At 43.5% G+C, this 72089-nt stretch overlaps 2 pseudogenes; one reads left to right on the forward strand and one right to left on the reverse strand.

The window, feature by feature from the left end:
* Positions 1-15202: 15202 nt before the first annotated feature.
* On the reverse strand, positions 15203-54463 carry LOC139409685 (NAD(P) transhydrogenase, mitochondrial-like; annotated as a pseudogene).
* Positions 54464-69393: 14930 nt separating this feature from the next.
* LOC139409686 (coiled-coil domain-containing protein 80-like) overlaps positions 69394-72089 on the forward strand; it is a 3126-nt pseudogene continuing 430 nt past the window's right edge.

Here is a 72089-nt window from a genome sequence, read left to right on the forward strand (position 1 = left end):
AGTAAGATATTTGTCCCCACGTGCAGTTGCAAACCATTGTCTGCCTTTTTTATGGCGGTTTTGGAGCAGTGGCTTCTTCCTTGCTGAGCGGCCTTTCAGGTTATGTCGATATAGGACTCGTTTTACTGTGGATATAGATACTTTTGTACCTGTTTCCTCCAGCATCTTCACAAGGTTCTTTGCTGTTGTTCTGGGATTGATTTGCACTTTTCGCACCAAAGTGCGTTCATCTCTAGGAGACAGAACGCATCTCCTTCCTGAGCGGTATGACAGCTGCCTGGTCCCATGGTGTTTATACTTGCGTACTATTGTTTGTACAGATGAACGTGGTATCTTCAGGCGTTTGGAAATTGATCCCAAGGATGAACCAGACTTGTTTTATTCTGAGGTCTTGACTGATTTCTTTTGATTTTCCCATGATGTCAAGCAAAGAGGCACTGAGTTTGAAGGTAGGCCTTGAAATACATCCACAGGTACACCTCCAATTGACTCAAACAATGTCAATTAGCCTATCAGAAGCTTATAAAGCCATGACATCATTTTCTGGAATTTTCCAGGCTATTTAAAGGCACAGTCAATTTAGTGTATGTAAACTTCTGACCCACTGGAATTGTGAGGGAATTATAAGCGAAATAATCTGTCTGTAAACAATTGTTGGAAAAATTACTTGTGTCATGCACAAAGTAGATGTCCTAACCAACATGCCAAAACTAACAAAAAATGTGTGGAGTGGTTGAAAAACAAGTTTTAATGACTACAACCTAAGTGTATGTCAACTTTTGACTTCAACTGTATTTACTGAAGATATATTAATGTTTTATTTTTCATATTTTTGTTTTTACAAAATGTTAGACTTTTTAGTATTTATTTTGTGTAGATCGTTGTCAAGAGATGACAATTAAATACATTTCAATCTTACCTAGTAACACAACAAAATGTGTAAAAGTCAAGGGGTGTGAATACTCTCTGAAGGCACAGTAGATATGTCCTAACACATGATTTTGTTTGCCTTTCCCTTCTGAGAGAGCTCTTTAAAGTATGGGAGAACAAACACGAGTGTTATCTATCGCTTCATGTGACAGCAGTTGGAACCACAACCATGGAGGCCTAGAAAGATGTAACAAAGTGGATTACTTTTAGCCCTGCAGCATAATTACAACAACCTCAAACAAGAGTTACTCTTAGATCAACGTACCTTTCATTGACTGCCCATGATCTGTTCACAGAGCTCTAGGAGGGGTGTAAAGGGATTACATTTCAAAACAGACAGAGTTGAGGTCAGAGTCAGGGGATACGGTAGCCGTATATGGACAACACTCTACAAGCCAGTCACAGGAGGGTTACAAACAATCTCAATCAAAGTGAGAGGAAAATGGTCATTTTGCATTAGAATGTAATAATTAGTCTTGTCCATAAAGGGGAGGGATCACATTCTCTGCTCAGATTGATGCAATATTGTGTAAATAAAAGTAGCAATAGAGGGAGAGTATGATTTCTAATGTATTATTTAAATGTACAGTTACATTACTCTTTTCATTTGCTAAAATAAGCATTTAATAATGAGATTCACTTCATCGGGTCCTCGTTACATTCTGGCTCAGTGACCTGTCCAATACCTCTAGATTAGACCTATCATAATCCTAGAGCTGGGGTCTAATTCAAAGTCATTGAATCATTTTACATCAATATTGCTAAAAGATTCTGAGCAATACTTTATATCAAGGTAGGTATTTGAAGAATTTATAAAGAGATTAAAAGAAGCTAGTCAATTTTTATTTGGTTCATAATTACCTAAAAATGGCTACTACTCACTGGGCAAAAACAGGTTGAATCAACGTTGTTTCCATGTCATTTCAACACAAAAATTAAAAATCATAGTGGGAAACTGATTGGATTTGCAAGAAGTCATCAACGTAAGGGAATTTCGTATTTTTTTCACCCAACTTTTAACCTACATGCAATAACATGGTGACATTTGTTTGATTTTGCGTTGAATTCACCCTAGCTGACAACTCAACCAAAACTGACGCCATACCCACTGATGCCTGTGACCAGTGGGTACAGCCTCCTACAAATGCTTTGTAATTTGCATCATTCTCAAAAGAAACAAACAAATATTCCAATGATAATTGGACAGATGACAGATTGCTCTGCACTTCGATTTCTATGTCAGGACAGTTTTCATTCATAAAATCTCCAGATATTATAAATATTGTGGTAATACTATGGTCATTGCGGTATGCTCTCTTTGTAACTTCTCAAGAGGGGTACTATAAACTGGCTGGTTAGAGCCCTGAATGCTGATTGGCTAACGGCCGTGGAATATCAGACCGTATACCACGGGTATGACAAAACATTTATTTTTACAGCTCTAATTGCGTTGTTAGCCAGTTCATAATAGCAATAAAGCACTTTGGGGGATTGTGGTATATGGCCAATATACCACAGGCTGTTCTTATCCACGACGCAATGCAGAGTGCCTGGATACCACACCTCCTCGTGCCCTATTGCTTAAACATACCACACTTAAACTGTTGCTAACTAATATATTGTAAATATAAATATATATATAAATTTCCGCATTACATTGGCTCCAGAAAGACCCCAGAGTTGGTTTGTTTTTGAAGATTGCTTTGTTGATCCAATTTTCTGTGACTGTTCCATCATATGACTGTTCCATCACAGCTAGTTTCTAAGCAAGCCGGCTCTTTTGCTTTTGTTTCTTGTTGGTGTTATGGCTAACTTTGTGAGTCTGTGTGCCATTTTTATAATAGAATATACTAGCATATTCATACTTGAATATATCTACCATTTAGTCTTTCACATCAAAATCATGATACGCCATGACATTTTCTCCCCCACATAGTGAATTATGAATTGGTTGATTGACTGTGCCGATTTAAGGCTGATTGGTATTCTCTCTGCAAGTTTCTATTTCTCTGCAAGTTTTCATCCTCCTACTCAACTATATTTTGGAAATTGTGACCTCTACAACAACAACCAAGACAAAACATTGCTCTGTCTGAAATCCCCTGTAAAGCTCTCCATTGCAAATAAACACATTTCCCATACTCCAGTAACTCCACCTCAAAAAAAAAGCATCTAGGCCTGGCTGGGAATGACAGGAACAGGACCGACTCAGGTCGCGACCTGTAATTGGGCTCTTGGCATTGCCTGCTCTGGTGTGTGGGCTGAGCATATACTACGTTTTCTCAAACCACTAAATTAAGTTTGCACTGCAGTTCCAGCAGAGGGTGAGTCATTGGACAATCACACTAATGAGGATTTCCTTTTCTCTTTGCTGTCTTTCCCCCCCCCTCCCGCTCTCTCGTTCTCCCGCTCGCTCTCTTCCTAGAGAGGTATACATCACTGGACGGACCAGCCTTTTAGACTATCTTCCATGTGGATAATCAGATAAGTAGCTACATAGTTCAACATTACGCCAAATCAAATTAGTCAAAGAACATTTCAACAGCGATGGGCTTGTTTGTCCATAAGCATGAAGATAGGACAGCGACCATTTCTATGTAATTGCATTTTGCTGTCGTTGCAGCGTACATGGATACAAATGCAGAGACATGTACCGTACGTACTTGAAAGAAGACCTTTATCAAACTTGTTATGACTTAATAGCCTGTGATGCTATGAAATATTTGATAGGATGTCTATACACTCCCCTTCTGTGATGAAGGGTATACAAGTCAAGTATGAGTTCAGATTGTAGAATCCTTCTGCATATGTCCAGTTATATAATCAAAGAATAATTGCCCCATTCAAGTCAATGTTTACAGTTGAAATGTATTTTTTATTTTATTTGAGGGCTATGCCTATCCTAAAGCCTGGGAATGAAAAAGCCTTTTGAATCCAGTGCAAGGAGGAGAATAACTGCCCCATAGTGTTAAATTCTATCCATACAGAATTTAACACTATGGGACAGTAGGCCAACAGAAAATAACATCCATCCTTAAAATTTCAGAGATTAACCCAATGCTCAAATCCCTTCTCTTTAACCATGAAAGTGGGGAAGGTCAATAATGATGACATCTCAAGTGGGAAATTAGATAAGATTGGGCTGTATCATTGGCCTCCATCGCATCGGTTACATCAGACCATTGCCCCTTTTCCTGTTACCTCAATAGTCAGATGCTGTATTCAACAAAACCTTGTTAAGATATTCAGATAAAGGTTATGTTTGACTTTTATTTATGAGAGATACAGGCGATAAGGCAGCTATGGAAGTCAAACGCAACAGATTGTGCTGTTCTGCAGTGTAAAAAGTTGATTGGTATTGGTGTTTTGTTTGTGGTCCGTGGCCTGTATTTTTTTCCCCTGGTACCAGGGAAACTCACATAATATACAAACAGTCTGTATGTCTCGGTCTGACTAGGAGTCTTAATCCTGTTTGCAGGTGTAGAATCTGTCTCTTTGTACCATGTTCCTGACCCAATCGTCGCACGCTCAGGGATGACTGTAGAACCCTACACCCTCTCCCCGTGGCACGGAAAGGTATTGTCTGTCCCCCACCTTTGAAACGCCCCGCCAGATAACCTCATCGTGCACAAAGACGTGTGGGATGAGGGCAACACAAGACCGGCGTGATTCCAAGCCTGCCTTGAGGCTTCCTCCGCCGCCCACAAAAACAACAAAGGGAACCCCACCACGATAAGAGCAGGACAGGTGTTGTTTTTAAATCATTTTAGCTAATCTCCCGCGTGCTTCATCAAAACCCCACTTCTATGATCAGAAGCTGCTTCGCAAGACCATCTAATCACTGAGGGAGCCATTCTAGAAGGGGGGAAAAGTGTTCAAAGAAAGTTCAAGCAAAAGTATGCTGCTCCTGTGACTCTTCAGAAGTTAAAATACCTTCAGCGGTGACACATTGTTGCCCACATGAGGGGCTGATTTGTTTTTTTTTGTAGCTTTCAAACACAAAAGAAAAAGAAAGTGAGTGAGAGATAGAGAGAGAGGGAGAGAATGTTTTCCTTTTTATGCCCAGGCTCTGAAACTCCATCCCTCTTTCATGGTGTCAGTCATTCTTTTGTGTATGGCAGTGGCGGGCCCCTTTGACACTGCGGTGGTTATCCTCTTGATACCCGACTCCCATTGAAGCTATGCTCTCTCCCTCCTTTGTTCGCTCGTCACTTCTGTGCTACCTACCCAGACGGAGACAGAGAGAACACACTGGTAACACCATGCCAAGGTCCAGGCCCCCTCCACAGCTAAACAGGCTCTCAGGTAGAGCTTTCTAAAAGGCCTTACGGCATTCTGGACAGGTACGGCTGTAGAGTCTGATCAGAGTGTGTGTTCTTAACTCTCACCCTCAGAATTCTGAATGAATAGTCTCTATCTGTGTCACTCTCTTTTTCTCAAACACACATGCACACATGCACACACACATGCACGCGCACACACACACACACACACACACACACACACACACACACACACACACACACACACACACACACACACACACACACACACACACACACACACACACACACATACACACACACACACACACACCTGAGTAGCCAGCAAAAAAGGACTCTCCAGGGCCAGGCCTCCCTAGCTACAGGATACCACTGTCAGATCATTCCTATAGGATTTCAACTCCATTCCAAAGGTTCCTTTAAGGCATTTCTTAGGAGATTCTCACGGAACTCTTCAGAACTCCCCAGATAAGAGGCACCTCTTGTGACAACCCAAAGTGGCTGCAATGTGATGGGGGAGATAAGGGCTGGGGGAGGGGCACTGAGTAAAGCAACATTCTGGTAAGACTGAAACAGCTCACAGCTGTTTTATACCAACACAACTCCTCACTGTTTAATGGAGTCTAATAAATGTCACTAAAATGGAATTTGCAGTGTTATGTATTGACCTAGAGAAACATTCTCTCATTCAAAAGGTCAAAGAATCAAAGTAGTGGATGACTTAATAATATTATTTCAGAATTTACGGTAATGGTTGAGGGTATTTTCCATCATTATTTTATGACAGTCTCATCAGAGATTAGACTAGTAATACAGTTGGTATTCAAAAACTCTTAATATAAACATTGATGTTTAAAAAAATACGGAGCAAAAAATGTTTCACAAATTATCCCAGCATTATTTGATAAAAATTGGCAATGTCAGTAGATTATCTTAACTGCAATGTAAATAGTTGTGAAGACATAGAGCAAGGGTACAAATGCTTGTCATAGTTTCCATATTTCCCATTAAAAAAACGGAAATATCACATTTACATACGTATTCAGACCCTTTACTCTGAATGTTGTTGAAGCACCGTTGGCAGCGATTACAGCCTTGAGTGTTCTTGGGTATCACACTACAAGCTTGGCGCACCTTTATTTGGTGAGTTTCTCCCATTCTTCCCTGCAGCTCCTCTGTCAGTTTGGATGGGGAGCGTTGCTGCACAGCTATTTTCAGGTCTTCTCAGAGATGTTCAATTGGGTTAAAGTCCGGGTTCTGGCTGGGCCATTCAAGAATATTCAGAGACTTGTCCCGAAGCCATTCCTGCATTGTCTTGGTTGTGTGCTTACGGTTATTGTCCTGTTGGAAGGTCAACATTCGCCTCAGTCTGAGGTCCTGAGCGCTCTGGAGGATCTCTCTCTATTTTACTCCGTTCATCTTTCCCTCAATTCTGACTAGTCTCCCAGTCCCTGCCGCTGAAAAAAATCCCTACCGCATGATGCTGCCACCACCACGCTTCACCATGGGGATGGTGCCAGGTTTCCTCCAGACGCTTGGTATTCAGGCCAAAGAGTTCAATCTTGGTTTCATCAGAGCAGAAAATCTTGTTACTCATCTCATGGTCAGAGTCCTTTAGGTGCCTTTTGGCAAACTCTAAGTGGACTGTCATGTACCTTTTACTGGGGAGTGGCTTCCGCCTGGCCACTCTACCATAAAGGCCTGATTGGTGAAGTGCTGCATAGATGGTTGTACTTCTGGAAGGTTCTCCTATCTCCACAGAGGACCTATGGAGCTCTGTCAGAGTTACCATCAGGTTCTTGGTCCCCTCGCTGACCAAGGCCCTTCTTCCCCAATTGCTCAAGTTTGGCCGTGAGACCAGCTCTAGGAAGAGTCTTGGTGGTTCCAAACTTTTTCCATTTAAGAATGATGTAGGCCACTGTATTCTTAGGGACCTTCAATGCTGCAGACATTTTTTGGTACCCTTCCCCAGATCTGTGCCTCGACACAATCCTGTCTCGGAGCACTACGGACAATTCCTTTTACTTCATGGCTTGGTTTTTGCTCTGACATGCACTGTCAATTGTGGGACCTTATATAGACAGGTGTTTCCAAATCATGTCCAATCAACTGAATTTACCACAGGTGGACTCCAATCAAGTTATAGAGAAATCTCAAGGATGATCAATGGAAACAGGATGCACCTGAGCTCAATGTTGAGTCTCATAGAAAAGGGTCTGAATACTTATGTAAATGAGGTTTCTTTTTTTGCCAGAATGTGTAAAAACCTGTTTTCGCTTTGTCATTATGGGCTATTGTGTGTAGATTGATGAGGAAAAAACATTTTGGGAATAAGTCTAACATAACTAAATGTGGAAAAAGTTATTTAAAACATTTTCAGCAGTGTGACTGTCTCTGTAGGCAATTCATCTGATTATACTGTAGTCTTATCTACTGAATAGATAACTAAGAATGACCCCAATACGGATAACAGTGTCTCTAAGTAGAGTATGCAAAAAATAAATGCAAACGATGCAGATTCAGAACAACCAGCCTTCTTGCTATGGTCCAGCAATGCAATAATACCACAGGCAGCTAAGAATGTTATCGTTCCCATTGTGGAGGAGTAGAGCGACGTCAGACCATGCAGCATCATTAATTCTCTAAACATGTCTTGAGATGAGGCATTTTACTCGTCCTGGAACGCACTCAGACTGCTGGGGGCTTGGCACTGGGATCCATGCTAAACCCTTGACCTTGGTGCAGCAATGCTAGTCAACAAGTTAGGTCTGAGCCCTGACCACAAGGAATATGAAATGCAGGAAGGGTCGATGATGTCATATCTAATGCCACACTGAGAGACAGATTTTAACCAGGATCTGCCGGGCTCACCACTAAACACGGGCAGCAGTTAGCCTAGTGGTTAGAGCGTTGGGACAGTACCCAAAACGTTGCTGGATGGAATCTCCGAGCTGACAAGGTAAAAATCTATCACTCTGCACCAGTTCTTAACCCACTCTTCCCCGGGAGCCGAAGACGTGGATGTCAATTAAGTGAGCCCCATGCACCTCTCCGATTCAGAGGTGTTGGGTTAAATGCGGAAGGCATTCAGTTGTACAACTGACTAGGTATCCCCCTTTCCCTAAACCTTTGACCTCCGTGGCCGTGCAACGCCAGGCTTGAACTCTGCTTTTACTGTCTAGTACAGGTCCCCGAGGTCTAGATCCCTATGCCTGAGGAGAAACATCATGTCATCAGTTCCACCACACGCAGCAGAGACACACACAGGCAGGCCAGACCAGAGGGGAAAGATCTGGACGGCACCCTAGCTAGCCTGTTGTTAACATCTCATCATAAGTAACACTTCACAGAGAGCTGAGCGCTGTTGAACTTACAATTCATCAAGCCTGATGTTTCTCCACCAAAATGCATTCTTTTTTTTTTACTTTGAGTCAGCGTCATTATGCAGTGAGCAAGCAAGCTGTTTGTCCATAAATGACCTCTCTGGCTGTTCCCACTGAGACGTGGAAGGGTTTATAATATTTGACATGTTGGTTAAATATGATGAGTTGATGGAAAAGCTCTGGGGCCTTGATGTAGGGAGACTGTCAGCACTATTGGTGGTCCACTTGGTTGAGGACATCAGCCTTTAGTTGAGGACATCCGCCCTTAGTTGAGGACACCAACCTTCTCACTTTCTAGAAAGCAAGTCCCCCATGTTCAGACTGTGAATCAGATTCAGATGGATATCTGATGCATGAACCATAAACGTAATTCCACCATTGCGTAAAGTCCACAGTTGCTGAGACGCAATAGTCCAGCATCCCATCGTGACATAGCTACACGGCTCTGGGACCACCATCAGTGGGGGACGCACAGCCCGACGGTGCACCATCCCAAAATCCCAACCAACACGTCCCAGTGTTACCGGTCAGAGTTTTGCTTAAGCAGGCTGAGAATTAGATGAGTATGAAAGCCAAAGGTCCAATATTCCAGAACCCGGCTGTGCGCACGCATACACGTTTTAGACTCTGGTAAGCGCTTTAGGGTTTCGCACCTGTGTGGCTGCCTGGGTTTAACCTCAAAGAATGCAATAGCCCAGAGTGGTTTTGAAAGCTGAATAACATGAAAAGCCAGACCACCATTCATTGTATCAACCCCTTAATTAACCCTCAATTATAAATGACAATAGATGATCCAGCCCTGTTTTCTTAATTAGTTTAAATGTACTCGTAAAGTGCTGCCATTTGTTCTTCAGTATTAAATAAACTACTAAAGCTATACCACCTATACTGAGAACCTAGGGCATGGTAAGGACCTCCTCCTCTGTGTGTGGTGTGTGTGTGCATGAGGGCGCCGGTGTGTGTGTGTGTGTGTGTGTGTGCCTACTCAACCTTTGTGTCCTGGAAGTTTTATTGAGGTTGTAATAGACTTCCTCCAGACACAACAGCGCAGACCTTAGCCACATCACACATCACACCACCGTTTACCCATCTCTCTCAGTTGGAGACGACGTTCTGCCACATTCCTTTGATGCTCGTAAAAATGGAGCATCTTATCTCACAGGAAAAGTAGACAGGTAATTTATGGTGTGATCTATGTCTCGCGTTCCAAACTGAGGAGTTTGGTGATTTTGCTGGACACAGATCCTACACATAGTTTCTGGTCCAGAAGGAGTGTGTCTGTTTAAATGTCTTCTTATACCCACGATACTGAGGTGAACAGTAGAAGAAAGTCAACTTAGTCTTGAAGAAGACCCAGCAAACCGGGAACGTTCCCAGAACATAAGCTAAGGTTTTCATATAACATTATAATAACATCATATTAGAATAGTTAGCCTAATTTCAGTTTATGTGACAAAACAAGCAATTACAGGTTAGAGAATCACTGTACCATCTAAACTGCTGTGAAATATATTTTACAAAAACATTGTATTTTCAGTTGTTTGAAACTGGTGTACAAAACTTAAAAGCGGGATGCATAGAAATGGCGCACATAGAACCTATCTACCGCTTCTTAGACTTGCTTTCAATATAAAGTCGCCCAAAAAGTTACATATTGAAGCTTTAAATGAAATATCCTTGGAATGTTCTCCTTACATTAACTACAATGCAAAACATCTGTAACAACCACCCCAGAACATTCCCCAAACATTCTCATTAGGTTTCCAGGTAATGTAATAAGACAATGTGCCAGTAATGTTTTCAGAACACACTGTCACAACAAAATGTGAGAGCAACATTCTGGGAATGTATGCAACATCAGACAAATGTTTTATTCAAACATTGTATAATCATCAGGACGACTGGACAATGTTTGTGTTATGAGAACATTTGCGACAACCTAACAAATGTTCTGGGAACTTTCACATAACCAATTTTGGTTTGCTGGGGACATGCTTCAAACTCTTAAATTGCATTCTCACTTAGATCGGTGTTGCCTCTGCCATTGATTCTAACATGACTAAAGGCAGTCTCTTTCTTGAGGCATATACTTTATGCAGTCACTACAGCTCTTAAGACTCCTGCAATGCTTCAGAGACAAACCCCCTCGATCTCGTATATTAACCACCCCAAAATTCCCCCAGCCCAACATTTACATTCAGAGCAGCTGGTCAATAAAAGTATCTTAAAAAGGACACTCAAACATGTTTATGTTATTCAACTTCAAGCTTAAGGAAATTGAACAGTAAAAGCAGGGGTCTAGCGTGTCTTCGTTTATCTTCATCTTCACAGTGGAACAGTTTTGGCTAGGGCTTTTAAAGAGAATCCCCAATACATCAATTCTTTAAACAAGCTGTTTTCAGATGAGATACTGTCCAAGCACATTATGGATGGGCATTGAGTGGAGAAGTAAAATAAGAAAAATGATCAAAGGAATCCTTCTGGCAGTAGAGCTTTAAATGCTTACGTTGGCTCAGTAATGTCCCATTAAAAGTAGGTCCAGGACAGGAGGTATAGCGCGACAAATACACGGATGAAATACTGAAGTAAAACATGCTTTGGTAGAAGAAGTATTTGAGGCCAAATGTATACAAGTAGACCTATTTCATTTATCCTTTAGAATAAAGGGCTGATTTTATTATAGCAAATACTGAAGTAAAGCTTGATTTGAAGCAGTAGGGGGCCAGATGTACACAAATACCTATTGCATGTATCCTTTGGACAAAAGGCAGCCTGTATGATCATTTTATGACATGAAAAGAGCTGTTGTAAAGATGACGATGCTCCCCCAGTATGATGGTTGGTTGAAGAACAAGGCCCAACAGAGAGAAGCCGCGTCCTCGGTGTCCACGGTGACAAACCACAGTGCAATCCAGTCACATTTGTGATGAAGGAACCATGTACGCCTTCGCTCCACATAGTTCCATCTGCTGCTGTCCCATTCTTTTACAAGGTACTATACAAGGCTTGGGGACTGTTATCTTCCAGTGGAATCATACGCACATCAGAGAACTCATTTACGTAGACTGCTGGCCAGAGTCACTGCAGAAGGAACCAGTGAGCTACTTTTGCGGTGATGAAGGATTCCTTGGCTTTGGGGAGGAGAGAATTCATGCGATAACTGGGGTAACTTTATATTGTGTGTGCGCATGTTGGCAAGAAAGGGGTATCATTGAACTGGACTTGAAATTGAAGGTCCCAAATAGCAATAGACGGATCCAGATGTTGCAGATTTAAAAAAAAAAAAAAAAAACATAATTTGCTTATCATACAGTGCAAACATACTGTAACGCAGCAATACCCTCTTGAGAAATCGCATGCTAGGCCAAGGAAAACAAATCAATTGGCTTTCAACAAGACAGAAATGAAAGGCAATCCCAAGTGGATGGTGAGGATAAGGGTGGATTGTCACCATAGAACATGTTGGCTATCCTCTTATCCTCAGGCCCAGGAAAAATGCTGCTGGCCAAACAAAAGACAGACTTAAAGTAGAGGAGGTACAGTACGCCCACCACCTAACCCTTATTCCAGTAGTATCACTTCTCCCCAAACAAGAGGCGGTTTCCCCCTGAACGCCCTCACATGTCTGTCAGGAGGATCAGCAGAGATAGCAGGGTGTCTGAGTGCTACTTGTTATACATTGAAGTGACCCTCATGGCAAACACATGCAATCCTATTCATTTGAAATCGTCACTTCCATGCCAGCAACTCCACCCATGTATTTGTCTCACACATCACATCACAACACACACACACACACACACACACACACACACACACACACACACACACACACACACACACACACACACACACACAATTCCTCAGTGTCTATTACAGCTTTAAGAACTAATTGCATATGTTTGAGACTAGCTATGAAATGGGTATATAAAGCTATAACAACTTATTGAAAGTGCGGAGACCTGACCTTCCAAGTTCCATAAAGGTGCTCAGATGATGCAAGCCTCAAACTGTTGTAGTGTGTTTGAGAGAAGAACGAGCAAAAACACATTTTAAATCAAGGTTTATTGAGGGATGAGCTTCCATGATAAACCAGAGAGGAAAGCACTCACTGTATCTCCCAACCATGACACTATACATTTTCTGAAAGTTTTTTTGTGCAGAAAAGCCTGCTTAGCCTTAACAATTTACAAATAGGGTCTTGTCTAAATAATATATATATATATATATATATATATATATATATATATATATATATTGTTCTTTACTTTATGACTGAAAACTGGACAGAAATATGGCAAATGGCAATCTAACACCAACTATATGATTTGGCTGTCTATTGTGCCACCATGTGTAAGTGAATAACAGCCCTTCATACGCTAACCTTTCTAGTCAGCGCAAAGCAAAATATAACAAGATAAATACAAGTCTGGAAAAACAGAATACATGTGGTAAAGAGTTCAATGGAACGCAGACGGTAGGGGAAAGAACAAGTATGGCGTCACATTCAAAAAATATGATCTTACAAATCCGTTCAGATTTTGTGTTAAAAAATGTTTGCTAAATGCTAACTACTGTCCATATAAACTGGTAGCATAGCTAGCGTATAGAAATCAGTGATGGTACTTGAAGCTGTTTTCAGTGTAATGCAGTTGATTGGTGACGATGACATGAACATACTGTTTATTGTTACCCCAAAATAGCGTGCAATACACATATAAACAATAGCCTAAATGTATGCTAATTTTGATGGGGGGAGACGCGTGAGTGGCGTTGCCATTGTTTGGTCGAGTTCGATTGTTCTCTTTACTGCATCCATTGATGGAAGAAGAGAATTGTTTACAAAGAAGAGAATGGAATGCAAATGTTTTTATTTTTTATTTTTTTATTTCACCTTTATTTAACCAGGTAGGCTAGTTGAGAACAAGTTCTCATTTACAACTGCGACCTGGCCAAGATAAAGCATAGCAGTGTGAACAGACAACAACACAGAGTTACACATGGAGTAAACAATTAACAAGTCAATAACACAGTTGAAAATAAAGAGAGTCTATATACATTGTGTGCAAAAGGCATGAGGCATGAGGTAGGCGAATAATTACAATTTTGCAGATTAACACTGGAGTGATAAATGATCAGATGGTCATGTACAGATAGAGATACTGGTGTGCAAAAGAGCAGAAAAGTAAATAAACATAAACAGTATGGGGATGAGGTAGGTAAAATTGGGTGGGCTATTTACCGATAGACTATGTACAGCTGCAGCGATCGGTTAGCTGCTCAGATAGCAGATGTTTGAAGTTGGTGAGGGAGATAAAAGTCTCCAACTTCAGCGATTTTTGCAATTCGTTCCAGTCACAGGCAGCAGAGAACTGGAACGAAAGGCGGCCAAATGAGGTGTTGGCTTTAGGGATGATCAGTGAGATACACCTGCTGGAGCGCGTGCTACGGGTGGGTGTTGCCATCGTGACCAGTGAACTGAGATAAGGCAGAGCTTTAGCTAGCATGGACTTGTAGATGACCTGGAGCCAGTGGGTCTGGCGACGAATAAGTAGCGAGGGCCAGCCGACTAGAGCATACAGGTCACAGTGGTGGGTGGTATAAGGTGCTTTAGTAACAAAACGGATGGCACTGTGATAAACTGCATCCAGTTTGCAGAGTAGAGTATTGGAAGCTATTTTGTAGATGACATTGCCGAAGTCGAGGATCGGTAGGATAGTCAGTTTTACTAGGGTACGTTTGGCGGCGTGAGTGAAGGAGGCTTTGTTGCGGAATAGAAAGCCGACTCTAGATTTGATTTTAGATTGGAGATGTTTGATATGAGTCTGGAAGGAGAGTTTACAGTCTAGCCAGACACCTAGGTACTTATAGATGTCCACATATTCTAGGTCGGAACCATCCAGGGTGGTGATGCTAGTCGGGCGTGCGGGTGCAGGCAGCGAAACGTTCAAAAGCATACTTTTGGTTTTACTAGTGTTTAAGAGCAGTTGGAGGCCACGGAAGGAGTGTTGTATGGCATTGAAGCTCGTTTGGAGGTTAGATAGCTCAGGGTCCAAGGATGGGCCAGAAGTTTACAGACAAAGCTAGTCATTACACTGTAAGCACACATGTTGCACAAAAAAAGCATACAGTTAAGAGTTGCCATTACTGAATATGGCTTTACATTGTACTTAATCATGCAACAGTTGCTGCTAAGCCAGAAGGAGCTAAACGCAAACGATTTTGACACTTGGTCAAGTACAAAAATCTAACTACGGTATAAAAAGCGTGACACTGTTTTGCGTTTTTTTTCCCTTGCTTAGAAAAAGAGGCGGAGAAGAAAATACTCATGGCTCAACAATGTTGTCACAAACATCGAAGAAAGAAGAGAACACCTACTCATCATCAGAGCAAACAACTGTTCAGAAAAAAAAGTGAGGAGGAAAACTTGTCGCCAGGAGAGGAAAACTACAACATCAATACACTAATGCTATGTCTAACTATTAGCTTGTTTGTGCCCAACACCCTCCCTCTGGGTGTATGTGTTGTGGTGCCCTGCACCACCTCTCCATCCCACCTGCTGCTCAGTCAGACAGGCCCGAGCCCTACTGGACCAGCCACGGCTCACTAGCTGGCCTCGCGGACTTTAGCCTGCAGAGCATCGCAGGTCGTCTTGGCATCTCCAAGCAACATGGCTGTGTTGGGCTTGTAGAAGATGGGGTTGTCCAATGCAGCATAGCCCACTCCCAGAGAACGCTTCATTACAACCACCTAAAAAGACATGGACGCAGGGGCTCAGCATAGACTGCAGACGTTTACACAACCGAGAAAGAATGCCTGATACATTGTTTTATCCTACAGTGCTTTCAGAAAATATTCATACCCCTTGACTTATTCCACATTTTGTTGTGTTACAGCCTGAATTCAAAATGGATGAAATATATGTTTTTCTACCCATCTACGTACAATACCCCATAATGACAAAGTGAAAGCATGTTTTAGAAATTGTTGCAAAATGCATTGATTATATACCTAATTTACTTAAGTATTCACACCCCTGAGACAATACTTTGTAGAAGCACATTTGGCATCGATTACAGCTGTGAGTCTGTCTGGGTAAGTCTCTATGAGCTTTCCACACCTGGATTGTGCAACATTTGCCATTATTATTTTCAAAATTCGTCATGCTCTGTCAAACTGTTTGTTGGTCCTTGCTACACAACCATTTTCAGGTCTTGCTATAGATTTTCAAGCAGATTTAAGTCAAAACTGTAACTCGGCCAATCAGGTACAAGCATTGTCTTCTTGGTAAGCAACTCCAGTGTATTTTATTTTCATTTAACCTTTATTTAACTAGGCAAGTCAGTTAAGAACAAGTTCTTATTTACAATGACAGACTACCCCGGCCAAACCCTAACCCGGACGACGCTGGGCCGATTGTGTGCCGCCCTATGGGACTCCCAATCACGGCCGGTTGTGATACAGCCTGGAACTAGGGTCTGTAGTGACGCCTCTAGCACTGAGATGCAGTGCCTTAGACCGCTGCGCCACTAGGGTGCCCAGTGTAGATCTGTCCTTGTGTTCTAGGTTATTGTCCTGCTGAAAGGTGAATTCATCTCCCAGTGTCTGGTGGAAAGTAGACAACCAGGTTTTCCTCTAGGATGTTGCCTGTGCTTAGCTCCATTCCGTTTCTTTTTTTTCCAATTACAAGCATACCCATAACATGATGCAGCCACCACTATGCTTGAAATTATGGAAAGTGGTTCTCAGTAATGTGTTGTATTGGATTTGTCCTAAACAGAACACTTTGTATTCAGGACAAACATTTAATTGATTTAGTACCTTGTTGCAAACAGGATGCATGTTTTGGAATATTTGTATTCTGTACAGGCTTCCTTCTTTTTACTCTGTCAATTAGGTTAGTATTGTAAAGTAACTACAATGTTGTTGATCCATCCTCAGAATTCTCCTACTGTATCACAGCCATTAAACTCTAACTGTTTTAAAGTCACCATTGGCCTCATGGTGAAATCCCTGAGCGATTTCCTTCCTCTCCGGCAACGAAGTTAGGAAGGACCACTGTATCTTTGTAGTAATTAAAACAATAAAAAAAAATATAAGTCCACTTTGACATTATGGGGTATTGTGTGTAGGCCAATGACAAAAGAATCTCAATTTTAAATTCAGGCTGTAACACAACAAAATGTGGAAAAAGTCAAGGGGTGTGAATACTTTCTGAAGGCACTGTATGTTTACAAATAATCAAAAGCAATCAGTGTTTTTTTCTGAAACTAAACATGCTATAGTAAATAAGACAACCCCAACTGTGATAGCACCTCTTTTTGTCTAATTTGGTAAACATTTAACACGGATCCATGAACATACCTCAACAGGGGTTTAAATGTTGCATGCACCTGCATGTAAGTGGAAGATGTAGGGGGAAGGGCTCCATTTGGAGGAGAAGAGTAAGTTTGTCCCACAACTAATGGGCATTTAAGTGTTGGCCATTTACAAAATTAAGCATCATTAGTGTCTGTAGAGAGAGAGGCAGAGAGAGGCAGAGAGAGGCAGAGAGAGGCAGAGAGAGAGAGAGAGAGAGAGAGAGAGAGAGAGAGAGAGACCTGGGAAATGGATTGGAGCATCCCGTGATTGTGAGCATGTGTTTTTGGAGGCACAGAACGCAGCACAATAATTGAATAAGTAAAGCCAGAGCGGTGCTCTCACCACTAGACTTTTATTCCCTGCTATCTGACACGCTGAAAGATACTTGGAAGAGAACCTCTGTCATACTGAGACCCAAAAATCAACAGGAGGACCGTCCGAATCTACTCAGAGAGGCAGGAAAGGGTCAGTAGTGGCTAGTGTTCCCATGGTGCGGCCCCACCCACAAACACTACTCTTAACACAAAACACACACATACAAGCATGCACTGACTCAAACACTCTCCTGTGAGAGAAGAGTGTAAATCACTCCCACTATGGTTGTGCTGCAGGCCGGGGTTAGAGTAAGGGTCTGGGACACCCAGGCCTACCCTAGCCAGCCTCTCTAGGCAGGGCATCCCAGTCCAGACTCCCCAACCTCCTCATCCATAATACATGGGACAGATGGTTTTATTTGGGACAGGGGTAGGGTGCAAACAGAGGTAATCTTAGTCTGGCAATCAGCACCAGAGGATGTGGCTATGGCACGGTCGTGCTAGGCCTGGACCATTGAATCACCAGCCACCTAACCGTCCACCAGGCGAGGCCAGGGTACTGTACCAGAGGAATGCCCTCTGTCTGCTCTGACAAGCTTGGCTACGGTGGCACTAAGGAGCCCCTCCTGGTTTGTTTATATCTACAGTTAGACTACACACACAGCCCGGCCCAGCACACCCATCCGCACCACAGCCTGACCGGCCCCACACAGCGTCATATAAACATGAGCCACAAGTGGAAGGTTATTAATTCAAGTGTCTGAGTCACTTTAAGAACAATGAAAATAACATTTTCAACAGTCCAGCAGGTCCGAGGGATATAAACACACACGTCATGTTAATACAGCCCAGTATAGTAGAGGGCTGGGGTGCTGGTAGTATTAAAGCTCACAAACTCTGATTTCCCAAGGGAACCTGTAGAAATGAAGGCGTTTTAAAGTGGGGTGGTGAGGCATATGAATCCCACATTTAGGAAAAGTTCCACTCGGATGCTCCAAAATGTCATCATTCCAGAGGGAGCGAGTCACCGCTAATGGAAGCCGTGTGAGATCTGTGCCTGCTGGAGCTAGTACACCTGGGTAAGGGCTTTGTTGCCTCAGTAACAAAGAGTACAGGGTGCATGCGTGTGTTCAAATGCAAGTGTTTGTACGTAGAAAGAGGCCCCGTCCCCCTCTAAGGATGTGGCCCGTGGACTCTGGAAGTCTAGGACTTGAACAGAATTAAAGACAAATAGCTTCCTTCTGAGCCCATGTTAGATACCCGCTCCAGTATTACCCTTCACCATTTGGAGAGCCGGAGTAAATCAGCTCAACTTCCAACAAGCCCTTCTGTGACAGTCAACATTTGACAGGGGCTGCAGTCCCATTCCCTACCTTTTCTTCCCCCTTGAAGTGTATACTCGTTCACTCTTCATGGATTCGATGATGGAGTTGGGGTCCTCCTGGGCTGCAGAGTTCACTGTGTCGTTAGCACCAATCACCAGAACCAGGTCCGTTTCTGAGACATAGAAAAAGAGATCACAGCACATGTCACATGTCTTATATGTCTCTGAGACATATAAAAAGAGATCACAGCACACCACAGAGAAAATGTGGTGCATATTGTCTATAGACCGAAACACAAGAGGTGAACACGTGAAGGTGAAACCAAACATACCAGCAAAGTCCTCGTTGATCTCCTCCATCTCCAGCACGATGTCATAGGGAATGCCCACCTCGGCCAATAGCACGTTGAGCTGCCCAGGCATTCTGGGTGGATACCAAACTGGTAAGAGAGAAGGATTAACATTTTATTCACCTCCATCTATATGGCAAATCACAAGGATGAGAAGGCTGAAAAAACCCTTGTGGTTTAAAAGTATCATAATATTTTGGCTGTTGACAAAAGTTGAGTCAGAAGTACAAGATGGAGGGGCCATGATGTTAGTGCCGGGGGCAGTTTAGGTTAATGTCAGAGGTCATAAAGGGCCTGAGAAGCAGGGGAAATGGGTTAAGGATGGAGGACGAGAGGGCCCTACGGATACACACTGGAGCAGCAGGTTTATGACCAGAGAGTAAAAGCAGAGATCAGAGCAGCTGCACTCTACTCATACTGCCTGAGGTGTCTCGTTCCCCCTCTCCTGCTCTACCCAGACCCTCTGTGATCTCCTGCCATTATGAATCAGTCCCCAATTTACACACACGGCTGTTACCCACAGTTGCCTTAGGAACTTTGAATACCCTCGTGTGTAGCAGTGTGTGGAGTTAACCCGTTAGGTACCTCATGTAATGCAATGCAGTGTACATGTTGCAGTGTTGAAATGGGGGGGGGGGGGGTGTGGCCTTTACAAGAGAGGCTAACCAGAGCAACACCACACTGTGTGAATTACATTACATTACAAATACATTAGGAACAATATCCACCTCTGAGGCTCCAAACAGTGGCAGCCCCATGCCCCGCCCTCATAGCAGCCTAACACCCCCACCCAATTATCCAGCCGAGAGGGAAGGGGAGGGGGGACAGGACTCTCTGGCCACCCACTTCCTCCTCTAATCAACTGCAAATGCTCTAAGTACCAGCAGCTGCTGGAACCCCAGATCAAACGAATGAAGGAAAATTACACAAGCTTCCGGTGTGCCTTTTCCCTTCCCTCCTCTTTCCTCTCTCCGGTGTGCCTTTTCCCTTCCCTCCTCTTTCCTCTCTCCGGTGTGCCTTTTCCCTTCCCTCCTCTTTCCTCTCTCCAGTGTGCCTATTCCCTTCCATCCTCTTTCCTCTCTCCGGTGTGCCTTTTCCCTTCCCTCCTCTTTCCTCTCTCCGGTGTGCCTTTTCCCTTCCCTCCTCTTTCCTCTCTCCGGTGTGCCTTTTCCCTTCCCTCCTCTTTCCTCTCTCCGGTGTGCCTTTTCCCTTCCCTCCTCTTTCCTCTCTCCGGTGTGCCTATTCCCTTCCCTCCTCTTTCCTCTCTTCATCACCCCAGTGGTGCCTTTGCAAGGCACGGGTAATGAAGGGGTTAGTACAGGGGTGGGCAATTTGGCTCGAGGGCCACATCGCGATTTCAAAATAGCACAGATTTGTTCGTCCAAATCAATTTGCAGGCCAGAAAAACATACTGTATACAGTAGGTCCATTCCCAGCTAGCACATAACGTTCTGAGAACCATAGGTTTCTTAGGTGGGAATTTCCGTACTTCAGCATAACGTTTCCTACAGGTTTCCTCATGGATCTATTTAAAGTAATGTTCATTAAGAACATTTCAGAACATTAAGAACATTGTTCAGAGAACATTTCGGTCTTGGAGGTGTGTTTCCTGGCCGATTCCGCATTTGGTTAATGATGTTTGTCCCCCACGAGACACTGTAGATGCGGAAGCTTCACTTCATTTCCTAAAAATCATCAGAATGAATCTAAGCTAAATCTGAAATCTGTAATTATTTTGGATGTTTTTGCAGAGGATGCTTTAGTTGCGCAATTTTAAATCTAACAAAGGTGTTTGGTGCACTATTTCTCAAGTTTAAAAAAAGTTTTTAAAAAGCGCAACGTATTGTCTTATGTAAACAAAGTCGGGTGGCTGGGCAGGTATATCTCACGGTCTATGCTATTGGATAGAGAGCCATCACTAAAGCTGTTCACCCCATGTTAGTGGGCAAATGTACATCGTCAAATCAAAACCCAAACTAAATTTACCCATTGTGACGCACGTATGTTCCTTGCTCAGTTTTAGACGAGACTGACTTTATTAGGAAAATGATCCTATTTACACTTTGTAGTCATTTTGGACACTAGAATAACTGTTACTAACTCATATCGATGCCACATCGTTTTCAAAGGGATTCATTGCTTTTTAAAGACGGTCACTTTTTAAAAACATTTACATTCCGTTCTCAGCGTCAACAAAACTCTCGATCCTTCATCTTGTTAAGTGTGTTCAGGTGGGTTGGGTGCCCACTAATAGGCCACACCTGATCTTAATGAGTGCTTGTTTCTTTTGAAATGGGGTTTGGGGTATGAGTAAAAAGTAAAACATGGCAAGCTAGCGCCATCCTGGTGGTGCAGTGGACTAATTCCATGGATAGGGAACAGAAGAGCATACGTTTCAATCAGACGCTGTGCCACAATAAATAAATGTGTTTGCATGATTAATGCCTGTAGAAAATTCCTTTCCATGTGTCCTAACTGTACTTGGAGTTTAACCTGTCTCCTCCCCTTCACCGATTGAAGTAGATTTAACAAGTGACATCAATAAGGGTCATTGCTTTCACCTGGATTCACCTGGTCAGTGTTTGTCGTGGAAAAAGTAGGTGTTCCTAATGTTTTGTACACTCAGTGTATATTGACTCAGGGGGTTGAATACTTATCTAATCAAGATAGTGTTTTAATAAAAATAACATTTACACGTAATTTATTTCCTGTAAATCGTACAATGAAATCAATTAATCTCACTTTGTAATACAACAAAATATGGAAAAAGTCAAGGAGTGTGAATACTTTCTGAAGGTCCTGTATAAAGTGGGTAAGACAGTATGTAAAACAGTATTGTACCTGTACTGTCTCCACCTTCTAGATGGTAGTGGGGTGAACAGGCCGTGGCTTGGGTGGCTGAGGTCCTTGATGATATTCTTGGCCTTCCTGTGATTCCGAGTGCTGTAGATGTGCTGGTGTGCAGGCAGTGTGGCCCAGATGATGCGTTGGGCTGACCGCACAACCCTCTGGAGAGCCATGCGTTTGTGGTTTGTGCAGTTGCCGTACCAGGCGACGATACAGCCTGATAAAATTATCTCGATGGGGCCTCTGTAGACGTCCGTAAGGGTCTTAGGGGCCAAGACAATTTTTTTCAGCCTCTCTCTGCTGTTTCCTGTAGTCCAAGATCAGTTTCTTCATTTAATTGACATTGAAGTTATTTTCCTGGCACCACTCCCTGGTGATGGTAATCAGGCCTACCACTGTTATGTTGTCAGCAAACATGATGACTGAGTTGGAGACGTGTGTAGCATGAGTGAACAGGGAGTACAGGAGGGGGTTGAGCATGTACCCTTGAGGAGCCTCCGTGTTGAGGATTAGCGTTGCGCAGATGTTGTTGACTGTTTTCACCACCTGGGGTTGGCCCGTCAGGAAGTCAGACCCAGGGCCCAGAGCTTAGTGACTAGCTTGGAGGGCAGTATAGTGTTGAAGGCTGAGCTGTAGTCAATTAGCAGCATTTTTACATAGGTATTCCTCTTGTCCAGGTGGGATAGGGCAGTGTGCAGTGCAATGGTGATTGCGTCCTCTGCGGATCTGTTGGGGCGCTATGCAAATTGTAGTCGGTCTAGGGTGTCGGTGGAGGTGACATGATCCTTAAACTAGCCTCTCAAAGCACTCCATGATGGAAGAAAGGAGTGCCACATTTTACATACAATTTTTGTAATTTAGCAGACTCTCTTATCCAGAGCGACTTACAGGAGCAATTAGGGGGGTAAGTGCCTTGCTCCAGAGCACTGACAGATTTTCACCTACTCGGCTCGGGGATTTGAACCATTAACCTAGCTAGCTAACATTAGCTGGCTCGTTTGCTAACGTTACGTGTATGATCTGTGTAGTAATATTATTCGTATCTCAGAGCCATTTGCTTTGCAAGTTAAAGCCTAATGTTAGCTAGCTAACATTGAACCTGGTAGGTTAGCTACCTGCCGATTCATTCAGGGTAGTAACGTCACGAGTTGGGATTATGGTTAATTTTTTAGCTAGCTAGCTACATGTCTTAACAAAATACTCTTCTATGCAAATATCCATTTCAATAGAATGTTCATGATGTCACTGTGACAGCTGTTGATAGACGTAGCTGGTAAATTTGCTCTGGCTATCTACTCCGATTTCAGAGCACTCCCGTCTGAGTGTGCCAGAGCTCAGAATAACTGAGAAATGTATGAACGCTCAACACCCGTTGAATATGCCCGCTGTCAGTAAACGTTAGCAAAAAAAGTGTAATTAAATTGTTGCCATCAGTACAGTTGCAGTCACCAATGCTCTGGATAACATAAAATATCCTAACCAGCTCTGCTAGGGTGAGTAAAATGGTCAAAGTGAGCTGTTCTCTCATTTGTGTCTGGAAGTAGCTAGCAAGCTAGCCAAAGTTAGCCAGTTAGCTTGGGTGCTTGAATGTTGTTAGGACAGAACACTCAGATCAACCCTTAAAGAGATGGGTGAGGCTAAAGCTTAAGAGGGAGTGAATGATGCTGAATGGGTGTAGACAAAGAAGAGCTCTCCAGTAGGTGTACAGTGCCTTGCGAAAGTATTCGGCCCCCTTGAACTTTGCGACCTTTTGCCACATTTCAGGCTTCAAACATAAAGATATAAAACTGTATTTTTTTGTGAAGAATCAACAACAAGTGGGACACAATCATGAAGTGGAACGACATTTCTTGGATATTTCAAACTTTTTAAACAAATCAAAAACTGTAAAATTGGGCTTGCAAAATTATTCAGCCCCCTTAAGTTAATACTTTGTAGCGCCACCTTTTGCTGCGATTACAGCTGTAAGTCGCTTGGGGTATGTCTCTATCAGTTTTGCACATCGAGAGACTGAATTTTTTTCCCATTCCTCCTTGCAAAACAGCTCGAGCTCAGTGAGGTTGGATGGAGAGCATTTGTGAACAGCAGTTTTCAGTTCTTTCCACAGATTCTCGATTGGATTCAGGTCTGGACTTTGACTTGGCCATTCTAACACCTGGATATGTTTATTTTTTAACCATTCCATTGTAGATTTTGCTTTATGTTTTGAATCATTGTCTTGTTGGAAGACAAATCTCCGTCCCAGTCTCAGGTCTTTTGCAGACTCCATCAGGTTCTCTTCCAGAATGGTCCTGTATTTGTCTCCATCCATCTTCCCATCAATTTTAACCATCTTCCCTGTCCCTGCTGAAGAAAAGCAGGCCCAAACCATGATGCTGCCACCACCATGTTTGACAGTGGGGATGGTGTGTTCAGCTGTGTTGCTTTTACGCCAAACATAACGTTTTGCATTGTTGCCAAAAAGTTCAATTTTGGTTTCATCTGACCAGAGCACCTTCTTCCACATGTTTGGTGTGTCTCCCAGGTGGCTTGTGGAAACTTTAAACAACACTTTTTATGGATATCTTTAAGAAATGGCTTTCTTCTTGCCACTCTTCCATAAAGGCCAGATTCGTGCAATATACGACTGATTGTTGTCCTATGGACAGAGTCTCCCACCTCAGCTGTAGATCTCTGCAGTTCATCCAGAGTGATCATGGGCCTCTTGGCTGCATCTCTGATCAGTCTTCTCCTTGTATGAGCTGAAAGTTTAGAGGGACGGCCAGGTCTTGGTAGATTTGCAGTGGTCTGATACTCCTTCCATTTCAATATTATCGCTTGCACAGTGCTCCTTGGGATGTTTAAAGCTTGGGAAATCTTTTTGTATCCAAATCCGGCTTTAAACTTCTTCACAACAGTATCTCGGACTTGCCTGGTGCGTTCCTTGTTCTTCATGATGCTCTCTGCGCTTTTAACGGACCTCTGAGACTATCACAGTGCAGGTGCATTTATACGGAGACTTGATTACAAGTTGATTACAAAATTGTATTTATCATCATTAGTAATTTAGGTCAACATTGGACCATTCAGAGATCCTCACTGAACTTCTGGAGAGAGTTTGCTGCACTGAAAGTAAAGGGGCTGAATAATTTTGCACGCCCAATTTTTCAGTTTTTGATTTGTTAAAAAAGTTTGAAATATCCAATAAATGTCTTTCCACTTCATGATTGTGTCCCACTTGTTGTTGATTCTTCACAAAAAAATACAGTTTATATCTTTATGTTTGAAGCCTGAAATGTGGCAAAAGGTCGCAAAGTTCAAGGGGGCCGAATACTTTCGCAAGGCACTGTACCAAAACATTCAAAGGCCATTTTTTCAAAAGTGAGGTTACAAGTTCATCAACTTTCAAAGCAGAATGACTTTCCCATTGTTCCTCAATTGTGGTGTATGACATATCATTTTCTAGCCCTGAGTCTCTACTTTTACTTGCTATGAAAACCTGTCAAATGCTGTCTGTATAAAATGTCTGAAAAAAGGAAGGAACACAATAAAACTTCAGAACACAGTCTGCCTGGACTTTGACTGGCACTTCTTGATAGAAGTCCAAAACGGACTACCACCTGTGAACAGTGATCAAAAATGCTTGTATAAATAGCAAAAAGAATCAGACAAAGATTCTTACCTGGATATTGATATTCTGATGCTAAAAACACAAACATTTACATAAAGCCCTATCAAACGTGCTTCAAAAAATAAAATAATCCTTATAAAAACACATTTAACATTTAGGAAATAACCAATAACCAAAAATATTTGCTTAAATGTTATTTCTCCGTTTTTTGTTTTGACACAGCAGGTATTTAAATTCTAACAAGAAAAATATTCAAACCAACTTATCCCAGCAACTGGGAAGTCCAGAGTTTTTCTGTAGAGTATCATTTTAAAGGACCAGTGAATTCCCATAGGAACAGAGGATGTCTGAGGGCTCAGGAGTAAACAAGTGTACTAACCTAGTTTATCTGCATGTATTGTCTCAAATAGAAGAATATGGTTTTGATAATAATCCTAAATACAAGTGGGAGCTCTTTCCTCTCATTTCAACAAGACCCGGAGGTGAAATAATTGAGCCTGTTATTTTAAAACACAATAAACAAACACCGTAAAATAAATAAAGGACATCAAGGCTGAAAAAAAAGAATCAGTCGTGAAATGATTTCAATCCTTTTATCTGAAGCAGTAAAGTGGGAGCATGTGCAGGATTCTGGAGCAATCAATCAATTATGTTACTCTTAAAGCAAGAATCCTTAGTTGCTACATCCATTTTTAGACGTATAAATAAATGATATATTGAGTCTTGAAGAATATATCTTATAAATAATTATGATCTCATGATGGTCAGTCCTTGCATCCATAGCTCTGCCTATACATTTGAGAGTGGTTCCATTTCTCCAGCTCCATCCCTCAGCCGTTTACCAAAAACAAGTGGCGTGGTGTGGGTTTTGTTCTTTTTCCAACTGCAGATTTCCACTTTAAGGATGATCGTACTTACAATTAATGTCCAAGTGCACATTAATTGCTCCAGTACATGTGGTAGACAGGACATTTCTAACTCAAAAGACCAAGTAAGCCTTTATTCACTGGTCTTCACCATTCCAAAGCCAATCTAGGCCAGTCAAACACAACAAGGACCATCAACGCTTATCTATCATCTGCCCCGTGCAGAGTTGAGAAGCCTCTTCCTGAAATGACCACCATCCAAGAAAGAGAAACAATAATTCACAGCAAATGGACAATCTAAAGCCTCAATTGCTGTTTACAACGTTTGATAGGCCTGTCACAACAGCCGTCAAATACTCTGCTTTCAACACAGCATGTTGCACTGAGCATAACTACGGTCCACACTAGCTCCTTAATGATTTTCAACTTTTTCATGCAGACTCTCAAACACCAGCTTTTCTCCTAACGAAAACAACCCCATCCAGACAAGGCCAGTGTTTATAAAAAAAAAAGTCTTAAATGTTTCCACTGATGTCAATCAAGCAAAGTGACTGTGACTGGTCCAATTATAGGAAACGTGAAAAGGAAAACAAGACAGCTCCGGTTCCAGCTCGGGCCTGGTGCAGTGTAGTGCACTGCAGTCAGCAGGAGAATCTGGGACCCACTGACAACACAGAGAGCAACTGTGGAACAGTGCACCATAATACCAGGCCTTGGAAGCTGAGGATCACCTTTCAGTCTGGCAGGACTACCTGGCACACAAACACTGGCTAATTTGGTTACATTTGGAGAAGATGCTTGAAAATGTTTGGATACAAAAACAAGTCTGGGTTTGCAGTAGTCAGTTAGACAACTGTGTACTTCAGAAGTTCAGATCATCCTCCACAATAGATATAGTAACATCTCCCCCACTGTCTACATGGGCCCAATGGTGTACATCCATGTTAGATAGGGTCTAACCGTCTACTGTCTAGGTCCATGGCTGGGTCAGGACACCGTAGGGTTGAGCCCTGCTGGATGGCTGGAGGCTGGACTGCCTGCGCCGGTGTGTTTTAAATGAAGGAGCCATCTCTGTTGTGCTTGCCCCCCACGCCTGTTTACTCTGGAGTGCCACGTTCATCATCCTTTCTCCCCTTCTCTTTATTCATCCTCCCACATCTCATCACCCCTCTGTTCGTCCTGTCTGCCCATAATGGTCCAGTTCTCTGTTGTAGAGAACAAAGTAGATGCCGACGCAGACAGAGGACAGACAGAGCCATAAGCTTTGCTGGAGGCGATTACACTTACTGGCCCAGGAGGTCAAGCCGAGCCACAGACAACCAGGCAGTTTAGAAGAGCAGAGCTGAGCCTGCCACTAGGTTGGGGTTGTGTCCCAAATGGTACCCTTTACAGTGCACTACTTTTGACCAGGGTCCCCATTTCCATTTATAGTGCACTACTTTTGACCAGAGCCCCATGGGTACCGCATATTAAAGCCCATAAAAAAAGAGCAGCATACTGTATGGACCAGCGCAGGTTGAGGCTGCACTGCCAGGCAGGAGAGATAAAGCTGACTTCTCACTCAACAGTTCACTTCGCCACTAGGTTGGAGAAGCCATGTGCAGAGAGCTGTCGTCAGGGGACGGGTTTTCAGACAGGGTGGGAGAGCGGAAAGACAGAGAGTGAGATTATACAGAGGTCTGTCAAAGTTTCAATAAACCCTACTCCAAAACACGACCCAGGCTCTTGGACCACCTCGGGATAGAGTGGGCCTGCATGCCTGACGGGCCCTACTTGAAAGGTGCCCCAATGAAGTTGAGCAAATTAACTGGTGATGTAACAAGGTCAATAGAGGTTAGCTAAACATAGAAAAAAAGTTTGGGAATTTCTGAAAAATGTGGATCGCAAAGGACCATGTTTTCTACTTTCTGCACAAGACCTTTGGCCACAACGCACTTACTCTCTAGGTCTTAAAAACATTTGTCAGTTGAACCCTGTGTACGTGGGTGGTTTACATGAACCTACCCTGTCAGTGCTCCGGTGTGTGTAAGTATCACTGTGTGTGTGTGTGTGTGTGTGTGTGTGTGTGTGTGTGTGTGTGTGTGTGTGTGTGTGTGTGTGTGTGTGTGTGTGTGTGTGTGTGTGTGTGTGTGTGTGTGTGTGTGTGTTGTTGGGTTTTTACTTTACCTGATGTGATGATGATGTTGTGGGCGTCTTCGATCATTTTGACAGTCTGGTCCACGTTCCTATGATCTCCATGGGCTTGCCTGACCCAGTGGATGATGTACGTTGGCACGGGAACGGTTCATGGCCTAGCCCCTAGCCAGGGGGAGAGGAGAGAGAGGAGGGGGAGTACAGAGATGGATAGGATTAAAAGCTGCTCAGCCTTTTTGAGTCAACTGCATTTTTCAGTGAACCCAGTTTCTTTCAGGCAGTCAATGCCGCCAAGAAGGCATTTAAGTACAGTTAGAGTTCCTCCTAGTGGAAAACGTTGGAAGCACAGAAACTGCCTCTTGCACATTTTAGCATCTTCAAGGTTTATATGTAGGTCATGAGCTGATGCGGCCTATTTATCCCATATTGTCTGATGTATGACACTTCCTAAATACAGACAGACGGAAGAACTATAGGCTCCATGCTTTAATCATTCTATAGCCCTCAAACTCAACTCTGGACCTCGACGCCAGTTCCACTGTGTTTTTTCATTGTTCCCCTCTACATCAAGGACCTGGGACACCAGGTATGTGCAATTAATTATCAGGTAGAACAGAAAACCAGCAGGCTTCAGACATCGTAGGGTATGAGTTGAATACCCCTGTTCTATGGGATGTGTGACACTTCGAAAATACAGACCAACGGACTTCCTTACCACACACAACGCAGGAGAGAATGGCCCCTGAGGAGCCGATGAGGGCCCCTACGATGTTGAGCAGGTTGTTGCTGAGCAGGAAACCCTCAGCACACAGGGCCCAGCCGGAGTAGCTGCTGAGCACCGTGATGATCACCCATGGCTGTTGTCAGGCCCTAGAAGAGCAAGACTACCTTTAGACTGAAGGTTGATATGGCAGTGGGCATAATAAAACAAGACAATTCATTAATGTGTTGCTAAATTCAATACATTGTCCAAAAGAAGGTATGCATAGAGCATGTGTCATATGTGTAGTCGACCTGGCCTATATAAACTCACAGGTCTGCACCGTCCTGAAACACGTGGGCATAAGCAGACAACCTGTATTATTGAATGGTAATAGAGAAATCTGATCAGGCAGTAGAAATGTAGTGTATCTATCAGGTCGTGGTGGGCCTCAGTCAGTGCATTAGGTGTTTGTTAAAACAAGGAGTATTCATTTCAAGTGCTCTCTATGATATCATCCTAGTGTTACTCTCCAAGATCCCTAACTCAGGGAAAGGCTCTAACCAGAGCCAGCTACCTCACATTATGCAACGATACACTCCATCAAACAAACAGTGAGGGCAGGACTTGAACAATATCAGATCTCCTTTTAAAGACATTCACGCTCAGGCACAGGTGATTGTTTAGCTTCACCTTATCAGTCAGAGTGGTGTGATATTATATACGTAAAAAATGAATATCCGTTGATTTATCCAACGTCAAAAACCACACGGAGGCCTGAGCAGCCAACATTCACAACAGTTTTAACCAGAACCACCTTCTCTCAGCGCTGCTTCAAAACCTCATCATCTTAGTTTACCTTCCATCTATCATCATATTATGGATTGATCCTATGGTTAATGCTTCCAACGAAAACTCTCCTTAAGGGCCAACAGTGGAGCAGGATTGTGAGCAGAGTGCTTTTTATTGAAGGATAGCTGAACTTACCTAAAATGGGCTAGAGCACAGGATTTCAAAAGGAGATACGACTTCCATCGTATTTCTAAGAAACAGTTCAACGATTACAGGTCAGTCCAGGTTGGTGGATATTAGGGCCATAGATATAGAATTATTAGAACAGGAAAAATTCTCTCAAAAAACACAAATGTCACTTCACCATCTTAACTTAAAACATTGATTTGAATGGGGATGTCCGTCCCAGTAAATCTATTTATTTGATTAGCGTAGAGGCCGCACCATGACGGCCGAGAGAGAGGACACAGAGCCTGTTGTGTAGCTGGGGTCCAGCATGTAGGGGATCATCAGGCCTACACTGGAGACCATCAGCCCAGCGTTCAGAAATACTGTAGGCATATAGAGCTAAATGCATATCAGGACATTACTATGCGGTGCCCATCTAATTTATTATGGCCTTCAGTTACAAGTATTCAGTCCTCATCCACTTTTGAAGAACAATCTGAAAGTGAGCATTTAAATTATTATCCAAGGATGTTACTATCACACACATTGTAAGGATTAAAAAGGGAGTTTATCCTTGAACTAATTCAATCCTTGGCAGGTAGGTAGAAAGATAACAGAGAATTTCAGAGACTGAAATGTGTTCATGAGGCTGTTTCATGCTAAATTGAAACTGAATACACGTTGATAATCAAATGAACAGAGCCAGCATCTGGATTCCACCGCCTGTGACATGGGACGCATTGTGATGTTTCATTCACTCTTTTCCTCATTTGAAAGCCTTCCAAAAACAAACCCACGACTGAAAAACAAAATACAAAAGAAAATAACAAGAAAAACGTATCTAGCGTGAAATGTGCATTTTGCGGAAAATGGACGTTTTAATCTTTTATCGGAGCAGGTTTTCCAGGTTCCAGTGGGACTGTGGAGTGGGAACGCTCCCTGGGATAATGCGTTCCAGCTTTCGGGAAACAAGTGGAAAATGACTGGGGGCGGAGGGGCTAATTAGTGCCAAACTGGGAAAGGTTCCGCCTGGCCTAGCTTGGAGCAGGGGGGCCAGGGTGGCACGGCTGGGACAGGGGACTGAGAGGAGGGGTGCAGACTCGGGTACAGACGCTCAGGCATCAACCTGAAGGACCCAGACCACTACTGGTCTGAAAACGCAGTAAAATGTATGCATGTAATATATATACACTACGTGACCAAAAGTATGTAGACACCTGCTCATTGAACATCTCATTCCAAAATCATGGCCATTAATATGGAGTTGGTCCCTGCTTTGCTGCTATCGAAGCCTACGCTTTTCTGGGAAGGCTTTCCACTAGATGTTGGAACATTGCTGCGGGGACTTGCTTCCATTCAGCCACAAGAGCATTAGTAAGGTTGGGAACTGATGTTGGGCGATTAGGCCTGGCTTGCAGTCAGCATTCCAATTCATCCCAAAGGTGTTCAATGGGGTTGTGGTCAGGGCTATGTGCAGGCCACAAACCATTTCTGTACAGACCTCACTTTGAGCACAAGGGCTTTCTCATGCTGAAACAGTAAAGGGCCTTCCCCAAACTGTTGCCACAAGGTTGGAAGTACAGCCTAGACAGAACCATGATAAACAGCCCCAGACCATTATTACTCCTCCACCAAACTTTACAGTTGGCACTATCTATTCAGGCAGGTAGCATTCTCTTGGCATCCGCCAAACCCAGATTCGTCCATTGGACTGCAAGATAGTTAAGCGTGATTCATCACTCCAGAGAATGCATTTCCACTGCTCCAGAGTCCAATGGCGGCAAGCTTTACAGCACTCCAGCTGACACTTGGCATTATGCATGGTGATTTTAGGCTTTTGTGCGGTTGCTCAGCCATGGAAACGCATTTCATGAAGCACCCGACGAACAGTTATTGTGCTGACGTTGCTTCCAGGGGCAGTTTGGAACTCGGTAGTGAGTGTTGCAACCGAGGACAGACGATTTTTATGCGCAGCGGCCCCGTTCTGTGAGTTTGTGTGGCCTACCACTTTGCGGCAGAGCAGTTGTTGCTCCTTGACATTTCCACTTCACAATAACAGCGCAGTTGACTGGGGCAGCTCTAGCGGGGCAGAAATTTGACGAACTGACTTGTTGGAAAGGTGGCATCCTATGACAGTGCCACGTTGAAAGTCACTGAGCTCTTCAATCTACTGCCAATGTTTGTCTGTTGCAATTGCATGGCTGTGTGCTCTATTCTATACACCTGTCAGCAACGGGCGTGGTTTAAATAGCCAAATCCACTAATTTGAAGGGGTGTCCACATACGTTTGTATATAGTGTATGAATAATAACATCTATGGACAAATTAATCAAGTCAATGGGCCGTGATGATGAATATTTATAAGGAATATACGTATTGCTTTAACTGCCTCATTTGCTGACAGGAAATGTAGGTCAAAGTGGAACCGTAAAAACCCATGGCGTGCTTGGCCTAGGATTTCCTTCCCCTTTTCACTTGCAGCTCCCAACAAAAACAACATCCCACGTCCACCTCCCCAATCCCATAGAATTACATAGGACTCAAATACTGTACAATGCATCACTATTCCCAATCACAATCGTTCGTCCTCACCTTGTGGTTTCTCATAAGCCACCAGGGATCCGCTGAAGGTGACCCCGCTGAAGGTGAACCCTTCGATGAAGGTGTCCAGGTAGGCGATGATCTTGGTGAGGTTGGCAGCCGGGTCGGTAGCAAAGTGAGGGTACTCGATCTTGTACTCTGCCACGTAGGTCAGCACTGTAGCCAGACCCACCAGGCTGTGATCTGGATCTTCCTAGCGATACCCAACTCTGGGGGGCAGAGGGGATGAGGACCGGTCAACACACACAGAGACGTGCGCAAAGACGCACACCCTAAGGATTGCTGGGGAACGGGCAATCCTGAGGCACAGGTATGGCTGATGTTTGGGGGAAATTCCTTGTTTGTGAGTGCACCTCCGTGTGTGTGTGTTCTGGTGTGTGTGTTCTTCTTAAAGCCCCGCAGACATGGACCGGGTTAATAGGAGCATTTGGAAAAGCAAACAGGCTAAGGTCTGAACGGATGGCTTAGTCTAGGTTCCAACTTGATTCCAGGAAGAATTACCATGTGGATTGACCTGACTGGAACATGCTTAAGACATGATGGTGACCATTACCTCAGCACAGCTGCAGTATGAGCAGTAAGCAGTTACTCATATGATTGAAGGAGACAATACATGTCGACTACAGTAAATAACATATGTTGTTCAGATCATTCAGGCATGCAAATCCAACACACACACACGCACACACACACACGCACACACACACACACACACACACACACACACACACACACACACACACACACACACACACACACACACACACACACACACACACACACACACACACACAGAGTACAAAACATTAGGAACACCTTCCTAATATTGAGTTGGCACCCCTTTTCGCCTTCAGATCAGCTTCAATTAGTTGAGGCAGCCTCAATTCGTCGCATGGTGTCGAAAGCATTCCACAGGGATGCTGGCCCATGTTGTTTCTAATGCTTTCCACAGTTATGTCAAGTTGGATGTCCTTTGGGTGGTGGACCATTCTTGATACACACGGGAAACTGTGGAGCATGAAAAACCCAGCAGCATTGCAGTTCTCGACACACTCAAACAGGTGTGCCTGGCACCTACTACCATACCCAGTTCAAAGGCACTTGCCCATTCACCCTCTGAATGGCACACATACACAATCCATGTCTCAATTGTCTCAAGGCTTGAAAAGCCTTATTTAACCTGTCTCCTCCCCTTCATCTACATTGATTGAAGTGGATTTAACAAGTGAGATCAATAAGGGATCATAGCTTTCACCTGGATTCATCTGGTCAGTCTATGTCATGGTCAGTCTATGCCTAATGTTTTGTACACTCAAGCATGCACACACTTACCAGCGATGCCACCCACAGCCATGGCGGCACTCATCTGTGCCAGGAGCTCAGGGGTGGGCTTCAGGAAGCCCAGGGTGACAGCGATGCCCCCTGCCACACCAATCATGCCCAGGGCATTACCCAGGCATGCAGTGGACTGGTTGGACAGACCAGCCAGGATTCCCACACAGCACATACCAGAGCCCAGGTACGTAATCTACAGGGAGAGATAGAGAGAGAGAGAGAGAGAGAGAGACACTGTAGTGCCTTAGACCTGGGCCATGTTCAGTAGGGCACAGCGTAGCAAGAATTTTTGTGGCAAAAATTTAAACCTGTTCTAAATTAAAAAGTTCAGGTAATACATGCCCATTTCAGTCACGTTTTCTTCCTACTTAACACAACCGAATGAACACAACGCCTGAGCCCACCTGATTGGTGGTACATAGTGTAAGGGTTAGGTGATGCTCACCTGTTCAATTTTGTAGCCAGCCTGCATGGCGACTCCATAGCCCCCCACAAACAACCCGGTGGGCAGTAGGTACAGGTAGTTGTATTCTGGAGGGTCAGTGGGACGCTTGAACATGTCCAGCATCTTCTTGGTGACCAGGAAACCACCTGAGAGAGAAAGAGAACAAAACCAGTCAAACTCAACCTGGTAGACAACGGTCTGCATATACACTCTGTTTGGAACGCTTCAGGCATAACAGGGTGAAGACGGTTATTTCATATTTCAAATATTTATAGCACCCTTATTTGACATTTGAGTAACCCATTAAAATTGTGCGCACAAAAGGTTCCTAAAAGCCAACTTAGTGAATGTAGTAGCTGGGGGTTTTCTTGGTGGAGTCGCTCCCCTGATATAACGACCAGACGGAACACTTCATTCTGCTGGGGCGGATCACATTACATTCCAAAAGCAACCTCTGGGTTCTCTACATCGCCACTACACCCCCACACTCAGACAGGTTATTCAGTGGCTAACATCTGTCACTTCAGCTGTACGCGCTAATTTTAGCCCAGCCCAGACCTCAATCACTTAAACACACCAATAATTTTAAAAAAATATTTCAGACTTGAGGCTCAGAGTCAATACATTCAGATTCAAGAATGCAAAGGGCAGGTATTGAAGAAAAGCATGCACAGGATTTTTCCGTGCTGCCGCTATAAAAGCACATGGCAATACAAAAGGCAAGAGCCAGAGGAAGAAAAAACTATTCCTCAACCCGTTGTATGAGGAGCAGGTACTCTATAAATTTCAGGGTTAGTTTATTGAAACTAAATTGGAGGGCAATTTTTTGGTGTATTCACTTCACAATATAAAAATTGTAGCAGAAGGGCTAGGAAACAAATGGTGGAATGTCCGTTTTTATGTTACTGAAGGTTTATGGATGGTGCGGTAGACCACTAAGAAATGTTGCATGTGGAATGGAAACCAATAGGGACTTTAAAACTAAATTAAACACCTGCTCTTTAAAGAAAATGAATATAGATATATATAAAGAGGTGCACTTTAAGCACACTGGAACATATGCACAAAGAGATCTGAGAGAGTCATAATAACTGGTTGTTACAGCAAATGAATCCCTGCCATGATCTTTGACCCTGCTCAGTGTTCTGGCCTGTTGGAGCGCCCTCGCACAGACTGGGACCTCTGGACCGCTGCAGCCTTTGAATGAGTGACTCAGCGGCTGTCTAGAACGATGCACCAAAGACTTTCCCGACACTACCATTAACAACGTTCCCTCATTTCTTCTCAGCAGAGCTAGACTAAGCCTGGTTTATTGCATGGCCATGGCCCCTTTGAAGACCACTCAGTCATTTCCAGTTCATGTGTGAAGTTCCTTATTTTCCACCTAAAGGGAGTTAGGGAAGGGCACAAACAGGGTCCATGGGCCAACTAACGGTCAAAGCTGAGGAAGAGGGCACAGTGGAGCAATAAGCAGTTTCTTAATAGATAGTCAAGTGAAATAAATGGCCCTAAAGGGGTCTGATATCCACGTATCTTACGTATTCTAAGATCTTATATAAGGTCTCCAAAGGGGGTACAATGTTGAGGTAAGGGGAGCTTGTCTGCTCCATTCACTATCTGTTTTCACAGTTACTGTCTGGTTTAGTCCAGAGTCACTCGCCAGCGATGTTGACCCCCCCTCATGAGAGACAGACCGCCCACAGCAGTCAGACCTGGAATAAACACACACACACAGTAAGCACAGCTTAGATCACATTACAGACATGTTTTTCAATTAGTCCCACATGTGTTGAACTGATGTCAAATGTCAAATGACAATGACAAAACACTGAAACATTATTGCTTCTCTGCCCTGTCAGACAAACAAAGCTTTATAACATTTGATGTGCTGTACAGAGAGGCATGTTTCTTACACATTGCATTCGAGCACAGCAGCACAGCTTAATGAGGAAAATGTCAGAGCGCAGAGGGAGTCCTGATAGCCATCAGCCCTATAATGACTTACAAATGCAGCCTGCTGTACAGCAGTGAACAACACAACAACAGGCTGGTCAGACAGAGTCAACCTGCTCCCAGTCATGTGTTTATGTGTCTGACTGAATGAGTGAGCTTTTCCTGGCTGTCCCGTTCTGGAACTACACAGTAACAATTAGTCACAGAGACAGGCCAAGGTTTGAATTAAAAGGTGACTGCACGCTACCTCAGTGTCACAGGAAATAATACAACAGACAATTAGGCTAGAAACATCACCTCGCACACTCTGTCAAAAAGAGAGACATGGTGTCCCCCCCAAGTGGCGCAGTGGTCTACGGCACTGCATCGCAGTGCTAGCTGTGCCACTAGAGATCCTGGTTCGGGTCCAGGCTCTGTCGCAACCGGGAGGCCCATGAGGCGCGGCACATTTGGCCCAGTGTCGTCCGGGTTAGGGGAGCGTTTGGCCGGCCGGGATGTCCTTGTCCCATCGGGCTCTAGCGACTCCTGTGGCGGGCCGGGCGCATGCACGCTGACATGGTTGCCAGGTGTACGGTGTTTCCTCCAACACATTGGTGTGGCTAGCTTCCGGGTTAAGCGGGCATCGTGTCAAAAAGCAGTGCGGCTTGGCTGGGTTGTGTTTTGGAGGATGCATGGCTCTTGACCTTCGCCTCTCCCGAGTCCGTACGGGAGTTGCAGAGATGGGACAAGACTTTGACTACCAATTGGATACCACGAAATTGCAGGAAAAAAGTACTTAAAAAGAAAAATTCATAAAAAAGCGAGACATGCTGCTAACAATAATCTACACACCAGGTGAACTTTGAGCCCTTAATGCCATCAGATCCCCGCCTGAAGTTTCCCTCCCTTGAAAAGAGGGCGAGTTACTTTTGGAAAACAAAGGCGTCATACTCAGGCCGTAGAGATCACAGACATGCCAAATAGACCAAGTAGACACCAATACCACCTACATAGCACTGACTTATCAAGACAGCTCTTAGATAGTCGGCCAGTCATGTCTATATTGATCACACACACAATAAAGGTGAAGTCCCATGGGATGACAGTTATCCCAGAAGCGTCTGTTCGTCACATCCCACGCAGGGCGGACTTCAGAAGGGAAAGACTTCAGCTAATTGTGACTCAACAGTTTCAGGTAGATTAAAGAGCTGTCATGAGGATGATGCCAGCCATTGGGCAAAACCAAGGGTTCCTCATCAAAAGTAACCCAACGCTCCAGACAGAGATTGACAAAGACTTCTCTCTCTCCCTCTTAAGAATCTGAAATTCCAATATACTTCACTAACGTCTTGGGCTCGAACAGCTCTTTCAGCTTTATTACATTTGGCACAGCAATAACCTTAACTCCAATGGCTTCAATGTTTCCACTTCTTTGCATGACCAAGATAAAAGGAATGGTTTAGGTAATGCCAAATATGTGGGGAACACACCTAAGAGACAATGTGTGAGCAGAGAGACTGAGAATGACTAGGGTGGTGCGGGGACCAAGGTACAGCGGCAAGAAAAAGTATGTGAACCCTTTGTAATTACCTGGATTTTGCATAAATTTTACATCAAATTTGATCTGATCTTCATCTAAGTCACATCAATAGACAACCACAGTGTGCTTAAACTAATAACACACAAATTATTGTATTTTTCTTGTCTATATTCAATACATAATTTAAACAGGTTGGGAAAACGTATGTGAACCCCTAGGCTAATGACTTCTACAAAGGCTAATTGAAATCAGTAGTCAACTAACCTGGAGTCGAATCAATGAGATGAGATTGGAGATTTTGGTTAGAGCTGCCCTACTCCATAAAAAACATTCACAAAATTTGAGTGTGCTATTCACAAGAAGCATTGCCTGATGTGAACCATGCCTCGAACAAAAAAGATCTCAGAAGACCTAAAATTAAGAATTGTTGACTTGCATAAAGCTGGAAGGGGGTTACAAAAGTATCTCTAAAAGCCTTGATGTTCATCAGTCCACGGTAAGACAAATTGCCTATAAATGGAGAAATTTCAGCACTGTTGCTACTCTCCCTAGGAGTGGCCGTCCTGCAAAGATGACTGCAAGAGCACAGCGCAGAATGCTCAATGAGGTTAAGAAGAATCCTAGAGTGTCAACTAAAGACTTACAGACATCTCTGGAAGATGTATGTTGACGAGTCTACAATACATAAAACACTAAACAAGAATGGTGTTCATGGGAGGACACCATGGAAGAAGCCACTGCTGTCCAAAGAAAACTTTGCTGCACATCTGAAGTTTGCAAAAGAGAACCTGGATGTTCTACAGAGCTACTGGCAAAATATTCTGTGGACAGATTAAACTAAAGTTGTGTTGTTTGGAAGGAACATACAACACTATGTGTGGAGAAAAAAATGCAACGCACAGCAACAACAAAGCCTCATCTTAACTATACACTATGGTGGAGGGAGCATAATGGTTTGGGGGCTGCCTCAGGGCCTCTGCAGCTTGCTATCATCGATGGAAAAATGAATTCCCAAGTATATCAAGACGCTTTTCAGGAGAATGTTAGGCTATCTGTCCGCCAATTGAAGCTCAACAGACGTTAGGTGATGCAAAAAGGACAACAACCCAAAATACAGAAGTAAATCCACAGCAGAATGGCTTCAACAGAAGAAAATAAGCCTTCTGGAGTGGCCCAGTCAGTCCTGACCTCAACCCAATTGAGATGCTGTGGCATGACCTCAAGAGAGCGGTTTACACCAGATATCCCAAGAATATTGTGGAACTGAAACAGTTTAGTAAAGAGGAATGGTCCAGAATTACTCCAGACCGTTGTGCAGGTGAGTAATTGTGTCAGACTACCCTAACTTTCGTCATTTCTGGTCACAACTTGCTGACTTGCTTACGTGCTGCTGTGCGTTTTGTTGCTAACCTTACTTTGCTACCTGACAACTTTACGATTTGTACTTATTAATTACCGTTTATATTTTTTGTTTTTCCCTCGCTCTACTTTTTTTCATTCAACTTTTTCACTCCGGACACTTTATCTGGACGTGGTTCGTCAGGACCTCCACCAGCCGAAGCTAAGTAGTAACATTAATAACATGATGCCTTCTAATTCAAGCCGCTGTACTCATAATATACAGGAGAATGATCACCTTACGGCGAGGATAGCTGTGCTGCAAGCCCAGCTTCAGACACAATCGTTAGGCAAGGGTAATTTCAGTGTAGGAAAGGATGAAACTGCGTCTGTGCCACCAGTAAGTACTGATAGTAGTATGAATCCCCTCGCACATACCTCGCAGCCAGACAACTTTCTCATGGCTTCTGGAGGGAAATGCTGTAGGAATGCTACACCGGTGTCGCTCATTCAGCCGACAGAAACTTTCAACCGGTTCTCCCCATTAAGCAGCGAGTCGGAGTCAGAGGTCAAGCCTTCTTTGGTCCCTACTCCTCCCGTTACGGGGTCTGAGACGCCGAAGCCTCCCACAATTAGCACTGACAAATTGAAAACCCTAGTCATTGGCCACTCCATTACCCGCAGTTTTAGACTTAAAACAAATCATCCAGCGATCATACACTGTTTACCAGGGGGCAGGGCTACCAACGTTAAAGCTAATCTGAAGATGGTGCTGGCTAAAGCTAAAACTGGCGAGTGTAGAGAGTATATGGATATTGTTATCCACGTCGGCACCAACGATGTTAGGATGAAACAGTCAGAGGTCACCAAGTGCAACATAGCTTCAGCGTGTAAATCAGCTAGAAAGATGTGTCGGCATCGAGCAATTGTCTCTGGCTCCCTCCCAGTTAGGGGAGTGATGAGCTCTACAGCAGAGTCTCACAACTTGAGCCCTCTGGTTGAAAACTGTTTTCTGCCCCTCCCAAAATATATAATTTTTAGATAATTGGCCCTCTTTCTGGGACTCACCCACAAACAGGACCAAGCCTGGCCTGTTGAGGAGTGACGGACTCCATCCTAGCTGGAGGCGTGCTCTCATCTTATCTACGAACATAGACAGGGCTCTAACTCACCTAGCTCCACAATGAGATAGGGTGCAGGCCAGGCAGCAGGCTGTTAGCCAGCCTGTCAGCTTAGTGGAGTCTGCCACTAGCACAGTCAGTGTAGTCAGCTCAGCTATCCCCATTGAGACTCTGTCTGTACCTCGACCTAGGATGGGCAAAACTAAACATGGCGGTGTTCGCCTTAGCAATCTCACTGGAATAAAGACCTCCATTCCTACCATTATTGAAAAAGTTTGTAATACTTCACATCTCAAAATAGGGCTACTTAATGTTAGATCCCTCACTTCCAAGGCAGTTATAGTCAATGAACTAATCACTGATCATAATCTTGATGTGATTGGCCTGACTGAAACATGGCTTAAACCAGATTAATTTACTGTGTTAAATGAGGCCTCACCTCCTGGTTACACTAGTGACCATATCCCCCGTGCATCCCGCAAAGGCGGAGGTGTTGCTAACATTTTTGATAGCAATTTCAATTTACATAAATCCCCCAGATGTTTTCATCTTTTGAGCTTCTAGTCATGAAATCTATGCAGCCTACGCAATCACTTTTTATAGCTACTGTTTACAGGTCTCCTGGGCCATATACAGCGTTCCTCACTGAGTTCCCTGAATTCCTATCGGACCTTGTAGTCATGGCAGATAATATTCTAATTTTTGGTGACTTTAATATTCACATGGAAAAGTCCACAGACCCACTCCAAAAAGGCTTTCAGAGCCATCATCGACTCAGTGGGTTTTGTCCAACATGTCTCTGGACCTACTCACTGCCACAGTCATACTCTGGACCTAGTTTTGTCCCGTGGAATAAATGTTATGGATCTTAATGTTTTTCCTCATAATCCTGGACTATATTTGTTACGTTTGCAATCGCAACAAATAATCTGCTCAGACCCCAACCAAGGATCATCAAAAGTCGTGCTATAAATTCTCGGACAACCCAAATATTCCTAGATGCCCTTCCAGACTCCTGCCGCCTACCCAAGGATGTCAGAATACACAAATCAGTTAACCACCTAACCGAGGAACTCAATTTAACCTTGCACAATACCCTAGATGCTCGTACCCCTAAAAATAAAAAACATTTGTCATAAGAAACTAGCTCCCTGGTACACAGAAAATACCCGAGCTCTGAAGCAAGCTTCCAGAAAATTGGAACGGAAATGGCGCCATAGCAAACTGGAAGTCTTCCGACTAGCTTGGAAAAACAGTACCGTGCAGTATCGAAGAGCCCTCACTTCTGCTCGATCATCCTATTTTTCCAACTTATTTGAGGAAAATAAGAACAATTCAAAATGTATTTTTGATACTGTCGCAAAGGTAACTAAAAAGAAGCATTTCCTAAGAGGATGGCTTTCACTTCAGCAGTGATATCTTCATGAACTTCTTTGAGGAAAAGATCATGATCATTAGAAAGCAAATTACGGACTCCTCTTTAAATCTGCGTATTCCTCCAAAGCTCAGTTGTCCTGAGTCTGCACAACTCTGCCAGGACCTAGGATCAATGGAGACACTCAAGTGTTTTAGTACTATATCTCTTGACACAATGATGAAAATAATCATGGCCTCTAAACCTTCAAGCCGTATACTGGACCCTATTCCAACTAAACTACTGAAATAACTGCTTCCTGTGTTTGGCCCTCCTATGTTGAACATAATAAACGGCTCTCTATCCACCGGATGTGTACCAAACTCACTAAAAGTGTAAGTAATAAAGTCTCTCTTGAAAAAGCCAAACCTTGACCCAGAAAGCATAAACAAACATCGGCCTATTTCAAATCTCCCATTCCTCTCAATTATTTTTTGAAAAAGCTGTTGTGCAGCAACTCACTGCCTTCCTGAAGACAAACAATGTATACGAAATGCTTCAGTCTGGTATTAGACCCCATCATAGCACTGAGACTGCACTTGTGAAGGTGGTAAATTACCTTTTAATGGCGTCAGACCGAGGCTCTGCATCTGTCTTCGTGCTTCTAGACCATTGTGCTGCTTTTGATACCACCGATCACCACATTCTTTTGGAGAGATTGGAAACCCAAATTGTCTACATGGACAAGTTCTAGCCTGGTTTAGATCTTATCTGTCGGAAAGATATCAGTTTGTCTCTGTGGATGGTTTGTCCTCTGACAAATCAACTGTAAATTTCAATGTTCCTCAAGGTTCCGTTTTAGGACCACTATTGTTTTCACTATATATTTCACCTCTTGGTGATGTCATTCGAAAACATAATGTTAACTTCTTGAGTGTAGGGGGCAGGGTTTTGTTTTATGGCTAAAAAAAACATTTGAAACTGCCTATTTCTCAGGCCCAGAAACTAGAATATGCATATAATTGTCAGATTAGGATAGAAAACACTCTAAAGTTTCCAAAACTGTGACAATAATGTCGAAGAGTATAACAGAACTGATATTGCAGGCGAAAACCTGAGGAAAATCAAACCAGGAAGTGATGTTTTTCCTGAAAGCTCTCTGTTCCATTGGATGCCTTGCCTCCATTTAAAGGGATATCAACCAGATTCATTTTCCTATGGCTTCCTCAAGGTGTCAACAGTCTTTAGAAATAGTTTCAGGCTTTTATTTTGAAAAATGAGCGAGAAAGATAACATCACGTCAGTGGATAGCTGGGTGTTCGCAGAGTTTTGCTTTCGCAACAGAGTGGGGCAGCCATTGTCTCTCCCTCTCCTATTGAAAAAGCGTCAGTCCCAGTTGATATATTAACGATTATATATTTTTAAAACAACCTGAGGATTGATTATAAAAAACGTTTGACATGTTTCTGTGGACATTACTGATACTATTTGGAATTTTCGTCTGCGATGTCGTGACCGCTCGAGCCTGTGGATTTCTGAACATAACGCGCCAAACAAATGGAGGTATTTTGGATATGAAATAATCTTTATGGAACAAAAGGAACATTTATTGTGTAACTGGGAGTCTCGTGAGTGCAAACATCTGAAGATCATCAAAGGTAAGCGATTTAATCTATTGCTTTTCTGACTTTCGTGACCAATCTACTTGGCTGCTGTGTTTGTAATATTTTGTCTACTGAGAGAGATGTTCTTACATAAACGCTTGTTATGCTTTCGCCGAAAAGCTGTATTGAAATCTGACGCGCCATGTGGATTAACAACAAGCTAAGCTGTGTTTTGCTATATTGCACTTGTGATTTCATGAAAATGTAATATTTTTATATTTAAAACAAAGAGATCTTTTATTAAATCTGACAATTAATCTTGATGGTTGTACAGTCGTCTCAAATAAAACCTTGAAGGACCTAGGCGTTAATCTGGACCCTGAGCTCTCTTTTGATGAACATATCAAGACTGTTTCAAGGACAGCTTTTTTCCATCTACGTAACATTGCAAAAATCTGAAACTTTCTGTCCAAAATGATGCAGAAAAATGTATCCATACTTTTGTTACTTCTAGGTTATACTACTGCAATGCTCTACTTTCCAGCTAACTGGAAAAAGCACTAAATAAACTTCAGGTAGTGCTAAACACGACTGCTAGAATCTTGACTTGAACCAAAAAAATCTGATCATATTACTCCAGTGCTAGCCTCTCTACACTGGCTTCCTGTTAAGGCAAGGGCTGATCTTACAAGGTTTTACCTGCTAACCTACAAAGATTTACACGGACTTGCTCCTACCTATCTTTACGATTTGGTCACGAGATGCAGGCCTCCTTATTGCCCCAAGAATTTCTAAGCAAACAGCTGGAGGCAGGGCTTTCCCCTATAGAGCTCCATTTTTATGGAATGGTCTGCCTACCCATGTGAGAGACGCAGACTCTTCAGTAGGTCCTATGATTGTGTGTAGTCTGGCCCAGGAGTGTGAAGGTGAACGGAAAGGCACTGGAGCAACGAACCACCCTTGCTGTCTCTGCCTGGCCGGTTCCCTTATCTCCACCTGGATTCTCTGCCTCTAACTCTATTACAGGGGCTGAGTCACTGGCTTACTGGTGCTCTTCCATGCCATCCCTAGGAGGGGTGCGTCACTTGAGTGGGTTGAGTCACTGACGTGATCTTCCTGTCTGGGTTGGCGCCCTCCCTTGGGTTGTGCCGTGGCGGAGATCTTTGTGGGCTATACTCGGCCTTGTCTCAGGATGGTAAGTTGGTGGTTAAAGATATCCCTCTAGGGGTGTGGGAGCTGTGCTTTGGCAAAGTGGGTGGGGTTATATCATGCCTGTTTGGCCCTGTCTGGGGTTATCGTCGGATGGGGCCACAGTGTCTCCCGACTCCTCCTGTCTCAGCCTCCAGCATTTATGCTGCAGTAGTTTATGTGTCGGGGGGTTAGGGTCAGTTTGTTATATCTGGAGAACTTCTCCTGTCTTATCCGGTGTCCTGTGTGAATTTAAGTATGCTCTCTCTAATTCTCTTTCTTTCTCTCCTCTCTCTCGGAGGACCTGAGCCCTAGGACCATGCCTCAGGACTACCTGGCCTGATGACTCCTTGCTGTCCCCAGTCCACCTGGCCGTGCTGCTGCTCCAGTTTCAAATGTTCTGCCTGTGGCTATGAAACCCTGACTTGTTCACCGGACGTGCTACCTGTCCCAGACCTGCTGTTTTCAACTCTCTAGAGACAGCAGGAGCGGTAGAGATTCTCTGAATGATCGGCTATGAAGAGCCAACTGACATTTTTTCCTGAGGTGCTGACCTGTTGTACCCTCGACAACCACTGTGATTATTATTATTTGACCCTGTTGGTCATCTATGAACATTTTAACATCTTGGCCATGTTCTGTTATATTCTCCACCCGGCACAGCCAGAAGAGGGACTGGCCACCCCTCATAGCCTGGTTCCTCTCTAGGTTTCTACCTAGGTTCTGGCCTTTCTAGGGAGTTTTTCCTAGCCACCGTGCTTCTACACCTGCATTGCTTGCTGTTTGGGGTTTTAGGCTGGGTTTCTGTACAGCACTTTGAGATATCAGCTGATGTAAGAAGGGCTATATAAATACATTTGATTTTATCCTCACCTATAGAAAACATTTTGTTGAGGTTATTGCTGCCAATGGAGGGTCAAGCAGTTATTAAATCTAAGGGTTCAAATACTTTTTCCACCCTGCACTGGGAATATTTACACGGTGTGTTCAAGAAAGACATGAAAATGTATAATTGTTTGTGTGTTATTAGTTTAAGCAGACTGTGTTTGTCTATTTTTGTGACCTAGATGAAGATCAGATCAAATTTTATGACCAATTTATGAAGAAATCCAGGTATTTCCAAAGGGTTCACATACTTTTTCTTGCCACGGTATGTATAGTGTGGACTAATAAAGTGGTTCACAGGAACTGTGCAGTAGGTCTAGGGAGATAATTGCTCCATTGGATGCCACCACCATGCCTCTTCTGAAGTTAGCGTCTGGGGCGACATGAAGGATTTAATTTTGGACCACCATGGGCTCATTAAGACATTCAAACCTTTCCTGGTTCCTGGACCCAGACCCATGCCCTGACTGCAGTGCCCTACCGCCGCCCGGAGGAACAAGGAAAAGCTTAATGAGGCACATCGCCCTCGAAAGCAGTAGATATCACAGCCAGCGTGTCACTTCCGCCCGTGTCAAGAGTAATCAACATGCTGCGAACACACACACACACACACACACCCCGTCTGTAACACTTCCTGTTAATGAAGTAGATGTGGAAGGTGGGAAAGGGCAACAATGATCAGGAACTATTCATTTGCATTGGTGGCAAATTAATGTATTTTGCAACTAGGACTGAGTAATCATCAAATTTCCTCTCGCCACTATCCAAACATTGATTTACAATTGTATCAGCCGAATAATCAGTCTCTCTTTCATTTACAGAATAAATATTCAATTACAGATTCCTCTTCTATAATTCATTAGCCTATGTTCTTCTGCATACGCAGAGTGGAACCTGAGACCTATGCTTCCAGTTGCTTGAAGAGGATCCACACTCTAGAGTAGTACTTTAAAATCATCCAGACTACAAGGAGCATGAATCATTTCCTGTTCCCTCTAGGTCCTACTCATCACTGAGAGGAGAGCACCTGCAGGTGTGGAGGTGGAGGGAGAATCAGCTGCCAGTTCTGTGAAGGAATCTCCTCTGCACAGTTACAGCAATGCCTTTTAGAGATTAGTAAATCAAATGAGTAACATATGGGTTTTAAAATGTGATAAATTCTCATTTGAAACCAAATCCTAAGTGATGCATCTTAGGCCTGGATGCATTTTCTTCAATAGTTTTACCTCATATATATATATATATATATATAAATACATTCCTGAATGTACTACATTACAAAATAATGACGTGCCTCTGTTTAGTCTTCTGTATCCAGTTCATTAAGATTAGTCTTCATAAACACGCACCAGAGTGACGGACATGAGTGGGGAGTGAACTGCTGGGCTCACCCACCACACCACAATGGTAGCCAGGGCCGAAGGTGGTCACCATCTGAGTGAATGCTGCATTGGGGGAAGCCAGGCCCAGGCCTAAAAGGGTGCCAAGACCTGAGAGGGGGAAAGGAGGGAGAGAGTTAATGAATAACTTAATAGCACTACACCACACCGCATATCCAATGTCCATACTGAATAGCAGGTCTCTAAACCCCATGAGGTGTTGACATGAATTTATTGAGGCCTGTGAGGCAAACTAGACTCTTTCTTTTGTCTGCTAATTTTCTTAAGTGAGGACAAGAGACAGATATGATGCCATTAGCATTTCAGCTAGGCAGCAATTGCAGCAACCAAACTGTAGTGGTGGCGACGCGCCGACCACAGCCAACCCAGAACGAGCTGCTCGGGGGAATGTGTGAACGGGGTTTACAGGCCTGCCATCTACAGTCTCCACTACCAGAGCAGGGGTCTGTGGGAAACAGCTACAGCACCACTTCAGACAGACACAGCAGGGGGAGGGAGGGCTCGTCATCTCGCATTTTATTATACCTAGTTTCCTGGCACTAAGAGGCTGCTGGTGGTGGTTTATGGGATGGGAGGGGGGGGGGGGGGGGGGCAGGTTAGGGTGAGCTCTAATTAGGTGACCAATCCTCATTTCAAAGGAGCTCTCAGTCATTTTGCCTTTCTAGCCTCTCGCATCGTTGATCCGGTGGTCAGAAAATCAAGATGTTCCAGCAGCACCTTCCATCCTTGGCTTCATAGAGGAGAGACAGAGATACGGAGCGAACTAACTCATGAAAGGACATAAAGATAAATGTGCCTGTTTGTTTATTTCAGGGTGTTTATTTACGTGTGAACCCAGTTTGTGGCTCATTTATCTGAATGTTGGGGAAGAAGGCTGTGTTCTCTGGGTCTCTTTGATCTGATTCCAGAACAGAACAGAGCAGAGAGTTACTGCCTGCCTGCCTGCCTTCTCTCTCTCTTTCTCTCTCTCGCTCGCTCTCTCTCTCACACAGACTAACCTCTGAGCCGCCGCCTGTAACCAATATAAATAATCTGCACAGATTTCAGTTCAGGGTAGCGTTTATGTCTAATCACGGCTGATGCTGCTCTCAGAATGGGGTTACAGCTCACCTTTCCCACATTAGTCAGCTATGCGGATGACTTGCTAGTGTTAGTAGAGAATAGAACAATGTAATGAATGTGAAAGGTAATAAAACACTAACAGGCTGCTTTAACCCCCCACGATAGTCCTGTTAACCCAGGTCAGGGTGAGCGAGAAAAAGAGAGAGAGGGAGACCACCATACAAGCTCACAGAGACTCATGACATGGCTCAGTTTAGGAGGCCATTATTCTGACAGCCAGCAGTGTTGCTCTGGATCCTCTGCTTTCTGCTGTGTCAGCCATTTTATTCCCCTTAAGTTATAGTTAAGTAAACAACTGACTTAGATCCGGGTGGTGTTCGTTAGGGCACACCGTGGCAAAAATTGTGGAACAGAACATGAAAATGATCATTAAGTCCAGGTAGCTTCAAATCATTTTATTACATTTTCCTCCATTTGTTACCTCCTGAACATGACCCTGGAAGGCAATGTAAATATAAATGAATGAAGTGTCTAGGCAGTCAGTGCAGTCAGTGCTGGTGTGTCTCATCTCCGGCGTACATGCCAGCGGTGGTCAGGGTGGCCTTGACGGGGGACACAGCAGCAGCCTTCTCTTTGGCCAGCTCCTGCATGCTCTTGGGTTTGGGAGGGGCTGCCACTGTGATATTATCGGGCAGAGGAGCTGGGAAGAGGTTATTTCCATTCTACAGCAAATAGAGAGGACAACGTTGTTAGAACTACCAACAATCCCCCAAAAAAACTAAAGGGAGCCTATGGGTTCAAAATTCACATTTTACCAATATCTTCCAAAACAATTTCCATAACCAAACATTGAGACCCATTTCATTTGCCAACTGCAGAGGTAGAGCAAGTAAATTCATCATAGATTCCCTGATTAACCAGTCTTCCCTCGTTGTGCAAGTTTTTTTTATTTTTACCTTTATTTAACTAGGTAAATCAGTTAAGAACCAACTCTTATTTTCAATGATGGCCTAGGAACAGTGGGTTAACTGCCTTGTTCAGGAGCAGAATGACAGATTTGTACCTTGTCAGCTCAGGGATTTGAATTCGCAAACTTTCGGTTACTAGTCCAACTCTTTAACCACTAGGCTACCCTGCCGCTCCTGCCGCTAATAACAGATGTAACCAAACCCAGCTGCTTCACATCACCTGCATGACAACGGATCCTCTGATGATGTGGTCCATAGTGCCATAGTTAAACTGCTCCTTGACCTCATAGTGGATGTTCTCAGTGGAAGGGCTGATGGAGTACAGGGTGCTGGAGTACAGGGTACAGGGTGCTGGACTGGGTAGGCAGGCGGCTGGGCAGGTCAGCGAAGCCTATGTTGGTCACACCCTAAAAATAACAGAAGCAGCTATTTTACTGAAAGACAAATTGTGGATTCTTCTCTCATCAACCTTTGAGAAAAGGATTTACACTATTTTAGTAGGTAACCTTGCGGTACCAGGTCTAGGCAATCCAAATGATACGGACATAAGCAGGTTCACCACAGTGTCAAAAGAGAAACAAATGATGAAACTGAAGATGAGAATAATAATAGATTGTCTTGACTGACCTTGTGTAAAGAGAGTTTTTCAGGCACGGTCCATCACCACAGAGCCATCCTTCATGCTCTCCACCATGTTCTTGGTGATCAGGATAGGAGCCTTGCGACCTGAGGACACAGCACCATGGTCAGAGAGGTCAACACCATGTTGAATAAGCTTCTTGTCTGCAGTGCCAGCAGGGTGCTCAATCAGCACAGCAGTTTGTCTACTTTTAGTCAGCATTTTGTACAACAATGTCTTAAAGTCTAGATTTAAAGACAATTAATCAAACCCTGGCAAATAAACAAATTGCAATTTGTTGATCTCGGTTTATGCTAGGCAATGTTTTGGGGTTCTTTCTGAAGTTTAAACTAGCTTCAAAGTAAACGGATGTCATGAAGACACAGAGAAACTCTTCCAAGGTCAAGCTGAACCGGTCAGAATATGACACAGCAGTACTGATCAGGCCAGGGTAGGCTTGTGTAGACCAGACCAAAGGAGTCAGCCACTCCACCTGTGTTGTGTTCGAGACCACCTAAAGCGAGACCGATTCAAGACCGGGAGGGAGACGAGGGGTCCGAGACAAGACCAAGACCAGAAAAATGAGAGTCCAATTCAAGACCATGACAAGACCATGAATGTAATTGTCAAATCACCACCATAATAATAAAAAAAGTCCAGTATTTCTGTGTTCCTATTTCAGAACATATGGATTCTTTAGACATTCAGAATAGTAAATAATGGATGTTGAGGGAAAATAGAGACACTCTACAAATGATTACTAACCCAAACACAGTGGGGAACAATGTGGGCTTACTATGCCTTCAGAGAAAGGCTAAGGATTTATAAAATAATAATATTATTATTTTCAACGATATTCCGATTTTATCTCTTCAGTTGAAGAAAAAAAATATCCCAAAAATAACCAATCAGGATTTTTCTTTGGTGGACTCTGGGGAGATAAATCTAGCTAGCTAGCTAAGTCAGCCATTGGCTAGGCCATTAGACGCTTGATATAAAAGCATCTGCCAATCAATTGATTTAACTTGGAAGGTTTTTTGAGCAAAGCCTTTAGAAATGCTCATGCAAACACTACATTATGACTGAAATTACTGAAAAGCGCTTCGCAAATAAGACTACATACAAAACCTTTTCAATACCTGGTTTGCAACAATACCATTGTTGCCTCAGTTAGCATTTACTGGTAGATATACATTGAAACGTCTTTCCTATTGATGCCATTCTTCTGTGAGCTGCTCCATGCCACAACCAGTTGAGAGTGCACTGGTATTACGGTTGCTGTCCTTTCAGCATCACGAGCCTGTCACACACAGAAGGCCCAATAGGCTCCGCACTGCGCAAATCTGTCTATAATAGATATAAATACTGTTACAATTCCCCCCCCCTCCCCCGTCCCGTCTCTCCTTACTAATGGTGAACCTGCAACTTTCTCAACATTTCCCCCACTCTTCCCTACGAGCGAGTCAAGGAAATTCAGACAAAGTTTGAGCATATTTTTCAACAAAAGTAAATTAAAGTAAAGTTACGAGAAAAGTAGGAATCCCAGGTTTCAATAGGCTATAAGATGCATATTTCAAGAAAGGAGTGTATTATTTTTTTTTGCACTGAATGAATAGAAACAGATAATTATGTGTTTTTTACTCCGCTGGTCTTGGCTGGTCTCGAGAAGACATTATGAGTCCTCACTGTCCGAGACCGAGTCAAGAACGAGTAAAAATGTATCCGACACAGAGACACTCAACATGTGGTCTCGAGTACTGCATCACTGCTTCCCACCTAACAGAACCTGTAGTGCTAGTTATCCTGTCCCCTATACATGTCCTGGACATGGGACCATTACACAACATCAATGACTTTGACACCACATGCCATGTCAGTGGAAAGGAACATGTCATTCACAACTACAGCTGCATATCTTATCAAGGCCGTCTACCAATGTAAACAACGCATGACAAGAGAGAGTGCCTTCAGAAAGTATTCACACCCCTCGACTTATTCCACATTTTGTTATGTTACAAAGTGGGATTAAAAATGTCTTATTTTTTTGTCAATGATCTACACACAAAGTTGTAATGGCTTGGCACTCTAAAATATGTCGCATAAGGCTTACTTTATTATTACATATTTTTTATTATTTTCACTGCATTAGCAATTGCGTACACAGACGTTTCGGCTTTACAGCCTTCCAGGTACAATTTTGTTTAATTCAAAACAGCACTTGTACAGAACAACTGATGAGCAGCAGGTGCTTCTAATCAGGTTTGCCACTCCTCTGCCAGTCAGGGATGTGGTTTTTCTGCTCTACCTGTACACAAATGAGTTACAAAGAAATACAGAATTGTAGGGTATGGGAGCGGGCACGAAAGGCAACTCACAAATCAACTGCCCCAGGTGTCCGCTCACCTAAATACATGACATCAATTCATGAGATAGCCCACCACAAATAATTTTTGTTTGTCGGAATTTGTGGGTTTTACGCATCAGCAAGCTTCTGGGGGAGTACAATGGTTCTCTTTTGATTAGTCAACAATCTAAACAAAATACTCTAATGTCAAAGCAAAATAAAAATTCAAAACATGTCAGATTCACCTTTGGCAGCGATTACGACTGTGAGTCTTTCTGGGTAAGTCACCAAGAGCTTTCCACACCTGGATTGTGCGACATTTGTCCAGTATTCTTGTCAAAATTCTTCAAGCTTTGTCAAATTGGTTGTTGATAATTGCTAGACAATCATTTTCAGGTTTTGCCATAGATTGTCAAACAGATTTAAGTCAAAACTAACTTAGGCCACTCAGGAACATTCACTGTTTTCTTGGTAAGCAACTCGGATGTAGATTTAGCCTTGTGTTTTAGGTTATTGTCCTGCTTGTCCTGAAAGGTGAATTCATCTCCCAGTGTCTGGTGGAAACCAGGTTTTTCTCTAGGATTTCCATTCCATTAGGGTTTTTTTTATCCTGAAACTCCCCGGTCGATTTACAAGCACACTCATAAAACTGAATTGCTTTTAGAGGTCGACCGATTAATCGGAATGGCCGATTAATTAGGGCCGATTTCAAGTTTTCATAACAATCGGAAATCTGTATTTTTGGGCGTCGATTTCCGATTATTTTTTTTATTTTTTTACTTTTATTTTTTATACCTTTTATTTAACTAGGCAAGTCAGTTAAGAACACATTCTTATTGACTGCCTAGGAACTGTGGGTTAACTGCCTTGTTCAGGGGCAGAACGACAGATTTTCACCTTGTCAGCTCAGGGGTTCCAATCTTACAACCGCACAGTTAACTAGTCCAACGTTCTAACCACTGCACTCCACGAGTAGCCTGCCTGTTACGCGAATGTAGTAGAAGCCAAGGTAAATTGTTAGCTAGCATTAAACTTATCTTATAAAAAACAATCAATCATAATCACTACTATAACTACTGATCCAGTTTAGCAGGCAATATTAACCAGGTGAAATTGTGTCATTTCTCTAGCGTTCATTGCACGCAGAGTCAGGGTATATGCAACAGTTTGGGCTGCCTGGCTCATTGTGAACTAATTTGCCAGAATTTTACGTAATTATGACATACATTGAAGGTTGTGCAATGTAACAAGAATATTTAGACTTAGGGATGCCACCCGTTTGATAAAATACCGAACGGTTCCGTATTTCACTGAAATAATAAACGTTTTGTTTTCGAAATGATAGTTTCCGGATTCGATCATATTAATGACCAAAGGCTCGTATTTCTGTGTGTTATTATGTTATACTTAAGTCTGACTTGATAGAGCAGTCTGACTGAGCAGCAGCAGGCCCATAATCATTCATTCAAACAGCCCTTTTGTGCGTTTTGCCAGCAGCTCTTCCCAAGCACAGCGCTGTTTATGACTTCAAGCCTCTCAGCCTAATGGCTGGTGTAACCAATGTGAAATGGTGAGCTAGTTAGCTGGGTGTGCGCTAATACTGTTTCAAACGTCACTCGCTTTTAGATTTGTTGATCCATCCTTAGTTTTCTCCCATCACAGCCATTACACTCTAACTGTTTTAAAGTAACCATTGGTTCAAAGTGAAATCTGTGAACGGTTTCCTTCCTCTCCGGCAACTGAGTTAGGAAGGACGCCTTTATCTTTGTAGTAGCTGCTTGTATTGATACACCATCCAAATGTAATTAATAACTTCACCATGCTCAAACGGATGTCTGCTTTTTACATTTTTGTACCCATCTACCAATAGCTGCTCTTCTTTGCAAGGCATTGAAAAACCTCCCTGGACTTTGTGGTTGAATCCGTGTTTGATATTCACTGTTTGACTGAGGGACCTTACAATTATCTGTATGTGTGGGGTACAGAGATGAGGAAGTAATTCAAAAATCATGTTAAACACTAAGGAAGGGAATAATACTAACTCAGCCTTGAGGGGCAGAGTTAACCAGATGGATAGGGCCTAACCACTACCTTAACTACTACTAGGTAACTGAGCTGATGAAGCCTTAAAGCAGCTTAGAACCTGAGAGGATTGGACAGATAAAAGCTGATGATAGCAGTACATGCACTTCGTACGTGATTGAGGAAGAACAAAGAAGGGGTGAAATCGGGGATGACAACAAACTGGGTGCCAGTCTTTCTGCTCTCCTGCCAACTCCTTATGGCTTGACGATGACAATGGACTAGGCCAGAACACAAACAGATCAGACTAGGAGGACAGAAGTGCAGAGGAAGATGTAAAACAGGTCGAAGAGGACAAAGAGATACAGATTTGTCTCTATGGGAGGGGATAGCGGTAGTGAGGTGTGTGCTTGGTGGTCACTATGCATATCAGGGATGAGTGCCGTGCTGAGGAGGATGTCTACTTCCAGACATTGCTTGGCAAACAGCTTCATTTCAGCCTCAATTAACTCCTTGAACATCTCCTTAGAGTAGCCGCCTTGGCCGTCACCGGCCTCCTTAATGTCCACCTCCAGAGTCTGAGCTCCCAGCGACTTGAACTGCTCTTTGGCTGCCGCTCTGGGAAGGGGCACAGGGGACGTCATGGGGGCACTGGCAGTAGGGTGTGAGGGCGCTTAATGAAAGCCCCTGATACATTCTACAGCATCACTGCAAGAGCTTAGGCTATATCGATGATTGTTCTAAGATATCCTGGTAGTAAACTATTTGTTACACAACTGTTGGGCTGGTGAGATTTAAATCTTTGAATCTGGAGAGAAAAAAATGAAGAAACAGTGCTTTGTCCTATTATCCCACCCTTTGAATTAAATGGAAGATATCTACAGTCCTCAAGAAAATCTGCTTCAAATTCTCAATGCAGCTGCTGCCACCATCTGGAGAATTAGCTACATCACACTTTCAAATCTCATTAAAGGATTGGTTCACTATTTTTTAACCAAATCTTTACTTTTGATGCAAATGGCATGTTATGGAAGGGATTTCACTTGGTTTTGAGACACTTAGACCACCTGCAATAGACTTCCTCGTTGCTCGTTCTGCAGTATGGGAGCTATGGAAAACATGAACAAATAGGTCATTTTAGAAACAGCAACGCTTTCAGTGTAGTGATGTTGGTCTTTAGATGTTGTGAAAATGAAATTGAGTAATTCCTAACTTTCTCTGCAACGTTATATTCCATTTTGTGCAACTCGAATGGTTTCTCCAACCAGCTGTGCTGCACATTATACACAAAAAAGCAAGCACAGCTGGTAGGAGAAACTACCTTAGTTGATATTGACCCTTTTTGCCCAGAGTGACTAAGTTGCTCTGGATAAGAGCATCTGCTTAATTACCAAAATGTAAATGTGAAAACAAACACTTGCAAAGCATACTGGGTATTATTATTATTACGAGCTCTGCCCCTAAACAATTACACATTTGGTCGGTCAGGACCAGACCAAATCTCATGAACAAATCATAGACATCTAGGCTATGTTTCACAAGTTTGAACTGCACAGTACAGTACGGCACAGTTCAGTCCAGTTGAGCATAGTAGAGTACAGTATGGTACATAACCAGACAGTAGAGTTTTATTTAGTAGAATACTGTACAGTATGACCCAGTACAGTAGACTTTAACCCGTGTGTGGTGTTTGGGTCTGGGGGACCCATTTTCAATGTTTACTAAAAGAAAAATGATACAATGAATACTTTTTTTCAACCTGAGACTCATTGGTCTTGGCTTATTTTCTGTGAAGAACATGTTTTCATTGAGTGCACACTGTGCACCCCCCTACACATTTATATTACATATGTGGTGTTCGGGTCCACTGGTAATAAAAGTGTGGGAAAGTGTGTGTGTAGATGAAAACTAGTAAAAATTTAACTAAAAGGTTTGCTGTGTGCCACTCTCTTCCTCCTCCTTGGGCCTGCTGTTTCAACATAGCACCAAGAACTTGTCTGACTCCCTGCCTGTCTTCCGCTTTTCTCGCACTCTTTACCCTTTGTATTGTGTGAAACTACACAATGTCTTGCGGGAACCTGCACAATGTTATTACAATACATTATTTCGCTATATTATTTCAATATAATGTAACAAAAAAATAAAAATAACAATCATCTGTATTTTCCCACACTCTACCACAGCCAGGTGCAAATTGTGGGAGGGACACAAATAAATAGGTTTGCATGTGTGGCTCCTTACCACAATCAATCAGTATGGAAAAAAATCTCTGCTCTGAGGGCCTTAGAAATATTTTTTGCGGCGAGAGAAGCTAGTGTGGAAGACTGTCTCTGTCAATTCAGAGTCTGATAGGGAGTTGGAAGAAGATGATCAGATTGACCCTCAGCCAGCCCCAGGACCAGCCCGTCAGGCACCAGCTCATCAGCAGCCTGCAGGAGGAGAAATATGGATGTAAAAAATAATGTGCAATTTAATGGTCTTATTGTTTAAGGAATGAGTGGCAGCCATGCGGGGTGAATGTGATAAGGATGCAACCAGGGCCAACGTGGATGATGGTTACTCATGTGCGGGACATAGTCTTCTTTTGTACTGTTCATCCCAGACACCATCCATAAAATCATTCTGAACTGCTCTAATTTGGAGGGAAGGTGTGTTTTTGGAGAGAGATGGAAGGACCACTCATTTAAATACATACTTTGAGGTTCTTATCCTTGCTGGTGTTTTCAGATCCAATGGGGATTCCACGGATTCCATCCCTGTGGGATGCAGAAATTGGCAGAGAACTTTTCCGTGCAACAGTGTCTCGGGAGAACTTCCGCATTATTTCCAGGATTATCCACCATTTCCAGGATTATCCATTATCCACAAATAAGTGACATTGAACTCAGAGATGGCCAATGCAGAAGTAGGCCTTCAATCATCAACTAGGTAAAATACATAAAGGCCTAAAGACAACAAATAAAAACAGCAGAAAATATCCTGATGAAAATTCTGTTTCTTTCAATCGCATTAATCTCTCTACTCTGCCTGTCTGCCTTCCTTTCTATCTTTCTTGACCCGAGTTGTCGATAGTGATGTGCAACATTAGCTAGGTTTCCATCCAATTGGCAACAGATTTTCATGCAAAAATGTAAAAATCCATATAAAAACATGCACATTTTTCCCCCAGATTGCTCAGGGGGTGCTGCAGCACCCTCAGCACACCTACTTCCCGCGGGCATGCATCAAAATACATGTTGCAGACAAATTCCCATGTACTGAATAAAGAAATACAAGTGAACTGAAGGTTTTCTGACAAATGCAGATGGGGTGCACATTGCGCAGATGGCCTTACATGAGATTATTTTGGACAAAAGAGTGAGATTATTTTTATTTGTCAAACAGCAGCCAAGCATCTATGATCATGTCACCAGAATAAGACCCTCGATATTTATTGGAAAGGAGCATCAAGCTCATCAATTGCACTTTTACCACCCTGTGGTAGTTCTAAACCCAGCAATGCAGTTATAATTTATTTCATCTGAAGCCTAATAAACTGCATGTTTACTTTGATATAATGGTTATTATATCAATATTTGTGGTCGGAGGCCGAGCAGTTGCCTTACCAGGCAGTGATGCAACCTGTCAGGATGCTCTCGACGGTGCAGCTGTAAAACCTTTTGAGGATCCGAGGACCCATGCCAAATCTGCCGAATACGTTTTGTCGTGCCCTCTTCACAACTGTCTTGGTGTGTTTGGACCATGCCCTGATTGACTGGTCACCACTGCTCATATGAAAACTGTGGATTGAAATGTGGTTTATGAGGCCCAAATATGGATGTCTGTGGTATTTGGTGTAAGATATTATATCTCCAGCAGGTGGTAGTGTCGGACAGTTTTACATACTCGAAGGCCTTTAAACTGGGCCAGTCCAGTCATCTGCTGATGTGGAAGCTGCCGTTGCAAGATTTGAGATTTGACTGGGAAACATAAAATGCAAATGTAGTGAATAAGCCAAATAGTAAAACCCTGCAGTTTCTCTCCATACACATTGTTTTCTTGCATTCATGCTAGTTGTAGGTTAGACACGGGTCTGGTGCCATTAGATCAAATCCCCCAACCAAACTTGGTAAGGTAATGACTGGAGAAATAGAAGTATGTGAATAGATAACAGCACATTACCTGATACTAATTGAGACCTTGAAGTTGAAATACTGTAGCTTACAGTCAAACTCAGCATGACAAAGCAAGGAGATGATACCATTTATTTATGTATTTGGTTGTATCTCTCCTTACATGTAGTGCAGAGTTGGTTCCTGTTTTTTCTTAACTGTCTCTATGTTAGGAATGTGTGGTTACCGCGGGTGTTAGCTAGCTCAGCTTTAAAAGGATGTTGCCTTTAAATAACCAATAGCATTTTTTTATACTACTTTCATTTATCTGCTTGTTATGCCCTAATATTTATCCTCACATTGAAGTGTTTTACCATTTTCCTTTCATGACAACCAGGGTTACTAGTGCAACACAAAACAGTTTTACATAAACAGTTGCATTCATGAGTTTTATTGACAAATGTCAGTAAAAAAAATGTCTGCCAAGCAAAAACCTGTTTAGAAATGGAATTTGTAAGAATGCACAGAAATGATTTGCACAGTGGGAAATAAATATCCATCTGGTCAGTGACAACTGTGTGGAATTTGGAATTTGGAGTTTGTGACAGCTACTATGTGAACTTATTACAGTATTATAGACACTTTGTCCTGGTATTTCCTTACCCTTACCTTCTAACAAACTTCTAACTGTTCAGACTTTACAGACGTTCTCTTTCAGATACTCACTTCTATGTACAGTAAAACAAATCAAATCAAAATGTATTTGTCACATGCGCCAAATACAACAAGTGTAGACCTTACTGTGAAATGCTTACTTACAAGCCCTTAACCAACAGTGCAGTTCAAGAACAGTTTGGTCGGCTGAGGTAATTTGTACATGTAGCAAGGGGTAATGTGACTATGCATAGATGATAAACAGCAAGTAGCAGCAATGTACAAAACAAATGGGAGGGGTGTCAATGTAAATAGTCCAGTGGCCATTTGATTGCTGAACAATTAATCTTAAGGCTTGAGGGTAGAAGCTGTTAAGGAGCCTTTTGGTCCTAGACTTGGCGCTCTGGTACCGCTTGCCATGTGGTAGCAGAGAAAACAGTCTATGACAAGGGTGACTGGGGTCTCTTACAATTGTATGGGCTTTCCTCTGATGCCGCCTATTATATAGGTCCTGGATGGCAGGAGGCTTGGCTCCAGTGATGTACTGGGCCATACGCACTACCCTCTGTAGCGTCTTACGGTCAGATGCCGAGCAGTTGCCATACCAGGCAGTGACGCAACCGGTCAGGATGCTCTCGATGGTGCAGCTGTAGAACTTTTTGAGGATCTGGGGACACATGCCAAATCTTTTCAGTCTCCTGAGGGGAAAAAGGTTTTGTTGTGCCCTCTTCGCGATTGACTTGGTGTGTTTGGACCATGTTAGTTTGTTGGTGATGTGGACACCAAGAAACTTTAAACTCTCGACCCGCTCCACTACATCCCTGTCGATGTTAATGGGGGCCTGTTCGGCCCGCCTTTTCCTGTAGTCTACGATCAACTCCTTTGTCTTGCTCAAACTCCTTTGTCTGGCACCAAACTGCCAGTTCTCTGACCTTCTCCCTATAGGCTGTCTCATCGTTGTCGGTGATCAGGCCTACCACTGTTGTGTCATCAGCAAACTTGATGATGGTGTTTGAGTCGTGCCTGGCCACGCAGTCGTGGGTGAACAGGGAGTACAGGAGGGGACTAAGTACACACCCCTGAGGGGCCCCAGTGTTGAGGATTAGAGTGGCAGATGTGTTGTTGCCTACCCTTACCACCTGGGTGCGGCCCGTCAGGTAGTCCAGGATCCAGTTGCAGAGGGAGGTGTTTAGTCCCAGGATCCTTAGCTTAGGGATGAGCTTCGTGAGCATTATAGTGTTGAACGCTGAGCTGTAGTCAATTAACAGCATTCTCACATACCTGTAGGTGTTCCTTTTGTCCAGGTGGGAAAGGGCAGTGTGGTGTGCAATAGAGATTGCGTCATCTGTGGATCTGTTGGGGCAGTATGCGAATTGGAGTGGGTCTAGGGTATCCGGTAGAATGCTGTTGATGTGAGCCATGACCAGCCTTTCAAAGCAGTTCATGGCTACCGACGTGAGTGCTACGAGGCGGTAATCATTTAGGCAGGTTACCTTCGCTTCCTTGGGAACAGGGACTATGGTGGTCTGCTTGACTTGGTCAGGGAGAAGTTGAAAATGTCATAAGTCACTTGCCTGTTGGTCCGCGCATGCTTTGCGTACACGTCCTGGTAATCTGTCTGGTCCCGCGGCTTTGTGAATGTTGACCTGTTTAAAGGTCTTGCTCACATCGGCTACCGAGAGCGTTATCAGACAGCCATTCCAAACAGCTGGTGCTCTTGTGCATGCTTCAGAAGCGAGCATAAAAGGCATTTAGCTCATCTGGTAGGCTCGCGTCACTGGGAAGCTCGCGTCTGGGTCTCCCTTTGTAGTCCATAATTATTTTCAAGCACTCCACATCCGACGAGCATCAGAGCCGGTATAGTAGGATTCAATCTTAATCCTGTATTGACGCTTTGCTTGTTTGATGGTTCGTCTGAGGGCATAACGGGATTTCTTATAAGCTTCCGGATTAGTGTCCCGCTCCTTGAAAGCAGCAGCTCTAGCCTTTAGCTTGATGCGGATGTTGCTTTAATCGATGGCTTCTGGTTGGGATATGTACATACGGTCCCTGTGGGTACGACGTCGTCGATGCACTTATTGATGAAGCCGATGACTGAGGTAGTATACTCCTCAATGCCATTGGATGAATCCCGGAACATATTCCAGTCTGTGTTAGCAAAACAGTCCTGTAACATGTAGCATCCACGCCATCTGACTACTTCCGTATTGAGAGAGTCACTGGTACTTGACTCGCGAGTCACTGGAGCTTTGTATGCACCTCTGTGTATAGAGTAAAGGTGGTCGATAGTTTTTTTCCCCTCTGGTTGCACACTTGACATGCTGGTAGCATTTTGGTTAAACTTATTTAAGTTTGTCTGCGTTAAAGTCCCTGGCCACTAGGAGCGCCGCTTCTGGGTGAGCATTTCCTTGTTTGCTTAGGGCCTTACAGTTGGTTGAGTGCGGTCTTAGTGCCAGCTGTTATTGACAAATACACACACACCCCCACCCCACTTCTTAACAGACGTAGCTTCTCTGTTCTGCCGCTGCACGGAAAATCCTGCCAGCTCTATATTATCTGTGTCGTTGTTCAGCCATGACTCTGTGAAATATAAGATATTACAGTTTTTATTAATGTCCCGTTGGTAGGATCATCTTAATATTAGGTCATCAATTTTATTTTTCCAATGATTGCACGTTAGCCATTAGAACGGATGGCAGTGGGAGTTTACTTGCTCGCCTACGACCTCCACCCCCTTTTTCTCCGTCTTTTCTTCACGCAAATAGTGGGGATTTGGGCCTCTTCCCAGGAAAGTAGTATATCCTTCTCATCATACTCGTTAAAGGAAAACTCTTCTTACAGTTTGAGGTGAGTAATTGCAGCAACATTATGTATAAAATAAGTTTTAAAATATAAGTTACAAACAACGCAAAAAACGAACAAAATAGCACAGTTGGTTAGGAGCATGTAAAACACACTTACTCATTCCAGGGTTTTTCTTCATTTTTACTATTTTCTACATTGTAGAATAATAGGGAAGACATCAAAACAATGAAATAACACATATGGAATCATGTAGTAACCAAAAAAGTTTTAAACCAATAAAAATATGAGATAACAACCCTTTGCCTCGATGACAGCTTTGCACACTCTTGGCACTCTCTCAATGGTTTTTGCGACTGCACTTGAAGAAACTTTCAGAGTTCTCAAAATGTTTCAGATTGACTGACCTTCATGTCTTAAAGTAATGATGGACTGTCGTTTCTCTTTGCTTATTTGAGCTACGTTATGAGGTAGTCACCTGGAATTCATTCCAATTAACAGGTGTGTCTTGTTAAAAGTTCAGAATTTCTTTCCTTCTTAATGTGTTTGAGCCTATCAGTTGTGTTGTGACAAGGTAGGGGTGGTATACAGAAAATAGCCCCATTTGGTAAAAGACCAAGTCCATATTATGGCAAGAACAGCTCAAATAAGCAAAGAGAAATGACAGTCCATTACTTTAAGACATGAAGGTCAGTCAATCTGAAACATTTCAAGAACTTTGAAAGTTTCTTCAAGTGCAGTCGCAAAAACCATCAAGCGTTGTGATGGAACTGGCTCTCATGAGGATCGCCACAGGAAAGGAAGACCCAGAGTTTCCTCTGCTGCAGAGGATAAGTTCATTAGAGTGAACTGCACCTCAGAATGCAGCCCAAATAAATGCTTCACAGAGACACATCTCCGCATCAACTGTTCTGAGGAGACTGCGTGAATCAGGCCTCCTTGGTCGAATTGCTGCAAAGAAACCACTACTAAGGGACACCAATAAGAAGAAGAGACTTGCTTGGGCCAAGAAACACAAGTAACGGACATTAGACCGGTGGAAATCTGTCAGTGATTTATTTAGAATTCAAGGCACACTTAACCAACATGGCTACCACAGCATTCTGCAGCGATACACCATCCCATCTGGTTTGCGCTTAGTGGGACTATCATTTGTTTTTCACAGGACAATGACCTAAAACACACCTCCAGGCTGCCTAAGGGCTATTTGACCAAGAAGGAGAGTGATGGAGTGCTGCATATGATGGCCTAGCCTCCACAATCACTTGACCTCAACCCAATTATGATGGTTTGGGATGAGTTGGACTGCAGAATGGAGGAAAAGCAGCCAACAAGTTATCAGCATTCAAAGCTGTCATCAAGGCAAATGTGGCTACTTTAAAGAATCAAAAATCTAAAATATTTTTGGATTTGTTTAACACTTTTTTGGTCACTACATGATTCATTGTGTGTTATTTCATAGTTTTGATGTCTTCACTATTATTCTACAATGTAGAAAATAGTAGAAATAAAGAAAAACCCTTGAATGATTAGGTGTGTCCAAACTTTTGACTGGTACTGTATCACAATGGGATTCTCTCAAGGCAGATCACTACTATGAAGAACCAATCACATAATGTCTGTCAGAGACAGACAGGTTGAGTAGCGAATGAATCGAGCCCCTCCCTCTGGTCATTCTCACCTCTCTTCCTTGCGGAAGATCACTGAAGCTTTCCTCAGCTCCTGAAGCTCTCATCAGCACAACTTGAATCTTGTCTTCTTATTTAACTCTTCTCAGGTGAACCTCAATCTTAACACTGCCAAACGTAGGATCTCAGCTCTCGTCCTTTGTGTTGAACAACTGACTGAAAGGAACATTTTTGCGTCGTGTAGAAATAGCTATTTTGATTTTTCTACCCCCCAAGTCTCATGTGGTAGCTATTGTCACACAATTGTCACTACTGAGACTTGACTAGCTATCGCCGCAAGGCTTAGCTAACTTGGCTAGCTTGCCGCAAGGCCAACTATATCACCAAACTGGCTTTTCTACCGGGAAAGGTACAATTTCTAGCTCCCCTCTCTCGTTTAGATCAACCCACGTTCCCCCATGCCGTGTTGACTAGACTGACTGCCCTTACATCACAGCTCGACGGTCGAAACACTTCATTCGCTGAGAGACCAAGAAAACACACACTTTCTCATGCTAGCATTTTGATAACTAGCTAGGCTATTATCCCACGAGGCGAACGCTAGCTAATTTATGCTTTGCCAGAGGAATACAGTTATTGAAGCCATGGAGTCTGCTGATCCTGCACAGGGAGAATCGAGCAGGGCTCCTGCCCCAGCACCGACATACCTGTGTACATGCGGGACTACGATAGCAGGAAAGGATACACACTGTGTGTACTGCCTGCTTGTGGCTTCTTGAGCATGCTAAGCCAGCGCTTGCTAACCATGTGTGCACTGTAGGGAATTTCCCCCGACCACCCTCAGAAGGAGAATGTGCAGAGCATCCCTCCCCGAGGCTCATGTTCCTCACAGCCTTCGGGCTAGGAGGCTACCCCAAAACCACAACTCACCTAGGCCAAGGTGATGGATGTGTACCCCGAGGACTTCCACCCACTGTTTCAAGATATAGCAATGAGTGAGCGGGGTGGGAAAGCCATGGCGAGGGCATGGCTTAAGCCAGCAGCTCAGGGGCCTCTTCCGCCCTCAGCAGAGCATCATTGCCCGATGATACATTTGTTTACGATTATACACAGTTGTTCGGCAACGCAGATAGCTAATTTGCACAGGTACGCCTTTGTGTTCCGTAAACAAACACTGTAACATGGACATATGGCCATGTGGGAACCCTAACCCTATAAAGGTGTGTAGTAATTTAACTGTTTTGTTTTTCGGAAAAAAAATCTTGCTGATATGAAAGATGCATTCCTTAGTTTTACAAAACCGTACCTCATCAGGGCTCTTAACAAAAGTCCCCCAGCCAGAAGACCCTATCGTCAATTGGCGCTAAAGGTAGCTAGCGTCAATAAATTAGTTAAGACCTTAAGACCCTACACCTCGTGCAGCGGCAAATGTCTATGCATCCGCTCACAGGGAAGACGGAGGGGTCTAACTCTACCCCTAAGTGCCCTTAGGCAGGAAGACACATTTTCTGTCGCCACCAAGCACTGTCTACAAACCCCAGTGTTTTGACACTACCCATAAAAAAGTCTCTGTCCAATCCAAGTGTCTTGCCAAGGCAGTGTAAATGTTGGTCCATGTCATTTTGCCTCAAATATAATCAAGTTCACATTTGAATAATGATTTAGTCTAGTTATTTTGTTTAAATTTTACATAAACAGAGGCCCATTTTAGTCAACTAAATGCCCTTTCATTTTAGTCTTATTTTAGTCACATCACATTTGTATTGCTTCATTAACCTTTAGTAAACATAAATCACTGACTTCCAAACATACATAACCTTGTCCTACCGCATGATTCTCTTCCCAACAGCCAAATTGAGAGAAGAACACATTACTCTGCGGCAGATAGGGAATCCCAACCCTTGACTGTAGCTATATTGTAATCAAAGTTCTGTCATAAGTAGTGGTCTCATAGGTTGTGGCAAACTAACTAGCTATTATCAATCTGTTATTTCCTAAGCATAAGGACAGCAAGTGGCCTAGCATGAGAGCAGCAGATGGCGCTAGCAGTTAGTGTTAGGCCAGTAATCGAAAAGGTTGCCAGTTTGAATCCCTGAGCTGACAACATGAAAAATCCATCTTTCCGCGATTGAGAAAGGCAGTTAACCCCCCACAACAGCACCCCGGACGCCCAATGTGGGTTTGGGTTAAAAACGTCAGTCAAGTTTTGGTTGGTGGTGGTGTGCAATTGATGATAGAAATAAATGTAATCCTTTAATTTAATCATTTTAATATACACTGTACAAAACATTAAGGACACCTTTCTAATATTGAGTTGCCCTCCGCACAGCCTCAATTCGTTGGGGCATGGGCTCTACAAGGTGTCGAAAGCATTCCACAGGGATGCTGGCATATGTTGACTCCAATTCTTCCCACAGTTGTCAAGTTATCTGGATGTCCTTTGGGTGGTGGACCATTCTTGATACACACAGGAAACTGTTGAGCTGGAAAAATGTAGCAGTTCATGACACAAACAGGTGCGCCTGTTCAAAGGCACTTAAATCTTTTCACCCTCCGAATGGCACACATACACAATCCATGTCTCAATTGCCTCGAGGCTTAAAATCCTTCTTAACCTGTCTCTTCCCGTTGATATACTCCGATTGAAGTGGATTTAACAAGTGACATCAGTAAGGGATCGTAGCTTTCCCCTGGATTCACCTGGTCAGTCTATGTCATGGAAAGAGCAGGTATCTTTAATGTTTTGTACACTCAGTGTGTATTGGGATGATGCACTTTTAGATGTCTCTTGAGGTTGGTAGTAATTTTCCCCATGAACTTGTGTTCGGTCTTGTTTGTATCGATTCAATAGAAAAAGTGGCTCCAAACATCATCCCTTTTTCTACCAGAAGCTTGTACAACCAGGAGAGTAGCCATGGCTTGTGACTTATTTGCATCAATAATTTGTTGCCGCCAGATTGGAGAACGGTTTCCCGGGCGGAGAGGTGACTCGTGAATGACCTGGGCATGGTTAATTTATTTCCCACCAATAACACTATTGCAACATTGCAATGAGAAAGCCTTACAATTCTGCTAATGTTATGCATAATTTTGATTGGACCAAATAAATAACATTGAAAGCACTCAATCTCTCAAAATAACTCTTGTTCAGTCCATTTACTAGTCAGACTAGTCACAGAGATAATTTTGTCTCGTCTTGTTTTCGTCAATCGAAATGAAAAATATGTTTTCTTTAGTTGTAGTTTTTTCTTGGTCTGTTTAGTTAGTTATTGTCTTGTCAAGTGCCACTGAAAAATAGGTGTTTGACTAACATTTTTGTTGACGAAATTAACATTGAGCAAAAATACAACAAAGGGAAACTCGGTACAATGCTGCCAGAGGGAATTCTAGGACCACTGGCGAGCGAGAGTCATCTAACATATGTGGGCGACTCGCTATGAGAGAAGATAACTGGCGCACATGAAGCCAACTGTTTTCAACGGGATTCTAGCTTCAATGGCGACTTAGCTCGCATGCTAGAGCTGGAAATCTCCCATCTATTGAGCAAGGTCGCAATCAGAGTAATACCAGTGGAAGATTCTACCCCTTCTACTTCGTGGTTCCCATGAAGGAGAGGGAGGTTGAAAGGGGGTGTGCGCCCAATTCTGGACCTATGGGTCCTCAACAGCCATGTGAGGAAGATTAAGTTCCATATGCTTACGCTCAACGTGATCTCTCTATTCCTCGAGGTGACTGGTTCTCTTCAGTTGACCTACAGGATGCTTATTTTCAATATAAGTATTCTGCAGCACACATGGTGGTTTCTCAGGTTTGCCTTTCAGGGCACAGTTTACGATTACCTCGCTGTCCCCTTCGGGCTAGCACTAGCTCCTCTGATGTTCTGAAACTATGTGGAGGCGGTTCTAGCATCCCTGAGAATCAGGGGACTGAGAGTCTCCGCCTAAATTGACTATTTCCTGCTTTGCTCCCCATCACAGGAGCAAGCAGTGCGAGACACGGCTTCCCTTGTAACCCACCTCACCGAGTTAGGGCTCAAGATCAACCAGATAACGAGCAGAGAATAGAAAACCTAGGCATCCGGCTGGATTCTCTCTCTTATCGGGCTACACAGACGGACTGCTACACGGACACCTGTTCCACAGGGAGAGGCACTGTGGTTCAGGCTCCGAACGTGTCTCCAAGTGTTGGGGTTGATGGCGTCCACCATCTCAGTTGTACCACTAGTTATTCTGAGAACAAGAGACTTCCAGCATTGTTTATCAGCCCCATCGTCTGTGTACACGACGTCCCCTCGCTCGAAAGATAACGGCAACCTCTGAATGTCTCTCGGGTCTTCGTCACTAGAAGAGCCCCTCAATCTTTGTTTCTGGCACTCTTCTTCTGGTTCGTGTCAAGAGACGCATCCCTCAAAGGGTGGGGCGCAGTCTACAAGGTAAGAGCAGGAAACGGAGTGTGCTCCCCACAACTCTGCCTCGCTCTTATAAACTACTGTACCTCGAACTGCTGACAGTGTTCCTTTTACTAAGACGTTTTCTGCCCTTCCTCCGGAATGGTCACATCCCAGTCAGGACAGACAATACATCTGTTGTGGCATACATCAACCGCCAGGGTGGCACTCGCTCTCTGCATCTACACAGACTAGCTGTCAAGATTATTAAACAGCAGTCTGTAGCTCAAACACACAATGTTTAAAAGGGTTAGGAAGCACTAAATCATGCCACCGTTACTGTAGGACTCATTGTCTTGGCTCTTATCATTGCTTCACATCAGAAGAAAACAATGTGAAACATCTTTTTCTTTTCTCAGTCAGTACCAGGAGCACAAATGTTTCCATGCAAACGTAGTGTTCTTGAACTCATCTTAATGTAGGTGAATGACATATCTGTCGCCTATATCCCTGCTATTGGCAGAGGATGCGTGCTTACACTCATTTCAAAAGTTCTGACCACTTCCTCTTTTTGAGTGATTTCTGTCCTCCATCTTATCGTGGAGTCTTCATTTGCATGGTGCAGTGTGCTGAGTAAGATATCTGCAAAGACAAACTGCAGACCTGTTCCCTTCTGCACCAAGTGTCCAGAAGGAGTATGCAGACAGACCAACGCTGATATGACATACAGTTGGAGGCATGTTGACATTACTGTTGTGCTGTTCACCCTCATTTGAAGTGTAAGGTCATTACTTTCACTGAACAGTCTTACTATGTCTTTCTTCCTTTCAATTGAAAAAAAATGGAACTTAAAAAAGACACTCGACATCTGAAAGACCCATCAATTTCACACCAGTCAAGTGAAAGAGATACTGTAGCACCCCTCGCAAGATTGAGCAAGAAATGATTTTATCATAGTCTGGACAACACTTGCTTTGGTGTGTGGTGTGAGTGTCAACCTCTCCAACTCATGACTGAGATCGTGAATTAGTCAAAACAATGCATTAAAAAGAAAAACATGAATCAAGAAAGCTACTTGTTGCTATTTGTCATCTACAATATAAAGTCAACGCTTGAATATCTGACAGATGTTGGAATCAAAACTATAAAATGAAACTATTCTCTAAACCTTAGCAATAATTGTCTCCCGTCTGTGTCTATTTAAAGCCTTCTCTCCCCCCCAGGCTAGGTCCTCTTATACACTCTTAGAAAAAAAGGTGCTATCTAGAACCTGAAAGGGTTCTTTGGCTGTCCCCATAGGAGAACTCTTTGAAGAACCCTGGTAGAACCCTTATGGGTTCCATGTAGAACCATTTACACAGAGGGTTCTACATGGAACCGAAAAGGGTTATACCTGGAACCAAAAAGGGTTCTCCTATGGGGACAGCTGGTGAACCCTTTTGGAACCCTTTTTTTGTTTACGACAATTGAGGAAAATGTGTGTTCCTGTGCAGTGCATGATGTTTACATGCGTTCTAATTGTCAGGAAATATATCCTGTGTTTATTTTAGATGTACAATACAGATCGATGTTTGTTTTGTTCCTGCACTGTTTGATGTTAGAATCTGTAAAAGCTCAGGTTTCAGTACCCCTCCCGCTCGCTAAAACCTCTTCTCTCATCCTCTTCTTCTCTCCTCCTCTCTGTTATTCTATAGCTCGGCCTCTAACACAGATAGTCTCAGTCTGAAGTGGAGATACCACCAAGCATTCTGCTTGAGTGTGAACGGCTTTCAAGTTGAAAGATCCCTGGAGATTCCTGTAACACGGTCGGGGAATAATGTGAACCGGGAGTCCTCCTTATCCCCAGTCAACCCACTCTTCTGGTGAGAGACATTATCCCCCACTTACCACCACCCCACTGAGGATGTCTAGACTGCTCTCTGTTCCGCTTGTCCTGGCTTCTCTGTGAAGTCACAGCCCAGGGGTGTCCGCCACACGGCCAGGGAAGGGCAGACATCAGACCAAACCCCAGTATGAAGAACCTGCTGGTGTCCTGGCTCCGGAGGAAGATCATGGGGGTGGCGGAGAGGGAAACACGGAAAGTCCTGCTGCAAGCCTCGAGCGAGAAATATTTTCTGGTTAATTTTGCAGGTAAGAAGCATTTGTGGGTGATCACAGCCCCGTCTCACAGCGACCACTAACTCCACGTGAAGGAGAAACAGATCCATGACATGGAGCAGGAGAGGCTAAACTGCCGCCTGGCCGAGAGGGACACCGTTATCGTCACCATCATCCAGAACGCAATGATGGAAGGCAGGATCCAGAAGACCACCTTCCAGGGAGAGGCCACTGTGGAGAGCATGGGCCCAGGCATGGTCACAAAGCTGATGCATTACCTGGAGCTGGGGGACCCCAGGCTTCTCGGTGCTAGTCAGGAAGAAGAACCTGAGGGTGAGTGAGCGGTTCCCTTACCCCATCCATGTGGAAGCCGTCCTGAAGGTCATTGATCAGTTCCCCATACGCAAGCTCGAAAAACTCACTAGGAAGAGCTCCCGTCTGAAATGTAAAATCATCAAGAAGAGGAGAGAAGAAAAAGATTCATGTGATTAAGAATGTACCCAGTCCCCGTATGCAGGCAAACGTAAGGAAGCCCGTGGACAAGAAGGCTGCACTGAAGAGCAAAATTCAGGACATCCTCAGTGGTCGCTCCAGGTTCGTCATTCGAAAGACACCCTTTGATTCAAAAGGAACACAAATATTAATCACAGGGAAGGCAAACTCCAAAGCTGTGGGAGAGGACAACCCAACAAATTATGGAAATGTTGCTACAGAAAGAAAAACATACACCTCGACTGTGGAGGCAAGAGAAAAAAGACTATAACCAACTTTAGTGATAATAGGCCAAAACCAGAGAACGTTGGTGGGGGAGGAGAATCCTTGGAGAAAAACAAATCCAAAAGAAAAAGCAAAGGGAAGAATGATGGGCAGAAGAAGAACAGACAAGGCAAAGGGAAGAATGATGGGCAGAAGAAGAACAGACAAGGCAAAGGGAAGAATGATGGGCAGAAGAAGAACAGACAAGGCAAAGGGAAGAATGATGGGCAGAAGAAGAACAGACAAGGCAAAAGGAAGAATGATGGGCAGAAGAAGAACAGACAAGGCAAAGGGAAGAATGATGGGCAGAAGAAGAACAGACAAGGCAAAGGGAAGAATGATGGGCAGAAGAAGAACAGACAAGGCAAAGGGAAGAATGATGGGCAGAAGAAGAACAGACAAGGCAAAGGGAAGAACGATGGGCAGAAGAAGAACAGACAAGGCAAAGGGAAGAATGATGGGCAAAAGAAGAACAGACAAGGCAAAGGGAAGAATGATGGGCAGAAGAAGAACAGACAAGGCAAAGTGAAGAATGATGGGCAGAAGAAGAACAGACAAGGCAAAGGGAAGAATGATGGGCAGAAGAAGAACAGACAAGGCAAAGGGAAGAATGATGGGCAGAAGAAGAACAGACAAGGCAAAGGGAAGAATGATGGGCAGAAGAAGAACAGACAAGGCAAAGGGAAGAATGATGGGCAGAAGAAGAACAGACAAGGCAAAGGGAAGAATGATGGGCAGAAGAAGAACAGACAAGGCAAAGGGAAGAACGATGGGCAGAAGAAGAACAGACAAGGCAAAGGGAAGAATGATGGGCAGAAGAAGAACAGAAAAGGCAAAGGGAATAAATCCCACAGAGATGTGAATGAGAACAACCAGGAAGTACTGATGGCCTTTGTAGAGCAGTTGAAGGGGAACAGAAGACTTATGGTAAATGCTTTTATGAGTAACTTTTAAGTCTATCAATAAATCTGTTTGTTTGTCATCTCTCTCACCTTTGCGCTGACACGAATCCTTTCGTTACACAGATTACCAAGTTTAGTAGTTCAGTAGTGATCAACTGACACATTCATTAAGTGATATTTGTGTCCTGGCGGGTTATGTATTCTAGGAAGTATGTCATGTACCTCCACCCTCATCTGCGTTGATGGATTACGTTGACACCTTTCCATCATGACGGTCTGAAATGGAGAGGGAGAGAAACTCCTGTCGCCTGCTCCAAATCCCAACAACAGGGTGGGCCACTGCTGAGGTATGTGATTAAGTCAACATGGGAACCTTACATAATACCCCTAGAAAGCATTATCATGTGACTTGTAATAGTTACAAAGCAGGGCACAGATAATAATAGAGCCGTTTACCCCAACCAGGTTCATGTCTAAAAGGAGACTGCTGATCATCTCTACTTCATCTGAGGATGACTACTCCTTCCAACAGTAGCTCCAGGGGCTGAGAGGAAAGGCCTGTCCTATGGGTCAGGCTCCCTGTTAAACATCTCCAAACAGACCAGACTAGTCTAAGAATGATTGAGTGTTGTTAACCTCAGAAACATTATGCCATTATCACAATAGTCCTCACTCAGAAGTAATGGAAGGATGATGACTAAATACTTGATTTCCATTGTTGGTCTTTCCAACAGGCGTCCGTCATTTTGCTGTTCGGAACAGGACCAACAGCCTCAGGCTCTGTGGAACTGTTTCCACTCAATGGTGAGTTTGTTTTTTATAAGATAATACTGTGTACTGACAACAGGCAATGTCAACATGACATGCATTGTATGTTTTTGGACAGGAAATAGAATCCAAATCCCTTTGAATGATCCAACCATTCCTGTACACAGACCTTACCCAAGAGATAT

This window comes from Oncorhynchus clarkii, chromosome 5, assembly GCF_045791955.1.
Source record: "Oncorhynchus clarkii lewisi isolate Uvic-CL-2024 chromosome 5, UVic_Ocla_1.0, whole genome shotgun sequence".
NCBI classification, from domain to species: domain Eukaryota; kingdom Metazoa; phylum Chordata; class Actinopteri; order Salmoniformes; family Salmonidae; genus Oncorhynchus; species Oncorhynchus clarkii.